The sequence below is a fragment of the Prunus persica genome, chromosome G5 (assembly GCF_000346465.2).
Source record: "Prunus persica cultivar Lovell chromosome G5, Prunus_persica_NCBIv2, whole genome shotgun sequence".
Taxonomy (NCBI): Eukaryota; Viridiplantae; Streptophyta; class Magnoliopsida; order Rosales; family Rosaceae; genus Prunus; species Prunus persica.
In genome coordinates, this window is record NC_034013.1 from 913,164 (window position 1) to 971,813 (window position 58,650).

The 58,650-nt window shown below is 36.8% G+C and overlaps 5 protein-coding genes across 14 annotated transcripts; 1 reads left to right on the forward strand and 4 right to left on the reverse strand.

Annotated features, from left to right (window-relative positions):
- LOC18778020 (protein seele) lies at positions 5,504–8,454 on the reverse strand. Of its 3 annotated transcripts, none has more exons than XR_002271900.1 (10): positions 8,209–8,445; positions 8,032–8,058; positions 7,861–7,940; positions 7,255–7,327; positions 7,112–7,169; positions 6,663–6,714; positions 6,475–6,499; positions 6,275–6,366; positions 5,782–5,904; positions 5,504–5,693 (listed from the first exon to the last, which is right to left on the reverse strand). XR_002271900.1 is itself a non-coding variant. In XM_020564925.1 (10 exons), exons 1-9 carry the CDS (start codon positions 8,308–8,310, stop codon positions 5,853–5,855), a joined length of 561 nt encoding a protein of 186 aa, XP_020420514.1. In that variant the 5' UTR covers positions 8,311–8,454; the 3' UTR covers positions 5,504–5,740; positions 5,829–5,852. The 3 variants fall into 3 exon arrangements, 2 of the variants coding, with proteins under 2 accessions (XP_020420514.1, XP_007209653.1); XM_020564925.1 differs by having other exon boundaries at positions 5,504–5,740; positions 5,829–5,904; positions 8,209–8,454; XM_007209591.2 differs by having other exon boundaries at positions 5,504–5,904; positions 8,209–8,444.
- On the forward strand, positions 19,276–22,587 carry LOC18776497 (F-box/kelch-repeat protein At5g42350). Of its 2 annotated transcripts, none has more exons than XM_007211214.2 (2): positions 19,276–19,476; positions 20,417–22,587. In XM_007211214.2, exon 2 carries the CDS (start codon positions 20,475–20,477, stop codon positions 22,215–22,217), a length of 1,743 nt encoding a protein of 580 aa, XP_007211276.1. In that variant the 5' UTR covers positions 19,276–19,476; positions 20,417–20,474; the 3' UTR covers positions 22,218–22,587. The 2 variants fall into 2 exon arrangements, with proteins under 2 accessions (XP_007211276.1, XP_020419628.1); XM_020564039.1 differs by having other exon boundaries at positions 19,277–19,688.
- Positions 22,931–27,522, reverse strand: LOC18778081 (U-box domain-containing protein 43). The gene is made up of 4 exons (XM_020564038.1): positions 27,065–27,522; positions 25,700–26,271; positions 25,303–25,612; positions 22,931–24,759 (listed from the first exon to the last, which is right to left on the reverse strand). The coding sequence occupies exons 2-4, from the start codon at positions 26,252–26,254 to the stop codon at positions 23,183–23,185; spliced, it is 2,442 nt and encodes an 813-aa protein (XP_020419627.1). The 5' UTR covers positions 26,255–26,271; positions 27,065–27,522; the 3' UTR covers positions 22,931–23,182.
- LOC18777183 (uncharacterized protein At5g43822) lies at positions 28,716–32,352 on the reverse strand. Of its 7 annotated transcripts, none has more exons than XR_002271714.1 (8): positions 32,135–32,352; positions 31,882–32,000; positions 31,281–31,463; positions 30,932–30,997; positions 30,397–30,461; positions 29,597–29,959; positions 29,391–29,474; positions 28,716–28,960 (listed from the first exon to the last, which is right to left on the reverse strand). XR_002271714.1 is itself a non-coding variant. In XM_020564040.1 (6 exons), the coding sequence occupies exons 1-6, from the start codon at positions 32,264–32,266 to the stop codon at positions 29,916–29,918; spliced, it is 609 nt and encodes a 202-aa protein (XP_020419629.1). In that variant the 5' UTR covers positions 32,267–32,352; the 3' UTR covers positions 29,485–29,915. The 7 variants fall into 7 exon arrangements, 2 of the variants coding, with proteins under 2 accessions (XP_020419629.1, XP_007210800.1); XR_002271713.1 differs by lacking the exon at positions 28,716–28,960 and adding an exon at positions 29,099–29,226; XR_002271715.1 differs by lacking the exon at positions 29,391–29,474.
- Positions 33,080–41,300, reverse strand: LOC18777609 (actin cytoskeleton-regulatory complex protein pan1). Its single transcript, XM_007211033.2, has 13 exons — positions 40,914–41,300; positions 39,251–40,319; positions 37,941–38,159; positions 37,631–37,857; positions 36,739–36,813; positions 35,952–36,023; positions 35,774–35,872; positions 35,391–35,462; positions 35,193–35,307; positions 34,604–34,672; positions 34,131–34,425; positions 33,916–33,991; positions 33,080–33,822 (listed from the first exon to the last, which is right to left on the reverse strand). Exons 1-13 carry the CDS (start codon positions 41,046–41,048, stop codon positions 33,301–33,303), a joined length of 3,045 nt encoding a protein of 1,014 aa, XP_007211095.1. The 5' UTR covers positions 41,049–41,300; the 3' UTR covers positions 33,080–33,300.

The window sequence follows — 58,650 nt, forward strand, 5'->3', positions numbered from 1 at the left end:
AATCATATTTCTAGACACTGGTTGAGTTGCTGTAACGAAAACCTTTCAACTAAAGGGTCCGGTGTTAAAAATAAATTTAAAAACAAAAACTGTTATGTATCTATCAAGTATCCTTGATACCATGGTATCATTGGTCTTTGCATGATTGGGGCCCAGGGAGGGAAGCAGTAAAAAATATGTACCGACTTTCATTGATATTTATATGTAATGATGAATTAACCTTACCTTGTCCTGCTACAGTGTGCACTCAGATCTTGACATAAGATCGTGCTTACATCTCCTCCTCTTACAGATCCTTTCTTTATCATTTCTGCCAACTGCAAGAACAATTGCAAAATCAGAATACAATTGCAGAAAACCATTGATTAGTTGTATTATTGATAGCAAAAAGTATAAGATTATTAATTAAGTCACCTCATCTTCTGTTTCCTCAAGTAATCTGTCCCAAATAAATACACAAGTTGGGCTTCTGAATCATGGGAGGCTTAAAAATTGAAACTCCTCATTTTTCATATGAGAAGGATAGTCAGTTTAAAGCTTAAGAAATTGAAAATCTAGTAAAAAGAAAGTAGGAAAACAAAGTTGGCATCTTACCTTCCACAATAGGTCGATAAATCCTTTGAATATGCTTTAGCTTCTTGTTTACCTAAAAACGTACACAGACACACAAAACAAAAGGCATATGATTGTTCAGAATCTCATAATTTCATGAAACAGCTCAAAACATGAAATGATTGGTCTTAGAATGAATAAGAACTCCCTTTATTGATGTATGGTCTAGATAAACAACTCACAAGAATGAATGTAATTTTTCTTTCAAAATTTCTGCATTTTCTGTTATTCTAGGAACTCTCTCGGCAAACTGTTACACTAATAATTATGTTCTCTTTGATTATAAAAGAAAAACAGCACATTAGCCCGTTGCTTAGTGGCTAGATGGCTAGACAAGTAAGTCAGAGAAATCACTTGTTTAATGCAAAATGCCAACCTCAGTTTAAAGAAAAAACCACCTATAGAATCTTTTGTGTAGAAATACATACTTATTGTGAGGTTATCCCAGTTGTCCACTTTGATCCACTCTTTTCTGTTTGAATCTATCTGCAAAAGAAAACCAGAATGAGATAATTTTCAACAAACTAACTACATAATTTGATAGTAAGAAATCAATCTTAAATACATTAACCTTGTGAAGAGTATAATCCTGCATCTTTTTGCAAATTCCATCGAGGAGTTAACAACTCTAAGCTCACTGACTCTATTGGGTATACATTCGAAGAAGAAGTCACCAACCACTTGTAAAAGAAAGTGGACTAAAAACAACTTATACAACAAGTGATCACATATGGAGTAGTAGTGACTTATATGTTAAAACTCGTTCTGGATTACTGATTTGTATTGAGAATACACAAAGTCATCAGCACATGGGAATGGAGGCCAAGATCAATAGGTCAGCCAGGTCACTGACCGACTTCAACGGAGCAACCACAATCACTGTAGGAACGGTAGAGCTTGACGTCTACTCCCCACTAGTGATCAGTGCTCAGGCATTCATGATCATCGACGAAGTGCACCCTACAATGGCATCCTTGGCGGACCATGGATTGGCAAGATCAACAGTGATCAAGCGATGGCGAGAAAGTGCTCCGCTCAAGGGCTGAAGAAAACCAACCAAGCACATATTGTCCCTATAAATCAAATAGATCTGAAGGGAGAAAGACAAGCAGGGGAGGAAGCAGATCCCATTCCTGACAGTATAACAGACCATAAGGGAAAGGGAATAGCCATTCCCCAATATCAAGACCGAGAAGAGGGGATCTACCGAGGTCACCCCCAAAGAAGGATGGAAACCTGAAGCAGAATTCAAACTAGTACCTTTGATCTTGATAAGCCAAAAAAAAATACGCAGATAAGCTCGAGCCTAAGCCTAGAAGAGAAAGTGGAGCTTACAGCCTTTCTCCAGAACAATAAAGACGTGTTCGCATGGTCACCATCTGACATGACAAGAGTCGATCCACAAATCATCTGTCATCACCTTCATGTCAACACAACCAGCAGACCAGTAGTGTAAAAGAGACGCAACTTCACTCCCAAGCGAGTTGCCATCATCGAAGCCGAGATTGACAAGCTCCTAGCTGCCGGCTTCATTGAAGAAGTCTCCTACTTAGAGTGGCTAACCAATGTTATTCTAGTGACAAAGAAAGACCAAGTCAAGTGGAGAGTGTGTGTGGACTATATCGACCTTAACAACGCATGCCCAAAAGACAACTTTCCGTGCCAAGAATTGATCAACTCTTAGATTCAACTTCCAACAATCAACTGCTAAGCTTCATGGACGCTTACTTCGACTATAATCAAATCATGATGCATGAGGATGATAAAGCAAAGACTTCTTTCATAATTGAAAGAGGTACATACTGCTACAAAGTCATACCCTTTGGACTGAAGAACGTCAGAGCAATATAGCAGAGGCTCATGAACAAGATTTTCAAGAGCAGAACGGCAAGACTATAGAGGTCTACGTAGAAGACATGCTAGTCAAAGCTCCTCGATGAGCAGACCACATCACGAATCTTGCTAAGCATTTAGCCTGCTCCGAAAATACCACATGTAGTTGAACCCTAGTAAGTGCACATTTGGAGTCTTATCCAGCCGATTCTTGGGATACTTAGTCTCCCAAAGAAACATTGAAGCACTTCCGAATCAAATCAAGACCACCATCAATATGTGTTAATGTATGAATTTTGAGTTAATTTTTTGGCTTCCCTTGACAAGTTTGTAATAAGATTTGTATTGTATTTTATCAAGCTCAAGCTTAGTTTAAGAATAGCTACTCTAGGTGTTCTTAAACTAACATCTATCCTATGGAGGTTCAAGCAATTTGACAAAGGTAAGTATGCATTGCATATCATGGCATTAAAACTGTTTTCATAAAATGATGACTAGTCATCTGGATGACTAGTCATCTGGATGACTAGTCATCCTTGCTCTGTAGGATTTCCAGCTGGATAACAAACTTTTTTTGTCTTATTCTATTTTCTCTGTCGGCTGCCAGGCAGGCATTATGACCTAAGGGAATTTCTGTCTCTATAGGTTAGGGCTTTCCGAATTTGGTAGCCGTCTCTTTTGGGTGCAAGATTTGGGAAAGATTGCTTGGAAGCTTTCTCTTCTTCTTGCTCAACAGAGAACCATATATGTGATTCATGAGTTTTTCCGAAATGAATTCTATCTCTTGAAAAACTGCATGTGTCTTTGAATCTCATCTAGCTGCATAAATCACTCTCATTTATATCTAGGTTTGATTCAAGACTAATTTCTTCAAGAGAATGGTTTCTTGAGGAAATTGGTCATTCTCCTTTGAATCCAAATTCTGGTTTCGTTTTTGAGTTGGAGCTTGAAAGCTAGTGCCATGGGATGAACGAGCTGAGAAGGAGCTGCCATTGCCATGATGAACTCAGCTTCAAGCTTTGCTAAGTTGGAGAAGAAGATTGCACGAAGGAGGTATTGCTCATCTACCTAAATAGACCTAGGTGTTTCTTGAGCTTGATTGTGTTTCCTTTGTAAGAATCTTTTTCTACTTAGTGGATTGCCTGGTCGGTTGATGACCCCCAGTTTTTCCCAATGGTGGGTTTCTGGGTGAACAAATTCTGATTTGCTTATCTGTAATTTTTCTGGGTTTATGTTCTTGGTGGTTGATTAGTCATCTGTATCTGCTGTTTGTTGTTGACTTGATTAAGATGATTTCACACACCTTCACCATAGTTGTTGCTAGCACAAGGGACGCCTAGATTGACGGGTCCTTCTGAGTGCTTAGGTTGTCACTAGTAATCTTCTAGTGTTGCAGGTACCTTGTGGCATGATTTGTATGCAATCTTGATTGTGATTGTTTCTGACTATCTGTTGACTAGTCATAAGTGTGCTTAGTCAAGTTTTAAGTGTGTAAAGGTTATTGTGTTTTGGGAGTGTCGTTTAATTTACCCCTCGTCACCTAAGTGCCAATTTCAATATGAAGTCGCCTGCCATAACAAAGGAGATACAAATTCTAATGGGCAGAGCAGCAGCTCTCAACCGATTCCTTTCGAGATTCACCGGCAAGTGCTAGGAAGTGTACTCACTGTGGCAGTACTTGCCATTCTATGGAGCAGTGCTTTCAAAAGAACAGTTACCCCGAATGTTGGGATAGGTATAAAGAGCGAAGGGCCCATGAGGGCCGTGACAACCTCCCTAGCCGGAAGGAGGAAAAGACATCGTTTGTATTGCCACCTCTTGTTGTCGCCGTATCTCATGTGGTGTCCGTTACCTCTACTCCTTCTCCGATAGATTTTGCCCATCTCCAACAATCGGGTAATATTGGTCTAGCTCTCTCCTTGCTACTGATTCTCAAAAGGACCATGATTGGATTCTTTATTCTTGAGCTACTGATCATATGACGTTTCAAGCTTTTCTCATTCACCATCATCGTTTTCTTGCTTGTTCTACTATTGCTAATGTCAATGGTGTGCCCTCTCCAGTCACTAGTGCTGGAAGTGTTAATTTAACTCCCTCTCTCACATTGGACAATACTTTATTGGTTCATATGCTCTTTAATAATTTGTTATCTATTCCGCAAATAAGAAAACATTTAAATTATTTAGTATTAATCTATCATACTTTCTGTATTCTTCAGGATTTAGTAGCGGGGAGATTATTGAGCGTGGTACTAAGAGAGGGGGCTTGTACTATGTGGATGATGTGTGTGCAAGGAGAACACGCGATACAGCCCAGCTACCGAACCACAACAAAGGTTGTGGTCCAGCAGCCCGTTCGTGACGCATACCGTAGGAAGGAGAAGGTGCCACCATCTCCATCCAACGCGACCATTAGAGGATGCTCAGTAGATCAGTAAATAAAATTTATGTAGGTCAAAACTGTTAATTTGAAGGAGGCAATTAAAATGTCGTATGTGATAGATGATGGGTGTGAGTTTGGGTTTGGGTGCATTACACCCAAGAGGCTATTTTTAGAATTATGAAATTTTCATTAAATTCTAGTGCCTCTCCGAACTGATTGCTGTATAATCAGAAAATAAAAGCAGCTCTATACCAACTTTCCTTTAAAGCTTTCTCTCACAACAATTTTTAACAATAAGTGATTTTCTCATGTTTACCAAACAGGTTGGACTTTCCAAAATTTAAAAAAAAATAAAAATATTTATCACTCCAAATAATCAATGTCAAACGGGCACTTAGGGGTTGATTCATTTTTTGAGTATCTAATTAAGGCCCACATTCTTTATGGATTGTGAGGAGTTCGGGAGAATGTTTCATTCTGCTTATATTGCTGTGCGGAAATGTCATTCTGGGGAATTGTCATTATTCAGGGAGGGGATTTCCCTTTGGTTTTGGTATTCCTGTTAGGGGAGGAGGGGCTTTTTAGGAGGGACTTGGGTGATTGGAAATGGAGACCATCAATTTTTGGGCCATAAGTGCCAATGTTGGCTCTATGAGGAACACGAGTGACGCATAAATAAAGAAAAATTAACCAACTCCATTTGAGTTCTATGAAAGATGCATTAGCTCTGTGTCTTTAACTTGTATCAGTCTTGTATAAGTTGACAACAAATTGGTACATCATCGCATAAGTTTGGAAGCCAAATTTGCTGGCATCCGAATAAGCAAGTCACTTGGGCATAACACTTGATAACAACTTAAACAGACCAAACTCTGAATAAAAGTTAATTGGCTTGTGCTATCTCTTCTTGCTGGTGAAGCTTGCGCATAACACTTGATAAAAACTTAAACAGACCAAACTCTGAATAAAAGTTAATTGGCTTGTGCTATCTCTTCTTGCTGGTGAAGTATGTGAATGTGGGTAACTCAGAGCTCTCCGTCGGATTCATTACCATATCCATTTCCCTGATGCAATGCACTGCAGACAGACACAGTAAATAATTCCGGGGTATTATACAAAGGGGAACCCTGCTGGAAAGCATAACACAAAATAGCTCTGGACTGGAGAACTAATGCTCTAAGTTCTAATTGGTGGTTTGATTCGCAATGTCAGGACTCAGGATTAATCATATTTCTAGAAACTGGTTGAGTTGCTTCAACGAAAACCTTTCAACTAAAGGGTCCAGGGTTAAAAATAAATTTTAAAATAAAAACTGTTGTGTATTGATCAAGTATCCTTGATACCATGGCCTGATTGGTCTTTGCATGATTGGGGGCCAGGGAGGGAAGCAGTAAAAATATGTACCTACTTTCATTGATATTTATATGTTATGATGAATTAACCTTACCTTGTCCTGCTACAGTGTGCACTCAGATCTTGACATAAGACCTTGCTTACATCTCCTCCTCTTACAGATCCTTTCTTTATCAATTCTGCCAACTGCAACAACAATTTCAAAATCAGAATACAAAAGTATTAACGCTCAATGCAACCATTGATTAGTTGTTTTATTGATAGCAAAAAGTATAAGAGTATTAATTAAGTCACCTCATCTTCTGTTTCCTCAAGTAATCTGTCCCAAATAAATACATGAGTTAGGCTTCTGAATCATGGGAGGCTTAAAAATTGAAACTCCTCATTTTTTATAAGAGAAGGACAATCAGTTTAAAGTTAAAAAAAAAAAAAAATTGAAACTCTAGTAAAAAGAAAGTAGGAAAACAAAGTTGGCATTTTACCTTCCACAATAGGTCGATAAATCCTTTGAATATGCTTTAGCTTCTTGTTTACCTAAAAACGTACACATAGACACACAAAACAAAAGGCATATGATTGTTCAGAATCTCATAATTTCATGAAACAGCTCAAAACATGAAATGATTGGTCTTAGAATGAATAAGAACTCCCTTTATTGATATATGGTCTAGATAAACAACTCACAAGAATGAATGTAATTTTTCTTTCAAAATTTTCTGCATTTTCTGTATTTCTAGGAACTCTCTAGGCAAACTGTTACACTAATAATTAGTTCTCTTTGATTATAAAAGAAAAACAGCACATTAGCCAGTTGTTTAGTGGCTAGATGGCTAGACAAGTAAGTCAGAGAAATCACTTGTTTAATGCAAAATGTCAACCTCAGTTTAAAGAAAAACTCCACCTATAGAATATTTTATGTAGAAATACATACTTATTGTGAGGTTATCCCAGTTATCTACTTTGATCCACTCTTTTCTGTTTGAATCTATCTGCAAAAGAAAACCAGAATGAGATAATTTTCAACAAACTAACTACATAATTTGATAGAAAGAAATCAATCTTAAATACATTAACCTTGTGAAAAGTATAATCCTGCATCTTTTCGCAAATTCCATCGAGGAGTTCAACAACTCTGAGCTCACTGACTCTATTGGGTACACATTCAAAGAAGAAGTCACCAACCACTTGTAAAAGAAAGTGAACTAAAAACAACATATACAACAAGTGATCATATATGGAGTAGTGGTGACTTATATAATAAAACTCGGTCTGGATTACTGATTTGTATTGAGAATACACAAAGTCATCAACTCATCTACTATACTAGACTAGGATTTTTATTTATCTCAACATGAGATATTTGGATCATAATATTCCACCACGATTTCAAAACCCGTGATGGTAGCCCTCTCTTATTGCGGGTAGGCTCACTCGCCTACCATTGTAAAATAACTATGCATTATGTACATATATAATCTAACAAAGGCATTTTAGTCTAGCAAAATATCACCCCTTTCGTGAAGCTAGATACCCAATGTTAAGAAGCATACGTAAAACTTGAAACCGAATTAAAAGTGAAAATGAAAGTGTGCTTTTGTTTTGGGTCGTAAAATCATAAAGATCCTATTGTGTAAAACTGTGAGCATTCAAACTGAGAGGAGGAGGCAATCCAGGTAGTACCTGTAATCGATTACCTTCCCTCTCCGTTGACCAGTGGAGTCCAATCGGTGTCTCATATCCAAATGGTTTCTGGGTTTTTCCTGGAAAATTAAATCTTACGAATTTGAATCAGAAACTAATGCAATGTATAGACTTTGCAAAATTGAAAAGCATATGAATTAAAAATCTTACGTTGGAAAGTCCCAACTTGAGCTCCTCCTGCAAAGTTCCATTTGACACCGGAATTAAATTTCATTCCATGAAAAGAGTTTCTTTTTTTCTTTTTTTACAAGATCCGGAATTTCAATTTTCAAATTGCAGAAATGGGAAACAAGAAGAAGATGACAGCGAAAAGAAACGAGACTTTACCGCGACCGCATTGCACGCAGCGCATTTGTCATCGATGGAAGAAGCCACGGACAAAATTGTAAATATCAAAACCAACCTCACCACCATCGACCCTCCTCCCATCGGCTTTCTTCTTCTTCTTCTTCTCTTTCGAGCGCTGTAAGGGTGAATTGCAGTGAAATTGTAATGACTGACTCTGATTATTACTATACACTGGGCTGATGGCTGGGTCCGGATTCACTCGGTCAACCAACCCCTCCCGTCTCTCAAAAGGTAATAAATTGGCTTAATCTTATTCTTTTGCCCATACTTTTTTTTTTATTATAGAAAATTAGTTAAATACTCATTTCTAGACATAGTTCTATAAAAAAACTCTATACCATTTAATACATATAAACACACTCAAAAAAAATTCCAAAATTGACAGCTGTCGATTTCTTAAACTCAACTGCTATGTTGGATTACTGTTTTGCCCTTCTGCTTTGTCTATTAATCAACTCAATCTTCATCAACACACATCTCGAACTTTCTTCTTCTTCTTCAACAATCAAGCTCTGCTTCTAGCTTTTCTCCTAGTCCAATTCCCATTTAATCTTCATCATCTCCACCATAGTCCTCGCCGACTCCATCACCATAACCCGTCGTCGATTCACCTTCGCTCAAAACTCTATCTCCGATTTCCCTTCCTCCAACTCCGTCGGACGCTCCAATAAATGCACCATCCTTCTTCATCTCCGACGCTACCGTAATCATCTCCATTTCAATCTTCGTCGGCCGACAACACACCTCCAGTTCCTTCTCCAGCGTCGTCGAATCTGAGTGACGTCCACCACAACAACCTCAACGCATATGGAGTAGAGACCTTTGTTCAAATCAACAGGTATTTTAGCTTTTCCTTATAGCAATTTTTGTTTTACTGTGCATAGAGAATTGTTTTAGTTAATAGATTTGTTTGCACAGTTCCAAAAACGCCGATATGCCAAACTGGAGAAGTTTCGATGTGGGAAGAAGGGTTATGGGCTCAGGTTGCTTGATGATATATTTAAAGCGCAATTTCTCAGAGATTATGCAAAAGCCTTAAAAAGGGGTTCAATTTATGTGTTTGCTTAGCATATGATTGAATTGAGGTTTTGGCAATGGTGATATGGTGATTCAATTTGATTCTTCATTCTTTGGAGCACCGACGATGCTAGAGTTGGTGGTAGTCAAAATTTTGGGATGAGTTCTTGGCATAAAATACTTAATTAGTCAATATGAGTCATTGATGTATTGCTTTTTCTATTTTAGAATTATATAATATTTGGAATTAGTGATTTAGAATTCATTATGCTTGTTTTTCTCATTGTTGTTGACTTGTTTGGCTCTATATGTGTATGCTATCTAATGTTTGGTTACTGAGAAAATTGATAATTACTGTTCTTGGATTTAGATTCTCAGTGATCTAGGTTCTTTGTGATTTTAATGTGTAAAACACTATTTAGTGTTAACATGGTTTTGATGTTTGGTACTGTTTGGATTCTTTATCGTACCTATTATGCAAATGAAATGACGTAGTTGTTAACTTCCAGTAAGTGGTATGAACAGTTGTTATACTGTTCATACCCTGCAACTGAGATGATTTCTATGACATAGTATTAACAATGCACTTCTATGACATAATATTAGCAGTGTACTTCTATGACATAGTACTAACAGATTTTCAATAACAAAGCATGCTCTATATTTGCTCTATATTTGCTCTATATATAGCTATGCACTTGAAGTTTATGATATGCATAATGTAATTTTTACTAGGAAGATAGTGTTATGACATAGTATTAACAGTGTATTTTCTTTTTCTTGTAAAGGTATTTCGTTTTGCCTTTGCGATTGTTTCTGGTGAAACTGTGAACAATTGGAGGTGGTTTCTGCAAAAGATATCGGATGTCTTACTGGGCTCTTTTTGGGGTTTTTTGAGTTTTTTTTTGTATGAAATGATATTAACAATGCACTTCTATGACATGGTATTAACAATGTACTTCTATAACATGGTATTATCAATGTACTTCTATGATATGATATTAACAATATACTTCAGGCTTGTTGGGCTTGTTTTGGGTTTTTTTTGAGTTTTTTGTGTTGAGCTTATTTTAAGTTAGTCAATGGCAGTCATGTAATTTGTAGGAACTTCAACACCTATTTCTTATATAGTAAATGGATTTTGGGTGTGTTTCTAAAGTACATTTCATATAGGGTTTTTTTTTTATAATTTCAACCCCTATTTTTAGTATATTAGTGAAACTTCCTTTTTTTTAATTGAGAAAACAAGTTAAATACCCTTGCCACCTAAATTTGTTGCGTACATTGAAAATAAGCTACAAATTCATGGGGCAATTACCCAAGACCATGAGTCCACTTCCTTGTATCCAACTCCCATTCGAATCTTTATTCCTGTAAATTTAATTTGAACTAATTTAGAATATCGCTCGTACAGACTAATATATTTATTAGATAGCTGAGATATATAAATTGGAGATCGATTAAATTAGTCTACACCTGATCTGATAAGAAAAAACAATTTGATTAGTTAATCTAGTGGATTATTGATAAACAAATCCATATTCAATTTGTTAAGTAAAGTTAACGGATATTTGATTCAATAACCCAGTATGAAATTTATTTTACGAATTTTATCAATTAACCATTAAACGTGTTGTTCTTACCAACAACATACTCAGGGTAGTTTTCCATCATGGTCTAGTCATGGTGATCTTGACATAGGACATAGGCTCGCCGCCATATTTCTTGCTAATTCACCTATGTTATTGGATGCCAATACCAAAGACCGCTTGAATAGACAATCTTTCCCATCTGAATTCACCCTAGCCAGATTATTGCAACTCACACTTAGCTTATCCAACAAATATCCTTTCAAATTATATTGGGGAAAAAGAAGGGGATAGAAAACATGCATAGAGACAAAAACTCAAAAGCAAAAGGAAATAGAAAAGTCTGAAATGCATCAAAGGGAAAGCATGTCTTTTCCGAGAAGGAAACCCAAAACTCAACCCAAACACTTTGCTTATAAAATGCTTGCATGCTTACAATATATATATCTCTATCTATCTGCATTCAGACTTCAATCATCATTGTCCCATTCATTCATTCTCTAGTCTCGTGCATCCAGGAAGAAGCTGGAGATTCAGAAGATACGGGTCCTGATTCCATTCATTCATTTTCGAGTCGTGCATTTCGAGTCATGCATCCAGGAAGAAGCTGCAAATTCAGAAGATACGGGCCTGTGACTCCAGCAGCGAGGCTCAAGTGTTTGGTGTACCAGGACCTTCAATTGTTCGATATCCATATGTTCATTCGATATGCTCTTCAATCTCTTTTTCTGCATCAAACAATTAATTTTCCGCATACACACAAACAAAATTCAAGCAAACCAAAACCAAAATATATCTAGTTTCATTATACTACTTACTGGTTTGCGCCTAGGTGGTTGTAGTTTCATCATAGGCACTGTAGACTGCTTCTTGTGCCTCGTACCAAATGCGGGCTGTTCCAAAAAAAATCACCACACTCGCCCAAGTCACAACATGCCCTTATATATCCAAAATAAATTGCATGAAAATAAAGAAAACCAAGTCACACAAAGCACAGTGAATTACAAATGACCTAGGCATTTCATTCTTCCTGACACTTCATTGCACTTATTGTCATGCTTGTCTGAATGATCATGCCTGTAAAATCGAAACTAAGTTTATTTGCTTCATTAAAACTTCTATTCTATGTGTAACTTCATATAGTCTTAAACTTAATTGAGAATCATAATTGCTTACGTGACAAATACTGAAGGCTTGATTTGTGGACAATCAAGCCGAGGGAAACAGTAAGTTTGTTTGGCCTTGATGTCAGCATGGCCGACAGGTTGATTGGAACCATAGTCTGAGACTAACATTTGGAACACCACTCTAGACGAAAACAGCACACATTCAACTTTAAATCAATTCCAGAATGCAGGATGCACATCAGGCCACCATCATCGAGATGGGTGAGGGTATAGCTATCGTCTAGAGGAGGACGAAATATCTTCCGAAGCTCATCTAGCTCCGAATACGGTCGAGGGATGCCATGGGAATCCAACTTATAAGTAAGAACAGAAAACGCGCTGGGCCAACTAGAAATCCCTCACATTCTGCAAAACCATAAGCGGATGCATCCAGGAATTCAAATGCATCCTCCCATTTCTCGTCATGAGTGTTAAAGATGTAATATTTGTCAGTTCGAAATCAAGATCTTGTGGCCCCAAACGTGCCAGTCGTTGGCAAAAATATTAGGGAATCCACGATGACCAAAGATGAATGGGGGATTTGGAAGAACTTTCCATGACCCAGATATAGGATTGAAAACCTCAAAAAGGGCTAGAGATTTTTCTTCGACGGGCCCTCCTCGATACTCTGTGGCCAACACATAAATTTTGCCCTCGATGGTGAACACGAATGGATCCAACTTAGGACCAGACAATGCGGGAAGGTTACTCTTGCAGAGGCCCTCTGGATCATCAGGATTGGGTTCACACGCAAAAACCTCAAGGTTGGGCGGCTGCAAAGGAAAGCGACCCCCCACAATATACGATTTGGAATCCGCAATCATATATATGCCATCTTAGTCGGCAATCTTCTTCCGTCTGGAAAACAAGAACCATGCACAAGCTTAAACTCAGGCCTTCGACGCCTCTGAGACTTGTCCAAAGAACTCCATGCCAATAATTTACTGATATCCAGAACGCATAGTTCTTCGTGCATCTGCATATACATAAACAGATGCTTCTTCTGCATGATTGATCTTATAAAATTGTTCCTTTCCTTTTGCGTCAACCAACCTGTCAGTGAAAGAGTTTTTAATTAGGAAAATGCTAGGGAGACCAACTTTAGATACCAACTTGTGTACCAACTCTCTAATAGAGTGTGGGACCCATTGTATTGGTGGGCTCCACCTCTATTAGAGAGTTGGTACACAAGTTGGTATCTAAAGTTAACGCAACCCTAAATTACAAAAAATTGACTTGCAAAATGTCGAAACAAAGTAGGTATATTTTATAAAGAAGTATAAAGATGTGTTAACCTTAAATATAATAAAAAATAAATCTAAATAATAATATAACTAAATAAATAAGTAACCAATAAGGACTCGCCAACACAAAAACTGGAGGGGTTTTAGTTTTACAAGAAAACAGAGATTTGCTAGGAGAGATTGACAAAAAGAAAAACGAATCCTAGATTACAATAATTAATTGCAATTTGCATGCATACACCCAACACCAACTCGTAAAAGTCTGAAAGGCCAACCTAATTATTTATATATTATTTCTCCACAGCCGTGCGCCCTAATTGCAGATAAACGAAATTTCAACAATCACGAAAAGTAGGAAATTTACTATGAAATCTGAAGCTTATTATACCTGCAGATCACGATAGAAAGCAATCCCACCCACGCGTGGCAAATTGATGGGAGAGATGAGATGAATATATATACGAGCCCTCAACTGAAATCCTATATCTTTATATCTTTAAATACAAGTACAACTCTATGGGGAAAAAAAAGAAGAGGATTAAGATGAAAAGAGCAGTTTTTTTATTTTTGGAGAGAAAATGAAGGAGCTTATTAATCTACTTGCGTATGTGTTGAAAACCAAATTAATTTTAACCCGATTTGAAATTGACCTTTTGTTTATATTTAAATCAAGGATATATCCATGGCCAATAATTTTTAAAATATCGTCCAATTTTCTGTCAATACTAAAAGCAAATTGGCAATTTTCAGGACAATAAAAACTATATATATATATAATTAAAAAACGTTGTAAAAATTAAAAAGTAAGAATATATTTTTGAGAAACAAAGAAAAAAAATTGTCCACCCAACCTCTCATCCTCTTCAATGTGTTCCTTGTTTGTGTCGAAATTTAGGGCTAGGGTAGGGCTAGCGACGGAGAGATCGTCGGGAAGGAGCATTGGAGATTGAGGAATTTGGTGAAGTTGAAAATTTATTTACACTAAGACCTCCTAAGGCAAAATCCCTTTTGATTTTAGAAATTGTACTAACACCATAAGGTTTCAAATTATTTTCACAAAACTCATTCCTTTTATTTTCCGGTCAAAAAATTGATGATTTTATTCAATAAACTTCTTGAAATGACAAAATTAATCTCAACAATTAGACCTCTTAGGTGTGTATGTATCAAATCTTTGAGTTTAACTTTATCATTTGAAGAAATATTTTTTTAATTTACGTCATTAGCAATTTTTAGGTGGAAAATTAACTTGCACGTTCAATTTCAAACGTACTTTTGTTTTCGTCAAGTGTTCAAACTTAAAGCTTCTAATATATAAATAGAATATAGCTCTTAATCACGTGCGTGCAAGCGGAATTTTTTAATCACAGTTTATAAAATATTAATAGTTTCTTTTTTTTTTCTTTTATCGGCGTAAAATATTGAGACAGACATCTAGAAAACACAAGTGATAAAAGAAAACTTTTAAGACGACTATCTAGAAAAATACAATTGCAAAATTAGAAAAAGAAACTTTGTAAGTCACACACACGCATGTACCATGTTGGAAGTTTCTTTATTTCTTTTTTTGTAATTGATTTAGGAGTAGTCTCCAAGTAAACCTAGGATTCCTTGTAGGGTTTGTAAATCTTTGTATAAATACTTAGCCTTTTGGCTTTATCAATATAACGAAGAATTGTTCTTCTTAAAAGCAATATCAATTTGACATGGTATCATAGCACCGATTCTAGATGTCTCTTTGTTTTCAAACCCTAGTCGTCTAACTCTTCATAGGTGACACTAGCAAAACCTCCCAAACATAAACCATGGATCATACTGATCCCTACTTCTTGCAATCCTCGGATCATCCGGGGCTTGTTATTGTCCCAACTTCTTGATGGAGATAATTACAGCACGTGGCGCCGCACGATCATCATTAGTCTTAGTGTGAAAACTAAATTAGGGTTTGTTGATGGCACTATCAAACCTCTCTCTGAAAAAGATTCCAAATACCCCTTGTGGCGTTGCTGCAATGATATGGTGATGGCTTGGTTGTTGAATGTCATCACCCAAGCCCTTGCTAACAGCATCATCTATGTCGACACCCCTACTGAAGTTTGGAGTGATCTGCAGGATAGATTCTCTGTTGGCCATCTCACTTAGACCTGGCAATATCGTACACGACCCGTTAACACGACACGAATTCACACAAAAAAATATAGTATTTGGTTCTAGGTTATCGTGTCGTGTTGATATTGTGTTAACCCGTTAGCCACACATTAAGATAACGTGTCGTGTCGTGTCAATTCACAAATACCCGTTAAGATCAGGGGTATTTTTGTAATTTCATATTTGTCTTTTTGTGTTTTTTTTTTCCCTTTCTCTCTCTCCCCAACTTGTTAGACAACAAGAACATATTCACTCAGTTAGCTAGCCATGGCTTCCTTGTTCAGTATCAAACTACTCACTTGAGCAAATATCACCATCACCATTCCCATAAAAAAGAATTGAAATCCCCATCCCCATATGCAATAAGGGCGGTGGGTTGGGTGACATCCAAGCCGAAAGAGGTAGCAGCTAGGTGAGTAGTCAATTGAGATTTGTTCTTCTTAGAGATACCACCGATGCTACTGCTTTTCCTTTACCTATAGAAACATTTCATATTTATATTCCCTGGTTTTGATCTTGTTGCTATCCCTTAACACCTCTCTCTCTCTCTCTCTCTCTCTCTCTCTCTCTCTCTAGATCTATTTCCTTCCCACCAAAGGCATTGCACGCTAGATTCTTTTTTTTTATTTTTTATAATAATTATTTTTGTTTTATGTTTTATTTTATTATTATTTATTTATTTTATTCTTAACGAGTGAAAACGGGTCGTATTCGTGTTTGATATTTTTCAATTGTTTTCTAAATGTGTCGTGTTGTGTCAACTTGTTAAGAAAAACAAGTTGACACAAACACTGCAAACATGACAAGAATGTTAGGACTAATCTCACTCGTGTTTTTTAGATGCGAAAGACCATCGCTGAAAACAAACAAGGGCAGCAAATCGTCTGCCAATACTGCACAAAATTGAAATCTCTTTGGGATGATTTGGGCTCTTATCAACTGTACCACACTCAACCTGTGGAGCTTTAAAGGTGTTGCGAGCACGCGAAGATGAAGAGCAAGTCGTACAATTTTTGATGGGTCTCAATGACTCATAAACAACCATTCAAGGCCAAATTTTATTGATGCAATTTGTCCCTTCTTTAAGAAGGCTTATTCCATGATTATGAAGGAGGAACAACAACGTGAAGTGGGAGAACACACTTCATCTGACGTCGCTCATGCCATGAACGTGAGTAACAAAACGTACAAGTCTCCTGGCTCATCCTCCTCGAGCAACTCCAAAGTACAAGAGACCAACTCTTCCAAACAAACTGCTCAAAAAAGCAACTCACGCCGACCTCTCTTTTGCACCTATTGTGAGGATACCACCCATCTGGTTGATAGATGTTTCTAGCTACATGGCTTTCCGCCTGGGCACAAAATTCATGGCAAATATGTTAAGCTACCCAATCAATCAAAGAAACCATCCACGGCAAATCAAACACAATCCACTCCACTACATGCCAAAGAAGGTTTCAAATTTTTCGCTGAGGAGTACGCTCAACTCAAGTCTTTGCTTCGTAAAATGCCTTTCTTTTATGCCTTCACGGCCTCATCATCCACAAATCCTTGGATACTTGATAGTGGAGCCATCGATCACATTGCGCCTCCTTCCGGGCTATCTGTTACTACCTCACTCAACTCCACTGCTGATCTTACTAATGGATCTCATGCAAGAATCAGTGGCCTTAGTTCCTTATCTTTGGTTCCAAATTTATCTGTTGATGAAGTTCTTTGTGTGCCTTCCTTTCATGTTAATTTACTTTCTAGTGGCAAACTTACATTTAGTCTTAATTTTTCTATTCAATTCTTTGTTACCTTTTGTGTCTTAGAGGACCTGGCTTGGAAGAGGATGATTGGCCTGGGGAAACAATTTAATGGCTTATACTACTTGCTTACGAAAGAGAGCATCACCACTCCACCATCCACATCCAACGCCACCACATGTCACCTCAATCACAAATCCATTGCTGAATATATACACTATATGCACTGAATATTTGTAGTAGTTTCAGTTTCAGCCCATCAAACTGTTATAGATTTTATGTTTTGGTGTTTTTGAGTTTGTTTTTCTATATAATTTCTCGAATTTTACTCTAATGTTTAAAGAAAGCAAACTTGTTGATTAGGAAATCGCAATAAAAGTGTAGTTATGTTAGATATGTACGTAATGTTGTTTTAATATCAAATATATATACATATTGTAGATATGAAGAGGACATGTAGAGGATCTACTGATCATCTCGACTTGATAGAAAGCGTCCTACAGCTGCATCAAGGAGACAAAGATTGGATAGGTTAATTAGCCTCTCAAGAGGACCAGCGTAAGCATGGTCCCTAGCACCCCTCCGAGGATACTATAGAGGTTCAGGGTGTGGCAGCTAGTCATGTGTTCGGTACTGGTCTAGCAAACGTAAGCAGCGACGACCATGCAACTAAACACTTGAAAAATGCAAAAAACAAAAGTAACTATGCTTATGTTTTGACCAATATAAAGCATATAAATCTAGTTAGGGTTTAGTTACAAGAACAAGAGTTTAGCAACGTGTTACGTGATAGTTGGAGAACAAGTATAAGAAATAAGTCTGACTAGGATTGCAGGAACGTATATTGTTATGATGGGTATAGTGATAAGCAAGGGCGGATTTACACTTGGGCTAGAGTGGGCTCCAGCCCAGTGCTGAATTTTTTATTTTTTTATTTTTAATATTAAATATTTTTTTTGTGTGTGTGTAGTTTTAGTGGTTTAAACCAAATATATCTAAAGTAAATAATAGTCTAGCCCTCTATTTAAAATAAGCCCAACTCTCTATGTAGAAATAAGCCCACTCTTGAAGCATATAGGAAATAGTAAACATGCAATCCATAACCTATATAAATTTGATTAGAAGCAAACATCGAAAATTTTCTTCTAGCCACCCAAAACGCCATATTTGAACCTTCAGAGCCTAGAATAAATAGCTCTCCCCCTCTAAAAAATTGTACCAACCTATCTTCAGTGGGTTCATCAATCTTGGTAAGTTTTTTTTTTGTTTTTTTTTTATACTCAATTTCCAATTTTAATTGTTGTTGTTAAGTTTTTATGATTTAGGGTTCGGGTGAAAACTTTTGGGGATTGTTATATATGTTTTATTTTTGCAACTTAAATTATTAATTAGTATATATGATTTTTCGTGTTTAGTATTTCTTGTTAGGATATCATGTTACATGATGATAATAGACCAACAAAGAGAGGAAAAACTATTCTTCAAAAAAAAGGGTAACGATAACAAGGATACACATACACTTTCTGCATATAATGTTGATACTTCAATTCTTGAGGAACTTTCTCAACTCGGATTTCAAGTAGTTAAACAATGTTTTTGATTTGGTATTTATTTATATTTTGTACTTCTTTGTGTTATATTTGCTCGTAATGTGGCCTTATTTGATTTATAAAATTTTATTCACATTTTTGTTTCATGAAGAAAAAAAAAGGCTTATAATATATCTCCTGTAAAAAAATAAAAAAAATAAAAAAAATAGCCCTTTCCTATTAAAATTCCTGAGTCCGCCATTGGTGATAAGATTTATTTTATATTTTAAATGTTCTTTGTCTTTAACAGTAATTACATATTAGGGTAAAATAAATTATTCATTTTTAAAATTAATATTAGACCAAAAAATAGGATTGATGGGTCCAAATAAAATTACCCTAAAATTAAGTGTGATAAGCAAAAATATGGAGGAAAAATCTACTCATTATATTCCCTTTTTAGAATTTGATAAATGAAGTGGATCAAGTGAAAGGCCACGTCACTGTACTAAATCCAGCCCCGACCACGACCACAACCTACCACTCTAAATATTCTTTATTAATTAATTCAATTCCCATTATAAATTAAAAAAGATAAACAAATTCAATCAATCTTTTACGATTTCTTTTGATTAAAAAATTCGAAAAATCGAATTTCATAATACGAGAATCTCATCAGATTGAGCCTCCTCCTTTTTCTCTCTCTCTTTACCTTCTTCTTCTCTATTGTTCAATCTTACAGCTCACCTCAGATCCCTCACTGCAACAGTGCTTTGCTCTGCTTAAGGCAAAGCACCTCTGCGTTTGTAAGTTTTTGCCTTTTCATCTTTGTCTTTTGCTTTTCAATTTATTCCAAATCAATCGATTCGAACGTGCCTCTTTCCAATTTACTTCTCCTTTCTTTCTATTTCTCTTTGTTTCTCGGCAACCAAACATATGGCTTTTTCGTTTTTCATTTCTGTTTACGGGGTTCGCATTCGTATCTCAAAATGTTGATCTCATTACGGTGCTGATTCCAGTGAGTTGCTGCTTTTTGCTTCTCTTTTATTTTCTCAATTATCGGCAACCAAATGGACTACATATCTTTTTATTTATTTATTATTATTATTTGCTCTTTCATTTGGATTTGAATGTTATTGGATCATCTAGTATTTTAAAATTATTAATTCATGATGATTTCGTCTTCTTGCTTTGTATTTGTTCTGTTTTAGTGTAATTTTTAACTCCTCCTATGTGGAATTTGACAGAATGTGTTGTTACACACATAGTTTATTCTGAGCTAGTTCTTTGCTCTGTGTTTGGTTGCCGAGAAAACTGATGGTAAAACCCGGAAAGGGCAAAAGTAATTCTTAATTTTAATCTTTGACTTGTGTTTGTTATATAGTTTTTGTGCAAGTTTTAAGTATATGTCTCCTTTGGTTTTTTGGGTTCTGAGATGGAAATGTGTTTATGAGGATTCTTGTCCTGAGGTCCAAGGACTTCAGTGGTTGTACAATACTGAGTTTCGTTTCAGAAATAAAATTTCTTTTCGTGTAGCCTAAAAGGAATAACATTTCCTTTTATTTTCAAGGATATAGTGTTTAACAACCCCAACACTATCTTGAATATGCTGCACATGGTTTCATTGCTCTTATTCCATTTACATTTTGGGATTGCCATAAATATATGGAGATCTGTGTTCTAATTCACCCTTCTGGGCTTGCACTCTTGATTATTATCTTATGCTTATGATTTTGCTTCTATTAGGGTTCATGACATTGGTAAGACAGTGCATGCCTTTGCGTGCTAATGACTATAGAACAGAATGTATTCGGAGAGACTCTCTGGTGAAGAATCTCTTCGCCAAGATTTTGAAGCTTTGAGTGTGTCAAAGCGTCTGATGAGAAGTGTTAGCCAGAAGTTGAGGAAGAAGAATCAGAGACCTGGAGGAGAAGAGGAGGATGATGCCAGGGGAATATCTTTGAGGTGTCTTACTCTGTATGGTAGGGGTGGGGGTTGCAAAGTAGGTGCTGACACAGGGGATGATTTTGGGGATCCGAGTAACCGGAGGAGGTCAAGTGCCAGCGATGAAGGCAAGGGATACAGACCAATATGTGGTACCGAGGAATCTGGAATGGACTGTTTCTCGTATGGGGTAAGGGAGAGATTTTGGAAGAAACATAACAGAAAGGATTTTGAGCTTGAAGAATCAATAAGAAATAGCAGAATGCACATTTTTCTTCCAGATGACATATTGGAAATGTGCTTGGTGAGGCTCCCGCTAACCACTCTCATGACTGCACGCCTTGTATGCAAGAAATGGAGACACTTGACTACTACTCCTCGGTTCCTGCAGATGAGACGGGAAGGCTCACATCAGAATCCATGGCTGTTTATTTTTGGTGCTGTTAAAGATGGTTATTGCTCTGGTGAGATTTATGCATTGGATGTGTCCCTAAACCAATGGCATGTGATAGGTGCTGATATTCTAAAGGGGAGGTTCATGTTTTCTGTTGCTAGTATCCAAGATGATATTTACATTGTTGGTGGTTGCTCAAGCTTGAACAACTTTGGGAGGGTGGATAGGAGCTCATTTAAGACACACAAAGGGGTAATGCTGTTCAGTCCCTTAACTAAATCTTGGCGTAAAGTTTCACCTATGAAGTATGCAAGATCAATGCCTATTTTAGGAGTTTCTGAGGTCACTTCAGATTTTTCCACCAGTCAAAGTTATCAAAATCGCCAAGATAGACGTATTCCCAGATCACGGTTAGGTGGAGTGTCAGATGTTTATGAAGATCCTCACAGGCTTTCTCTTAGGCGTCAATGCAGATATGCTGTTGATGAAAATGAGTCTTCGTTGTTGCCCAATAGAAAGTCATATAAATTTATAAAGCAGAAAAGTGATCACTCATCCATGAAGAGTCATAGAAGGTTTGTGATCATTGCTGTAGGCGGTCTTGGATCATGGGATGAGCCTTTAGATTCTGGAGAAATATATGATTCTGTCTCTAAGAAATGGACAGAAATTCAAGGGTTGCCTGTGGACTTTGGGATTGTTTGTTCTGGAGTTGTTTGTAATGGGATGTTTTATGTTTATTCCGAAAGTGATAAGCTCGCAGGATATGACATAGAAAGGGGTTTCTGGATTGGAATCCAAACCTCTCCTTTCCCACCCCGTGTTCATGAATATTACCCGAAATTAGTATCTTGTAATGGCCGGCTTTTCATGCTCTCTGTCTTCTGGTGTGAAGGGGATGGTCAGATAGGCCGGAGAAACAAGGCTGTTAGAAAAGTATGGGAGCTGGATCTCATGTACCTTAACTGGACCGAGGTCTCAGTGCATCCTGATGCTCCAATGGACTGGAATGCTGCGTTTGTAGCAGACGGGAACATGATATTTGGCATTGAGATGTTCAAAATATTTGGTCAAGTATTGGATTTTTTTACTGTATGTGATGTGTCTGATATGGAGATGAAATGGAGTCATATCTCAAGGAACCATGTAACTCATGAACTGGATGCGTCTTCGTGCTCGACTAAATCAATGGCTGTACTACATCTGTAAGTGCACAGCTTGTAAAGTTCTCCGCGCATTGTAATTCGCAGAAACAGAAAATTACACGCATGATCTTGAACTCTCACTCACGAGCACTTTGGGCGTACCTGCTACTGGCAAATTTGATGTTGAATCCTCTCGGTGTAATCATTTTGTATCCTGGTGTAGATTTGAATGGAGGTTCTTAATAAAAACCCTGAATAGAGAGATAAGGTATGCTCATGTAGTCTTGGATGTTATTTGTTCACCAACATTCATAAAATTGATTCTGTAATTTATGTCTCCCCTATGTTAATTGTTTCCACCTCATGTGTTGTAATTATATTGAATTTGGTCCTGCTGTTATTATTTCTAAAATGAGCATCAACATTTTTGGGCACTTTCAAGCCTTCTAAAATTTTAGCAGGGTTGGGTTCCCTTTGGCTCTGGTTGTCAGCGGTGCAGAATGCACGCTGGATACATGGAGATGGAGCATTCTGATTCCGATCCGTTCAGTGATATGCATAGCCTGCTAACAAAATATTTGCTTTATACAAACAATTTTTATATATTTATTGGTTAATTTTTACCGGTCCATTCTTATCGTTATCGCTATGTAGTGCTCATATAATCAAAACGAGTTTTAAATCTCAGGCATCAATCAAAGCATGTTTTTATGACATGGGGGAGATCAGAACTTCATTTTAAAGGTCAAAAGAGATACCAGCCTCTGAAACAGATGGTAAACCAAGATTATTAAGTTTACTAAAAAAATTATCTTAGAAAGCATAAAACAAATTTAGAATTTAATACCCAAATGCTACACAAAAACAAATGCCACACAAAAAGCAGTTCATGAGCAGAACAGAAAGTTGATGGACAAATCATCCTTAGAAACAATGAACAGCTTTCAAAACAAATGAAAAATCAGTAAACAATATATACCCTCCATTTGCAGCTTTGCAAACCATAACAATACAACCAGTGGAAGATGCCTATCCTACGTTTGGAAAGACACCAGAGAAGTTTGGTAACCTGTCAACATGCTTCAGGGCTCGTTCAGCAATCTGTCGGGTTCGATAGTCAGCATGCTGGAAGGCATCTACAAGTGCAGTACTGACATTTGGATCTCCAGAAACTTCATACGCTATCTCATCACTCCGCAATAGTCTCTCAACTACCCAGACTGCCCTCCTCCTCAGGTTCTCTGTCCGTTTCTCTAATAGCACGTCAAGAATAGGTTTCACCCCCTCTGCCTCACACAACAGCATAACACCTTGTTCGATATCAACCCCATCATCCAACAAAGTAGAGAGTGCTGCAAGTGCTGCTTCAACCACCTTCTCATTTGTGTGGTCAAGAAGAGCCACCAATTTGTCCACTGCCTGTCCCTCCAAGAGACAAAAACTTTCTTTAAGTGAACATGTCCCGCGGTGGAGCCGACACAATCCATTTATGGCAGGTTGTTGGCTAAAACACGGAAAGATTGAGGCACAAAAACCGGGTGTAGGCAACTCTGGCAATCTTGTCAAATTTTTGGATTCTTGTGATAAGTTCTCCAATGCTGTGGCAGAACTCATCTGTACATTGTCCAGTCCATTGGTTTGTAGAAGTTCAATGAAGAGTTCAGCAAGATTAAGCTCACGACACAGTGCAATTGCATCTTGCTCATCAGCTAACACAAGTGTAACCCTTGCTAGAACCCGTACAAGTCCTTCTAGAAATGGTGTCACAAAGCGACCGCCCTTACTCACCCCTTGCCGGATCTTAACTACTCTGGAATACACCAGCTTAAAGGCACCATCATCTAGCATCTGCCGGGCGAGGCCTAGATCCCTCTCCGGAAGTTCAGCTAAGAGGCCGATGGCTGCTGCTTGTTCGTCAGTGATTGAAATATTTTCTGATATGACTTTAATTAGGCTGCCAAGTTGGCCCACTGTGCCTCGTAGGGCATCAGCTAGTTCCTGACCAACATGTGGGGAGAGGTTCTGGAGAAGTTTAATGGAAGCCACACGCAATTCCTTTTGTGGAGCCTCAATAAACTGCACCAAACTAATAATGGCACCGGAGCTCTTAATGGCGGCAACAACACTAATAACAGTAGAATGAGAGAGAGTGAGTCCAACAAGAACTTGGAGAAGCTTGCTCTCAATTGCTGGGCCAGTGTTGCTAATGAGATGTAGTAGGTTATGGACTATGTCTTCTGAGACTAGTGTCTGGTGATCAGGTCCAACCAGGATGGAATCAAAATCATAGTCTGAGTTAACGACATTAGCAAGAATTGTTGCAGCAACCTCTTTCAGTCGCATAGGAAGCTGATTAGTCCCAACAGCAAAGAGATCTTTGACCAGAGACGGAAGTATTCCTGCCTCTATCAGCACCTTGGCACTCGCCTCACAAGATGAAATTTGGTTGAGAGCTTTCAAAGCAGCTTCTCTTGACTGCATATTACCACTCCTCAAGATATTGATCAAAGATGAACCCACACTTTTAGCCACTAAGACCTTTATATCATTGTCCAAAACTAGCTCACCAAGGAAATTAGACATGGACAGTTTGGTTTCTGGAGGGCCTGCAATCATATCATCAAGGAAAATAAGAGTTGATGCTCAACACATTAACCAGAAACATATTGTGTTTCATTTGAGAAATTTAAAAATGAGTATCTTGGTTTAAATTACCAAAACAAGAAAAGAGAAGTATAGCACAAACTTATGCAAAAAGCCCATTAGGAATATCTGAATTATCTGCTCAATAGACAAACCCCATGAACTACAATAATCCAAGGGGGGAGAGATGCATTAATGTGTACTAGAGTTTAGACCAAGAAGTAAGCAAAGACTAGACAACTACATTAAGTATTATAGTAAACAACAAATGGAAATTTGCACATAAATACGATGAATTGACTTAGATCAAACACCACAGCAGAATATAATTCAACACGATTTTTTTTCCTTCTCAAACAAAGACAATAAGAATGGTTATTTTCCACATTTGCAGCCACGTGGCCCACGTCTAAATGTGAAAGAAATTAACCAAGGAGCATTGGCTGTTTGGCTACGTTACTTTTAGCAACATGCTGAGCAAAGTCTAAAGATAAAAGTGCAAGTACCTTCACGAATTTGTGTCAGAAGAGGCTGCAGTCTACCATTTTCAGCCATCTGTCTCACATTGTTCTCAAACTTCTCCAGATTCTCTAAAGTTTTTTCAGCATTCTCAACAGTCAAAATGTTATCTGATTTGCTGGTTGTCATTCCAACCAACATAAGAATCGCTCCATTAATTGAACCAATCTTCTCACATAAGGCTTCAGATTTGGACAGCTCATACAGCAAAGAGACAGCTTCCTCCCTCTCTTTGGATTGCTCGTGAGACAAGAACTTCACTATACTGCGTACAGTATCCCCATCAGCCAATATTTCCTACAACCAAAGAGAACTTAATACAAGGTCCTAGATGCTCGTAATTTCATAGAAAATAAACAGAGAATAAGAAAAATCTAGCATTACCTTATTATCTGAATCTTCCTCCACCACGGTTTTAAGGGTTTCCAAAGCTTTACACCTTACTTTACGGCTGCCACTCTTCAACATGTCAACTATCATGGGTATCAGCCCTGCATTGCGTGCAACATGCTTATTTGATCTGCTTTTCTGGCAGATTTGCTGGACATACTTCAAGGCCAAAAGAACTTCACTTTCTGAGCTGCTCGGATTCAATGACTTACGAGCCATATCAAGCTGAGCAGCTTCATTCCTAGCATTCCACTCTTCAATGGTGTTCCTCAAAGCTATGCTAGGCTTTAGATCAGCGGTTTTTAATTCTTTTAGTGTCAGCGGGCAGACCAACTTTCTTCCACTCTCCCTGCATTCTCTGAACCACTTTTCAATTGCTTCACGCTCAAATGTTTGCCCATTTTCTAAGGTAACAGGATCACGCATAACTTGCTTTGTTAAAGGGCAAAAAAATGCATCATAAATAGGTTCAATGTGCAATCTCTCAAATTTATAGCTGTCATCTGACTGGCTACCAGTGTCATAATTTCCATGCCAACTTTCAGCCATCTGACCTAAATCTCCTACTGCACCAAAGTAATATAGCATAAGGTTAAGTAACATACTAACAATCATAAAACAAGTGGTTAAACTAAACTAATTCTGAAATTAAACGAGAATCTAAAGGAACTGGTGGAAAGTGTTTGGGAAGTGAACTGAACATTCTTCAAACTCCATTCCAATGTAAAAAGTATACAGCAGCTTTTGTATTGTATGAATGTTCTAGAAAAAATTATAAAAGAACAGGTCAATGAGACACCAGAATTTCAAAGCCAGAATCAAACATTCCAAATCTCCTATATCAGGCAGATCATTAAAACTATTATGTAGAATCACAACTGTATGTGTTTGGGTTAAAGTTGGTAGGGAAGATGTCGATGAAACGACAATGGCTTGATGCAGTTTTTATGGAATACACGCACTGGCACAATATTGGAATTTGATTACCCAGTTCAACTAAAGTGGTAGAGACCAAAGTAACAATACACAATAAGAAAGATAAAGCGCAACAAGTACTTACCCAGTTAGAATGTGGTCTAAGAAACTGCAAATTAAGCTATGTCATAGGGTGGATACAGATTTATTATTGGTCAAAGCAGGTTTTGATTTGATTCGATTTGAATAATCTGATGCCTAGGTGTATACCTTCCAGGTAATTCAGATAGAATTAACAAACGCTTATATAGTTGCTAATGAAGACCATGTCTAATTAAGTTTTGATCAGGAGCAACCCAGAAAACCACAAGGAAATAAATGCAAGAAAATCATCAATTAAAGAAAGACAGGATATTATTATAGGATATATGAACAGAAGCATACCTTGGCCTGTGTTTCTGAGTTATGGACTTATAGTCAAATATGCTTTGATTTGAGAGAATCCCCAATTCAGGTCAAAATTTGCTCAGAAAACTTGAGGGGTTGCATAAGGATTGGGAAAAGCATGAGCAAACACAAAGTTCAACTTCTTCCATGGAAAAAACACAAACAAGAAATTCGACTTTTCTAAGAGGAAATAGAATTGGGGATTTCTTTTCTTTAATTTTTTTTTCTTCCTCTTGTAAGTTGTAACTTGTGATTGGTGATGATGATGTTGTTTGAAGTATGAAGTTTGAAGATTTGAGAAAGGAGAGAGAAAAGCCAAAACCCCCAAAAAGGGCTCGTGGGTTGAGCTGAAGGGCAAAGGCAAGAGAGAAACAAACAGCATCAATAAGAACAAAAAAAAATATATATATTATGAGACAATTCATTTTTGATATTTTGTATAGAAGAAATGAAGAGAGAGAAGGTTGACTGAATGAGAATAGTCATCTCTGTCTCCCAGACTCTCTCTCTCTAAACAATTTCTAGAGAGAGCGCGTAAGTGTGTGTTTCACCCGCCGCCGACCCCACTAAAAGCTTTCTAAACCAGGCTGGCGGTTCTACGACTACACCCGCGTACCAACTACTATTCAACCACCGGTAAAAACTAAAAAGTGAACATGCAGACGGCGACGTTTTGTATCTTTGTTTTTTTTTTTTCAAACAAAAATTTCGGGGTTTTTAAATATTTATTTATAAAAAGACCTCTTCCTTTCTTTATGATTTATTTGTTGTTTTGCGTTCTTTGTGATTTATTTGTTGTTTGCCATGTCTATCGACAAGTAAATTTGGTAACAAATGCTTTCACAAGTGTAGGGTGTATTCAATTAAAATTTTAAAAGATTTTAAAGAAGTTTAAAAATAGGGTTCTTTAAGAATTGAGATTTTAAAATTCTGGATTTATTCAATCCAAATTCTTTTAATTCCATTTAAATTTGGATGTAAATGACTTTAAAATACTCCATAAAAATTTTAGTGTATTAAGAAACACATTGATTTTAAAGAAAATGCAAAAGGTTATGAATTTCGATTGATTTTAGACTAATTTTATGCCATTACAATTTTTTCTATTCTTAAGATATTATTTCACCACCTCCATTACCACCATCTTGTCATGGCTATCAACACCCCCACCCCCACCCACCATCACCCTTGTTGTCACCTCCACCACTGCTACTGCGCCTACTACCCTACCACCACCGTCTATACTACTATCACTAACATCAAACATGATGTCCCACCACTATGACAAGATTTCAACAAATTTCATCAAAATTCATATGAAATTCAATCAAAGTATGTGTGGAGTTTATAAAAGTCAATTGAAATCCATAGAATTCTAACTACTTTAAAATCTTAATTGAATCATGATCAATTCCAACCTTCCATCTGGTTATGTAATTTTCCTTTTTCAGTGATTTGTAATGATTTTTGCGGTTTAGAAATCTGACATGTATCCGCATTGTAATTTCTTTCGACTTCAAAAAATAAAAAATAAAAAATAATTTTCTCGTGCTTTGGACGGCAGGACCACAGGTCAATGGTCCGGTGGGATTATGGAAACTTCTCACTGAATGACAAGCTTTCAAGTGGTGTGGCGGTCAGGTGATTTGGATATCAAATTTCAAAACTTGTTTCAAGTGATAAGTGAATACAACCCATAACTGACAGTCTCATCGGTCCTTGGTAGACATCTGTCCATAAGAGAAATAAAAACGAGTGTTGCAGAACTATACCCTCCCGTCCCATGGAAGTTTTTCTCGCATCGATGCCATCAGGCAACCCAATAAGCAAAGAGGTGAAGAATGAAGACAGGCCATCAATTTGAGCACATTTTCACTTTGCCTCGGCTTCACACTGCATGATTATACAATTACTTGAACTTAAGTGAGCAACTTTATGCATGGGATCTAATGACAAGCTAGCTAGCTACGTTGAGGAAATTATGGATTTCATGAAATTAAGGAAGGTACTTGCTGAAAATGGAAAGTAGACTTCAAAATTAAAATCTGTAACTGGACGGCAAAACGACAAGCTAGGTCGTCGCAAATTGCAATTCCTGACCCGTAGATGGAAGTAACCATGATGCACTTCTACTCAACCCCAAACCGAGTTTAGTTTGCCTGGGAAGGAAGGAATGCCAAAATATCATCCCACACCTAACTAATATCCTTCTCAAAACTATAAGTTAAACCTCTTGGCAATATGACCCAAAAAAAAAAAAAACCTCTTGGCAAAAAGACTCTTCAGGTTAAACCTGCTGGAGTAATTCTGAGACGGCACTTACCGCTCATGGTCTGCAATAACAAGCAGCTAGGGCCAGGGGCCTAAAAAGTTGGGGAGGGTAGTTGATCCCCAGCCATCCATGCTGCTGCACATATGGCTCTAGCATGAGGTGCCGAATATTTTAATAGAATCATTAGAAATGTCTACAAAATTGATATTCTCATTATGTCTCCTACTACTATATCAATTGGGCACAGAAACATTTACCTCAATAACATAGATTGAAAGGATCCAGAAGTTCACACACATCCCTTCTTCAGGCACAAACAACAATAATAATTAACTTCAATATTCCAACCTTCTGCTGCATCACTTCCATGAATATACAGGTAAGTTCGAATTTTCTTTGAATTCTCCCTCTTGTGCACTTCCAAATATAAAACGTTGCCGGCACCTTTTGAAGTCTCAACACCAGAGTTCAAGCATCCAACTGTCATCACTCATCGCCCATACAGAACACCAAGAGGTTTCAAACTGCTTCCCATTTCCAGAGCTACGAAGTTTGCAGCCAATGTAACAGAAAACATCAACAAATTTCTTCTGCAAATATGATATCAAAGATGAATTGAACTGCAAACAAAAATTTTACCAGTCAGGGGATGAGTTTAGTACTTCAATATCATCAGTAAATGTTAAAATAGATGCCAACTACATAAAATAAACAATTACCGAGAAGACAACTACAAAAATTAAGTAATTATCAAAGAGAAAACAGAATGAGATAACCAGAAGTGTGGATATTATAATCACGTTGACCATAAAAGTTAGGTGACTGGCTAACACAATTTTTCATATACATATTAAAGGTGTCACCTAGATAAATCAGCACCAAATATCAAACTAAGTAGGATGAAGGTTTCAATTTTGATTCCATATCAACTAACTCTTCAAAAAACAGCCATAACACAAAATCTTTATGCTCAAGAAAATATTACAAATGGCTCAACTTAGCATATTTATGTGAAAATATTGTTATAATCTTCCACATGTTATACAATTTTTCTTACCCTCCTCATTCGGGATGTTAGGCTGATCAACCAAGAGCTGCTGGAGCGCTCCCAAATCACTCGCACTGAAAAATTGATTATTCAGGATAAGCATACCATTGTTATGACACCATGGTAAAACCATAGAACTTAAATAAATCTTAAAAAAGAAAGAAAGAAAAGAAACTTCTTTAAATACAACCATGGTAAAAGATGGGTTATGCATCTGCAGATTACAGCTAAGTTCCAAAATATGTAAAATTTATAGCGGACGGAGTCTAAATAAAGCTCCAGTCTACTAATCCCCTCCGTCCACCAATCCCAGGCCCAGAAAGAAATAAAATAAAATAAAAATAAAAATGGATTGGACAACCTAGATGGGTGTTGGTATTGACAGTTCATCCTCCCTCGACATTGACATGGTAAAGAAGAATAAGAATAATCTATTATAAAGAACATCTTCAGACTACCGTAGACTCCCCTCAAATTCGAACGGATCAAGTTCCTAAACAAATCAGAAAGGTAAAACTAGCAGTTCTAGTTAGAAGACATGTACATCACACACCTGGGTTTAAAGGTAAGTGCTGAGAGTGCTGAAACCAATGATGATTTCAAAAGGTACCTGACAAAGGAGGGAATGAAAAAAGAAAATTATGCACGAACTAGGTTAAAGTGATCTTGACCCATAATATATAACCAGAAAACAAGTTCAATTATACTAGTTTGTGTGTGTGTGCGTGGGAAGGAGAGGGCCAGATATATCTGCAGCAATTTAGATTAACTTTCTGATATACCAACACCAGAAGTGACAGGAACTATAGGAATGAAATCTGGCAACACCTCATTTGACATCTTAAAGCTAACAAGGAACACATTTATCATTTACGACATCGAAAATTACATACTCAGAGCAATGCATGTCCTGAAGAAGCATAAGCCCATCTAAGCAATCTGCAAGACGGGGTTTTACACCAACTCGTTGCTGCAGTTGTTTTACAGTCAGCTGATTAGAACCACCACCTTTCACCATCTGCCTACCATCACGATGAATCTTCCCAAGAGACAATACAATTCCATGAAACTCTTCCCTGAAATTAATAACATAAATTCAAAATTTTCTTCTCCCTTCCTTTAAAAGAAATATATATTGCAAAATGGCAGGCTTAAGACAGTTTCATGAAATTTTAAATCCTATTTAAAAATGACTACTGCGAATACTTAAATGCAGATGAGCACCGTGGTTGCCCTGTAAGAATAATTGAAGTTAAATACAATAAACGCATGAATTACAACATGAATAAAAGCAGAGTTATCGATTGATTCTTACTCAGTGAAGAAGACACGGCATTAAATGATAAACATAAACCCCATTATCTCGTTCTAATACGATAATCATAACACGTGATTAGGCCAACTGACATAAGTCATCTTACATGCCCCATAATTTATCATTAAAATAAAAATTACAATTAAAGAAAAGAAAAGAAGAGGAACAAAGGAACCTACATGGTTTTGTTCATGGAAAACAAGATTTTCCGCAACGACTCCATCTGCTTCGCCAGTACTGCCTCTTGAATACCAACAACGTCCTTCAAACGAACATACTTCTTGGAATCTAGGAGAACCTAATCACAACCCAACAACCCGAAATTCTAAATTAACAAATTTATATATATATATATATATTTTTGGTAATAAAAATAAAAATAAATAGAGTTTGGTGGCATCTGCAGTAGCAATTGGATAAGTAGAGCGAGACCTGCAACCTCTGGATGATGGAGGAGGCGTTCCTGAACTGTGAAATCAAGCGCGACTGAAGCGAGGACCAGCGGTCCATCTCGTCCCTGACCTTCCTGAACCTCTGCTGGTATTTCTTCACCATTGCCTCCATCGCATACCACACCACAGAGAGACTCAAACAGTGACTCAAATCCAAACTAGGAGGGGCAGAGGGAGAGGGGTTAGCCGTTGGTTTGGTCCTACCCAAGTATCCAGTTAGGTTGGGTTAGGTTAGCTATGGCGTCGTTGGGCCCCCAATTCAGAAGTCCATTTTGCTTATTTTGGACATTGGCCTAGGCCTGCTTCTATGATGAGGGAGTAGTCATTCTATGGTGAGAATATCATATACGGACCATAGATGCGAACCTTCATACCAGTTTGGTATTCGGTGCTATGTAAATAATAGCTGTTAGATTTGCTGTGAAAGACAGTTGTTTGACGTTTGATAAACATTTTGTTAAAAATGTTGTTGGTACTGATTCCTGAATAATCAGAAAATAATTCTCGCATAATTATCAAACCCAGTGCATCTTCGAAACTAATTCCCGCATAATCAGAAAATGAAAGCACCTCATTAATTGTTTTCCCTATAGCTTTCTTTCACAACAATTTTTAACAATAAGTGATTTTTTCTCACAATTTACTAAACGAGTTGGACTTTCCAGATTTTTAAAAAAATCACTTATCACCCAAAATAAGCAATGCTAAACGGACACTAAGTGGTATATTAAGTGGGTACATTGAGGAGTTCGATCTAGCCATCCAATAATGTAAAGATATATTATTGAACATAAATATTTTCATTCATCATATGAGTATTAAAGTCGCCCTCATTATATCATATCCCCTCATCATAGCCTCTCTGGTTGATAAATAGTCGATGAGCAAAGTGTTGTCCTAGAGTATGAAGTTCTGAGACAGACGGTATTGGCAAATGGTACACCGGCTTGAACAAATAATGAATTTTCGTCAAATAATACAATACAACCAAACAAACAACAATAAAGGTGTCCAGCGATTGTTCTAAGCTATACATCACACAAAAATTTGGCTACAACAATGAACAACCCTCAAACAAAATGGGGAAAACATGTTAACAAATTGGGGCTTCTTGTGAAGGTACAATATAACAGATTGGATTGCCCATTAGAAAGCACTCCAATTATCAGATCCTTTCTTTGATGTTTGACTCTCAGATGAGACCTTGAATGGGCCAGACGAGCCAAATGGATCTGTTTCGTCAAAAGAAAATGCACTCTGGCCGAAATCTTTTGTGCTGTTTATGGAGTCAAACCTTGTGAGCTGCTCACGCCCTTGGCCAAAGTCCTTGCTGCTGCTTATGGAATCAAACCTTGTGTGGCCGAAATCTCTAGTGCTATTCATGGAATCAAACCTCGTGAACCTCTCCGGTTGCGAAGAAAACCCACCGTCATGCCTGCTGCTGCTGAAGGAATCAAACCTCGAGAAATTGTCAAAGTAGTGATCCCCAGCCTCGCTGTATCTTGGAGAGTTGCCAAATTTGGAGAGCGGAGTGCTAGGAACAGAGTCTTCAAAAAACAGGCTCTTTTTCTGAAAGGTGGTTTCTGCATGGGGGGATCCAGTTCTTACTGGGTGAAGACCAAAGTCATCTGATCCAAAGAAATCCCTATGCTTCTCAGAATCTGACCCCTGCAGGTTGACATCAAACATGGGAAATATCAATACATTTGGTGTAATCATTAATCAGGAGCTAGAATGGTGCTTCAGGATGTCCGGGCTCACCTTGGTGTTAAAACCCCACACGGAGTCGGTATCATCATTATTGTCAAAGGCGCCCCAGGTTGACTCATCAAAACTTCTGTCACCAGAAATATATCAAATCAGTGATAGCATGTAGATAGGGAGATGAAAGTGGAAGTTTGGAGAGAGAGAGAGAGAGAGAGAGAGAGAGAGAGAGAGAGAGAGGGAATAAGTTAAGAATTGTATTAACCACGTACCCATGTGTTTCTGCGTCTGCTTCAAAACTTTTACCATAATGGACGTCTGAGAACTCTTGAGACGGGCTTTCTGGAGCAGTCCTTCCAGCCGGACTGCCATTAGGGCTTCTTGCATATTCATCTTCACCATGGGTGAAAGCAGATTCACTTTCAAGGGCATGTTCACCATTCCTTGACTTGCCATCAGCAAATGATGAATCAGGAGTAGAACTACGATCTGGGGAAGCCTTGTCTCTCTGAACAGATACAGATTGTGCTTTTGCTGAGGCATCAATAGTGAGATTATTGGCAAATCCTGAAAAAGTTTTGGCATGTCCATATATAAGAATGACTAAGTATTTATATAACATCTCTGTTGCTAGAGAATAATCACTAGAGAGCTACCTTGATAAAAAAAAAAAAAAAGAGAAAAAAAAATAACAATAGAAAAGCATAAGGTATAAAAGCAAGAAAATCTGTCACTATTGGCAAACCTTCATCTTCAAACTTATCCCAATCTTCATCCCAAACAGCTGCTCCATCTTGAATTCCAGGTTGCCAGCCTTAAGAATCATCGCATGCAACATGTCAGACCACAAAATACTAAGCAAATTGTTGAGAGCTCATAATAAAGAGTCTTTATACAGACTTCAAAAGGTTAACTTCAAGCATAATGAGTAACACATTGAACAATATACAAAAAGGTGTAAAATTGTAAAGCAACTTGGAATTTTCTTCCTTCAAACTTGCCCATCCACAGGGCCACATCGCACATTCACTACTTCTGAGGGCATTAAGGTTCTTATATGTAGATAACCTACATGGATATTTGTGTTGTGGATAAATAAGCAGGTAAGCTCAAGTCTTAAACTCAGTTGACTTAAGCGGGTTCATGAATGAGTTGGAAGATTAATATTGCACTTTACTTCATGTCTAATCCATGTTTCTTGCAAAGTTCAGTAAGAACCTTTATTAGCTACTATGTGTATGATGTACTAGATTATTTGTATTCTCCTTCAATATGGATCAGTGCTTAAGTGAAAACATCCCAGAACAAAGGAAAAAGAATGAGTCTGTAGGTACCAATTGGGAGCTCAATTATTGCACTTGACTTCATGTTTAATCCATGTTTCTTGCAGCGTTCAGAAAGAGCCTTTACTAGCTCCTCAAGATCATATTGTATCCGATCAGCACGGACCTAGAGCAGACATAATGCATCAGTGATAGACAAATTTGCAGATAGTCACAGTATAACTCATCATAGCTAATGGGAAAGAGTACCTGAAGAATACCATCTGCACTACCTCCTTGCTCCATTTTAACAATTGCTTGATGCAATTCCATCTTCCTCTCCTGAGAATGAATCAGATCAAATATAAATCATGAAATCTGAGGTCATTCAACAAGGGTACACCCCAAAGTACTAAATATACTCATTAAACAAAACATCACAAATACAGCAGCTATTGGGAAGAATTGAGTATGATTACTGACGTATGGATAGAGAAGAAAAAATGGGAGAAACAGCAGAAGAAAGAGCAGTACATATCTATGCACGCAACAAAAAACATGGTTGAGATCAGCACATGGCAAGTATAGTCATTACTTACTAGTTAATACCCAATAAAACATTCAGGCCATCCTGAAACAAAGAATATAAATACCTGAACTTCGCGAAACGTGGCCTCTTCAATGGTTAACTTAGATGCTATTTCTGCCACTTGTTTATACTTCTCCTCATATTTCTTAGCCAGAGACTCAGACTGTAATACCACTCGTTAACATAAATTAACAGGAAACCATGCTCATTAGTGGTACAATTCCATATTTATAAGAAAATACCTCACGCTTGTCTGCAATTGCCCTTTCTGTGATCTCATTTAACCTGTTATCACATCTGCTTTTATACAGAACCTGTAGCAATGACAAAAGAAAACTTAAGAGAGGCAGTGCACTATGACCATAATTCCACTGCTTACAAAACTTCTAACACTGTACAAGATAATTTTACATGAAATAGCTTAAGGTTTTCAATAGCTACCAATAAGAAACATGGAGCCAAAGGCAATGCCACAATGCATTATGCCCCAAAACTTATAGGTTTTCAATCAGAAAGTCACTTTATGATTGAATCATGGATCAATTGAGCCGGAAGGTAACCGTACACAGGTAGCAAGATTACAAAAATCACTTTCTATTTATCATTTTTTTTAAGGATTCTGCTTGATAAGAAACAAAAGCAAACTATGTTGACATGTGTATTCTTTCTGTATATACTTATAAGACTTTGTGTACTTAGCCTAGTATTTAGTTGTAATTAGCTGACTTCTAGTAGTTGACTTTAGAATTAATTACTTTCCTTTTATCTGATCTGCTGTATCCTATTTATTTCCTCCTTTGAGAGAAGAATAACACTGCCAAATATTCTATTCCTTTGTCTCTAGTAAAACTCTTCACCCTACACTAAGATAATAGAATCACTACACACCCAATATAATGTCAAGCAGCATGAGCAAGGTCTATATTCTCACATCCTATTAGACAATCAGCATGTTCTATCCAAACAATCAAACTCAGCGGAAAGAAATTTAACAGTCGTTATTGAGAAATGACTAGAAGAAAAACTGACAAGTTCCTGCATTTTTGTCCGGTAGAACTCCATCTTCTCTCTTGAATCCAAAATCACATGCTCAGTTTGTTCAACCTACCATGCATTAAAGAATTCTTTCTTATCCCTTGGAAAAGCAAAGTAAAAACATAAAGTTGGAGAAAAATATAAACTTAATAATAAGAAACCAGACAAAGCACATTATTTTCTCCAAACATATAAAAGTTCCGCCCTCATTAAAACCAGTAGATAGAAGTAGAAGAAGAATCGAGTAATCACAAATTCAAAAGCAACAAAGTCTCAAATCCAAAAATATATCAACATCAATGATATTGCAGGAACATAAACAAAAAATCATGGCTTCACTTTTGTGTAAACGAATATTACAAAGTTCAAAATGATTTTAAACAAACAGTAATTTCTCTGTCTCTCCTTGTTCGGGACATTGGACTGAACTGGACATTTAAAATGGACTGGATTTTGGAATCTAACTGCTATCCAGTGTTTCATACAATATAGGACTGTACTGTGTATGATATTTCCCTAAGTTTGGTGTTCAGATAGGACACTAATTATAAATTTTATTTCAAATTTGAACTTTTACTTTCAGTAATAATACATACTAAATAGCTTATTCCATTTATTCCCATAAAAATCTGCTTGAAAGATGAGTTTATTGCGTGGAAGAGGAAAAGGAAGGAGGCATGTTCGGGACAACTAGGTGCCTAACTTATTTATGAATAAATGCTTATCTGAGATTGCTAGATTATTTCATTATTTGTGATACCATACCAAACATGGGTGAGGGATAACAGTCTAATTTAATTGTCTCATCTTATCCTCATTCCCTCCCAATTGAGACTGCAGAAAAAATAAATAAATAAGAGAGAACTAAAATGACAAAGGAAATTGCCTTTTTCCCTGCATCTTTAGGCTCTTCAGGTTTTGAGTTAGATGAATCCTGCTTCCCATTATCAAGTTGGGTTGTACTCAAACCCTCCATCCCTTGCACTCTCAAATTCTGCTGATTTGGTTGCAATGCACCATCTGCCTGGGGGGTGCTTAACTGCATCGGTGGCCTCAAACCTGCAGCAGGTGCCATCATCTGGGAACCTTGCATCCCTTGATGTTGTCCAAAACCTAAATCCAAGGAGAACACGTATCTAATCAGCAAATATCTAACAAGGAGAAGTAAAGGTAGAAAAAGCAACTCCAGCCATTACCAGGGTTGGCACTCCAAGCTGCATTTCCATATGGGACTTTGGGTTGACCTGTCATGGACAGCAGTGTTTCATCAAACATCACATTATGTGGGAGTGTGCCTGGAAGAGGGCGACCTTCCCTGTAACGTTCCATCAAATACAGAGAAAAGCAAAACTCCCTCAAGGAAAGCATGCTGTCATTATCTTGATCAGACAAGTCCCACACCTGCTTTAAAACCTCTGAGAAAGGCAAAAATTGAAATTATTGAGCATTTGTAGAACCAAACAACGCCTTCACAAAGATTGGCCAAATTCATGGAAAATCATAATAATTCCATCAACACGATCATCTTAACCAAAGATTTCACACATTACTTTTGATCTAAACATCAATATGATTTATTTCGTACCTTTTGCTCAATGAGAAAATGGGTCAGAATCTACACGATCAGACCTATGGGACTTAAGGAATGATGGGAGGGAATTTAAAATATAAAAAAAGCGAGAAGGGGAAATTATAATAATAATAAAGTAAATAAAAATGAAGTTGATGAGCCAAAAAGAATTAGTTTTGGCCACTATCTACCAAAATGTAAATCAAGGAGAAGTGTTTGACCCGTCCAATAACAAACATTTACATCATAGTAAAAGTAAATTGATACCCAATCATAGATGAATGCGAAACTGAATTGAATCAGCCAAATCACCATCAAAATGTAAACCAACATCCTGATTACTTGCAAAGACTTTACTGATTAGAATCCACCATATGACCTACAGAATTTACCACTAATAACACCCAAAGTTTTTTTTTTTTTTTGATAGAAACATTGTATTGATAATCAAGAGGAAAAATCCTCGACCAAACAACAAGACCAAAAATAAAGAGTGTCTGACCTACTAAGATTGAAAATAATTCTGTAATTAAAAAACACAAAAAACACAAATCATCTTAAGACTGCCATCATGTCTCTCATGATGGTAGAGTAGTGATAGTCCTTGAACTGCCCCGAAACCGAAGCCCAAAGAGATGCCCAAAATTTAATTATATCCCATAATTCCTCAACCCTTACACCCAAAGATATATTTTAAATCAACCCCTTCACAGGGTCAATAATCAAGAGGTTCAAGTGTGATGTAGACATAAAATCTGAACTAAAACTGAACCATGAAACTCCAAAAAATAACCCTATTAAATACTGAATGATGGACTTGATTTTAAAACGAATTTACTAGGTTATTTATTCCAATTTTCAAATTGTTCAATCAAAGATGAGTCATCCAACCCAATGTATCATTTATGCTTTCTTTCAGATGGAAAAAAACTTTACCTCTTGGTAACCTCCAACTCAGAAATAGATTCCGTGCCTGGTCACCAGTGATTCTCCCATCTCTGTCAGTGTCTACTTCCATAAACACTTTTGAATATTTCTGAACATCAGATGGCTTCATCTTTGGCCAAGGAATCTGTGAATTTTCAGAAGTAGAGATTCCTGCTCCAACTGAAACCCCAGATGATGCAAAAGAGGAAGAAGCTGGAGCTGATACCTGCTGACTATGGTTCAAGGGTCCCTGGGGCCGCTGAAACTGAGTGCCAGAAGGCTGCATCGTGAATGCACTCAGTGAATCAAGTGCACTAAGCTTACTGGAAGATTGGGGCCCACTGGAAACTGGCACAGTGGCTGATGAGTTGGGTGTACTTCTAGCAGAATATGTTGATCCAGAAGATTCCTGTTTTGGTTGAGCAGGGGTTGCAGAAAATAAATCACCTGAAAAAGCTGAATTGGATGCAAACCCATTTCCAGAAACAACTAATGCTTTGGAGTCATTAGCTGCCGGCAGAGAAGATGTTGAAACTGGAGGTTGTGATTTTGGTGTAGATGAGGGCACCGAAGGACTAAGCCCTCTGGGCCCAGCAGGAGGTGTACCAGTGCTTCCACTAAGCCAATTACTTGAGACATTTGAGTTTAGAACACTGGGAGCCCCCATACCACCAACACCCTGTGGTGGACGAGAATGGCTACCAGTAGGCATTCCAGTCGGTATGGCTTGAGGAGGTCTCAAGGACTGATTTTGCTGAGGCGGAAAATAATTCTGGTTCATAGTTGTATTAGGAACTCCTGGTCCTCTAAATCCAAAATTTTGAGATGTTGGCGGGGTTCCCATACCCATCTGTGGAGCAGAGGTGGCAGCCATTGGATTTGATTGAGGTGCAGATGTGGGCGGAAGATTAATTTGTGGAGCAGGAATTTTTGCAGCCGCCGGACCATATAATGCAGCCTTGACAATATCCGGCGTTAGTTCTCTCTTACTCTGTGCCACAGTCACAAGTCTGAGAGCATTATAAAATTCTGGGCGACCAAGAAAACCAGTTTTGTTCTGATCAGCATGCATCCATATCTGCAACTCATAAACATACAACAATTTATCAGCCAGAAGTGCCATGCCAAATCAAAATTTAAATTTCAGAGGAAAAGATAAATCCAAAAATAAAAAGGGTAAATAGATTAAAGAAGTCCAAAAGGGTTCTATAATCAAGAGAAAATTGGACTAAAAGAGACATAAATGAAACATAGACAATTACAGCAGCTCCAATAAGCACAAGCATGAGCAGCATAAAAAAATCTGAACTCTCTTTTAAATTTTAATCATAAGCTGACATAATAATGAGATGAAGAGCCCAGGACAGCATGTGACTAAATAACTTTGTACAGTGTTCACCGGTATCGACTAGAACAAATTAGAGATTCGTTTCCATGAGAACAAGGCCAGTTAATGTGAAGTTGGTCTATAGCAAATCCATCAACTCGTACTCTTCCTAGTTTTCGAATTACAGAAGTCATAGACTACTTACTATTTATGGTAATTGGTAATTGGTGACATAGAAAGGCGAAGACATAGACATTGAATCTTATCAATCCAAAAATGCGCACACAGACAGAGGCTGATCTTTATATATATGAGAAAAAGCAAGAGAGAGAGAGAGAGAGGAACCTGAGCAAGAACTTGTTTGGGCAAATTGGAACCCTGAAAGAAAGCGACGGCTTCAGCTCCGCTGATCCTGCCATCTCCATCCAAATCTGCTCTCTTGAAGTAGGCTTCCAGCTGATCCGTATACGCACCCGCCATTCTCTTCCAATTTCAGACCAGATCACCACCACACCCACTCAACAAAATCCGAAGCCCCAAATCAAATCAAACACATAAACATGTGTATATACGCACACACTGCTTGAATCTCTCAAGAATTTCTTACAGAAACGATGGCAAATCGAATGCTAGATGCGTGGGATCGAGAGATTGTTGTTGCTGGTTGGATCGATTAAGAGGCGACGGAGAGAGAGAAATGTGGGTATTTATTTATTTTTATTTTTAAATATATATAATCTATATATATAAAACAAAAAAAAGAGAATAATGAAACATTTAAAATACAATAAAATGTCCTTAATTAATTTAAATATTAATAATTAAAATTATTAATTAAATAAAGATAATATGGTAAATTCATACTTTTTTATATTTAAAAAATTTAAATTAAAAAGAAAATTAAATAATGAATTCTATTTTTGTGAAACACTTACCCATAATTTTTTTTAATTCTTAGATTTTTATTTTTTATTTACGCGCGTGCGGAGAGTCTAGTAATTAAGAGAGAAAATACAACAAATCAGTTGTGGCGTGTTATATCAAATTGTAATTATATTTTTGGGATTAACATAACAATTTACTTGCCTTACCTCGATTTATGTAATAACTCTGCCAAAAAATTAATTTTATGTAATAACTCATTTAAGTCTCCCACTTTTTTCTTGTAAATCATTCTAATTTATTTCAGGCTCTTTATTACAAAATGTATTCTTGAAACTAACAAGTTGTGTCGTTTTTGTTTATCATTTTTTAATATTTTAAAAATATATTTTTTCATTTAATGCACATGACGTCATATTATTGGATATGTAAGGCTTATATGTGTGTCCACAATAATCATAGATCCTCCAATGCTTGTATTCTCATGCCAAAAAATGCATAAACAACCACTTCTCTATATTTTAATGGTGATCGTAAGAACAATCAAAAGTTAAACCAACAAAATTGTAGATCATGAAACCTCTTAGTGAGCAACATTAACGATACAGTAAACGGAAAAAAAGAACAACAAAAAGCTTGTTGAAATCTTCATTTCAAAATTGAACATCAATGGTAATATTCTTACGACATCACAGATGTATTAGACACAAAAATAGTTAAATATACAATTTAAAGTGTAACATATCTAAAACTTTAGAAAAATAGTGCATTTTAGCCATGTCAACATTATCAATAGTAACATTCCTACACTTTTTCATGTGTATAAAATGATGGTTCATATTTCTAATGAACCTAAGCAAGTGAACGGTTGAATTACCATCACATGATTATTGAAGTCCTGAATGCTTATGCAACTCTAAAAGCAAATCACATGTCCTAAGCCTTACATCACATCTAGCAAAAATATTGAAAGCATCATAATAAAACACCTCATAAAGATCACCCTTCCTCTACCCACTAAAATTTGTAAGTTTAATGAGTAATTCATTATGTGAAGTGGATCTTTGTTTTTTTATTAATGTACTCAAATAATTTTGAAAACCTTGTTTTTAAATTCAGTTTTTTTTAAGTTACAACTCCTTGTTTTTGAATTGGGTAATCTAAGTACATAACTAATATAAACTTCTCAATCATCGTGGGAACGACCTCGTAATTGTCTGACTATACTATTTTTTTTCTTCTGGTTTTTATTTTCTTTTGTTTTCTTTCTCTTTGTATTTGTTTAATCAAATTGTAATCTTATTTTGACTACATTAATTAAGATTGATTTTTGTTAAATTAATTGATTTTGATTCAAGTCGGCAACAATTGTACTTAATTGTAATATGAATAGATAACAATATTGATTAATTATAAGGGCATTTGATTGTCTAAATTTTTTATGAGCTTATAGTCTTTTAAATATTGCACGTTCTCTAAAATAATCATGGATCCTCCACTGCTTGTATTCTCATGCCAAAATATGCACAAACAACTACTTCTCGAGATTTTAACGGTGATCGCAAAAACAATCAAGAGTTAAACCAACAAAATTGTAGATCAAGAAACCTCTTAGCGAGCAACATTAACGATACAATAAAAGGAAAAAAAGAACAACAAAAAGTTTGTTCAAATCTTTATTTCAAAATAGAACATCAATGGTAACATTCTTACGACATCAAAAATGTATCACACACAAAAATAGTTAAATCTACAATTCAAAGTGTATCATATCTAAAAATTTAAGAAAATAGTGCCTTTTAGCCCGGTCAACATTATCAATAGTAACATTCCTACACTTTTTCATATGCATAAAATGATGGTTTACATTTCTAATGAACCTAAGCAAGTGAACAGTTGAATTACCATCATATGGCTGTTGAAGTCCTGAATACTTATGTAACTCCAAAAGAAAATCACATGTCCTAAGCCTTACATCACATCCAGCAAAAATATTGAAAGCATCATAATGAAACACCTCATGAAGATCACCCTCCATCTACCCACTAAAATTTGTAAGTTTAATGAAGTAATTCAGTATGTGAAGTGGATACTTGCTTTTTTATTAATGTACTCAAATCATTTTGAAAACCTTGTTTTTAGATTCAGTTTTGTTTTAGTTACAACTCCTTGTTTTTGAATTGGGTAAAAATTAGCGAGCAACATTGACGATATAGTAAAAGGAAAAAAAGAACAAAAAGCTTGTTCAAATCTTCATTTCAAAATAGAATATAAACGGTAACATTCTTAGGACATCACAGATGTATCACACACAAAAATAGTTAAATCTATAATTCAAAGTGTATCGTATCTAAAAATTTAGGAAAATAATGCCTTTCAGCCCGGTCAACATTATCAATAGTAACATTCCTACACTTTTTCATATGCATAAAATGATGGTTCATATTTCTAATGAACCTAAGCAAGTGAACGGTTGAATTACCATCATATGGTTATTGAAGTCCTGAATACTTATGCAACTCCAAAAGAAAATCACATGTGCTAAACCTTACATCACATCCGCTTACTACGCGCCGGTAGTGCTAACACCGGTCGACCCAAAACGACGATGATTCCAAATGAGGATGAGGCCATTAATACTTACCCTAGGTCGGATCGGAATATACCTCGACCTTCCGCGCTGAGCTCACCTCGGGTCATGATGTTCAGGACTGTGACTTGAAGTTGTCAGTGATGGAGAAATCACTAACCAAAGTGGTCGATTTTATTGAATCAATGATGGAGGACGTTCGCTTAGTGCGCGCCAGTATTGTTAACCTCAATCGACCCAAAACGACGGCGATTCCAAATGAGGACGAGGTCGTTAATCCTTACCCAAGGTCAGTTCTTAATTTTTTTTCTCTGTAAAATTGTTGATGTTCTTGATTCGAATTGTTTTTTTTTTCTTCTGTCGTTGTTGATTATTCAAAGATTCTTGTTTGAAACAATAACCAGCTTCTTCTACTAGATAAATTCTCTCTACTTGTTTTTTGTTCGGCTATCTTGATGATTTGAACTGTTTTATTGCAAACTATGTTATTTTCTGAATCGGAATTTTTATTTTTTTAGTTTTTGCAATTCTGATCATTTTATATATTATAGAAATTGAAATTATCTTGCATCAGTTACTCTTTAATATTTAATGATGATGATCTACTCCTACACTTCCATTCGTCCTTTACAAGTTTATTTATTAGTATTTATTCCTGTGTATGTATGCTTTCTAAAGTATATGATGTAGCTTTGGCTTGTTCTATATGTCTCTCTTCTCTGTCCAGCTCGACCGAGGAGGGAGAGCATGCACCAATGACAGTGTATCAGGGGGAAGATAGATATGTGATTCTGGTGGTGAGTTTATATGATGAAAAGTACACTAATGCAATTTATGAAATTAAATTCAAAGGAGGAGATATGGTCGGAAGAGGTGCCAAAACCCCAGTACATAAACCTCTAGCCACGTTTTCTGATGATGGTTTCCTTATGAGTGCAAGAATCTGCTCCAATTTATACTTACTCCTAGTAGAGGATCCCTCGCGTGCCTACCTCAATAACTCAAAGGGGGGACGTATTTTTAACATGAAGACTAGGTCATTGCTTAAGCAAACCATTCCTCGGACCAGTGCTTTGGACCTAGATGGATGTGCGGTTTCTGCCTATGAAAAGCTTTACTATTTTGCATCTATATCATCCATCAAACCATCCTTTGTGAGGTATGATCCTGATCAGGATGTTTGGGATCCAATGCCTCATTGTCCATTTTACAATGACTATGATACTAGTATGCGTATACTTGGTTATGCTGTTTATTATGGTGTTATTGTTTTTTGCTTGTATGATGTGGACGACAATTACGATGTCCTTGCTTTTCACGAGACTAGAAAGGGAAAGGAATAGAATAAAGTGAATGTTGATTCTTTTTATGCTCCTTCCAAGCAAGGGCTGTGGTTAAAAGCGAGTCTATTTATGCCCTAAGTACGCCTAAGGAGGAGGAGATTGTAGCATTCTCCTTTGAGATGGTTGAAGGTGATGGCGGTGATATTGAATACTCACTGATAAAACAGTTTGTATTGCGTGGCATGCAGATTGAACAGCCGCCATTTGCATTTTGTCACATAAGGAAACTGTTTTTGATTCATTTGGGGAACCAGGACTTTTTTCATGTCAAGATTGGCGCTTGCAAATCAATTTTCCAGTTTCAATATGTATGTATCACTATGTTTCAAATTGTTGTTGGAGGAGGGGGACATATGATAAAGACCTTACATTCAACTGTTTTTCCTCTGGACATGGAGGGCTGTCGTTGGTTTGAGCTTATAAACTGCTTCACGCCGTAAGTTTCCTTCAAGTATCTTGTGTTTTAATCAATAATGTTAATTGTATGTTGGGATTATGTTATATTTTGTATGTTATAGTACCCTTAATATATATATGATTTTTTATTATTATTATGACTCAGTGAGTGCGAGGATTATGAACCCAAGCAGGATGACAAAGCCAACTAGGGAATAGCAGGCAAGAAGGAAGATGCAAACCCCAAGGTAGGATGACAAAGCCTATGTCTATTGGTCATGTTTCCAACAATTGGGAGCTTCCTTTAAGCCAGTCCATAGTAGAATAATTCCACCTCGACTCCCCTCTACTAAAGAATACATGAATTCCGGGCACCTGCAGTAGCTGCAGGGATGTGAACGAGATATCTTTATTTTTTTTTTTTGGGAGAAAAAAACTTGAAAGGATTCTTTTGTTGAATTGTTGGTCTCTCTGTATTAGTGCATGTTTGTGCAAACTGTTCAAGTTTGAATGAATTCTTTTGTTGCACGATTAGAGTACAAGTTTGGATGTTGGTAATTATGGGTTCAGAATATGGACCAATTCCTTAAGTTTGAATGAATTCTTTTGTTGCAACCGTCCTAGTGTTTTTTTTCCTTCTTAACAAGGACCGTTGTATTATGTTTCCAACTACACTACTTGTCGCGTTTCAAATTTTCAACAACAAATAACCCTTGAGTTATTACAAACAAACCAATCCAGGACATGAAGCTCGAAACCTTATAACAAATGCACCATGAAATTTTTTTGTTTCCTTAATACAAGCACGCTATTTCGAACCCATTATGTAAATACATACTCAATTATTCTAAGTCAAATATTACATGTAACATCTCGTCCTGAATTTATTTAATTTTCAAAATTTTAAAGTGCAAGGAAAATTTTAGCCTTAGGGTTTCAAAGTGGTTAGGGTAAACTTTTTGTTCGAGACTTGTTTTCAAAATTTCTTCACTCCATTGTGTGGAGCTCTAGCTCACAAGTTCGTAGACAAGTACTAAGCATAAATTGGAGTTAAAACGAGGGCATTTAGGTTTGTTAATTGGGTTTTTGGCTCATTTTTAAAGTTTTTTACAAAACTAACATTTATATAATTAGGGGTTAAATTTTGACTATTATTGATAAAAACTTCCACCACCGCGACCCTCACCATCTATTCTTTTCTCTTCTCTATTCAGCTATATATATATATACACACACACACAAACATAGTGGTGGAGGGAGCTAAGGCCCAGGGTGGGAATGTGCCCCCTCTCAAATTTTAGTTTAGGCTATTGTATTATTAATATAATCATACTTTTCTAACCAAATTGTGAAGTGTCCATGTATTTCTTTCTTAGTTTGTATTTTTAATAAATTACATTTCATTTAATTTTTTCCATGGATCAATGTTCAGTAGATAGTTTTAATATAATATGTAAAATACTATAGTACAAAAATTAGGAATTTTGTATCAAGTAAAAAATTAATTTCATTGTCACCATAAAGAAAAATATATTTCAATATATAAGGTGCCCCCTTTGTGAAAATTTTCTGACTCCGACACTGCACATATATATATAAATCTTGCACTTGCCAAACTGTTGTTGAGTATTGCTCTCTCTTTTCTCTTATGATTTTTTTTTTCAGATCTTATCTTTCTTCTATTATCTCCGTACTGTGAATTTCCAGAGCATGTAGAGAAAGAGGCAACCAACCCCATAACAAAATCAGCTCCAATTTATTTTGACTAAAAACTAAAACTCAAGTATATTATGTTATGATCCTTTAGGTTTTGCTTGGACAATAAGTATATATGTTATTATCCTTTAGTAGCCGTCAATTACATCATCCAATGAAAATGAAGTACTAGACGACATTCCTTTAGTATAAATAGGAGTGCAATTGTTTGATTTTGAAAAGCATGGTTTGCATGGAGTGCAAGTGTTGGCAGCCGTGGGAGGCCACTGCAAAACGCTGGCAGCAACTGTACCTCGTTGTGGAAGCAAGGTTTTGGCCGTTCCGAAGTGCACCGTCACGGTGGTTTTGCTCCTAGGACGTTTGCTTCCAACCATAGTTGTTTGGAGGCTTCGGCGGATTGAAAAATGGATTTGGAGTACGCTTTGAGTATTATTCCGCACTCTCAATGAAAGCACCAATTTGTGGGAGCGATTTTCGTCCCACAGGAATATTCGTGTAAGATTCTGTCTTCCCCTTTGTCATTTCTTTCTCCCTGCAAAACAAATTGAAAGAAGAATACCACACCCGAGGGGTGTTGGCTAAAGGCCCTCCGATGCCTAAGTTAGTTCAAGTGTTTGTAGAAAAACAATAGCTAACGGAAAGGGTACGGAGTTGTATATATGGTGTGAATAGGGTAGCCAAAGCCATCTGTGTGTGAGAGAGAGAGAGAGAGTATGGCGCTAGGGTTTGTGAAATATAATTTCTGCAAAGTTTCAAAGAGGAATTTAGACGTAGATTTAGAATTACCTCAAGCCTTAGTGTAGCCATGTATTTATAGGAGCCTCGGATACTAGAGTTTTGGAAGAATAATTTCATAGATGGAAAGGAATTATTCTTCCCCAATTTGGAGAGATTGACATAATTAGGGTAAGAATTGAATAATTGCCAATTGAATCAAATAACTCCCAATTAGGCCAAATAATCCCTAAATGGAAGGAAATATTTAACCTAGGGTTTGGCTAAAATTCAATTCCCACAGTCGTCTTAAAAGTTTTCTTTTATTGCCCTTATTTTGTAGATGTCTATGTGAACAGTTTCATTTTTTTCTTTTATCGGCGTAAACCGTTGAGACATACATCTAAAAAATACAGGCGAAAAAAGAAAACTTTTAAAATGACCATCCAAAAAAATACAATTGCAAAGGCATGGAGCAATCCAACTAACACTCTATTGGTAAAAATATAGGTTGTGTTGTGTTGAGTTCCTTGAATTAGGCTAGTATTCGAACAAAAATAAAGTGCTGTTAAACGAACTCTAAAGTTAACTAAGTACACCCTACTATCAAAGTATTTATTGAATTACTAATTTACCCTAATATAAAATAACTAAAGAATATATGAATTAATTGTGAAACCAAGAATTTTAATAAGTACACTATATTCAACCTTCCTTGTCTAAATGCTCGAAAATGAATCTTGAAATCAAGGTAAGATGATATGATATTTACCGAGCTTTTACAAAATCGCTCTCATCAATCCTCTCCTCTCTTCTCCTCTCTAGCCACATTAAGGAATGGTTTTTTCTTTTGCTTCTCATTTTTACAACTAATGTTCAATATTGCAGGAAAGATGCCTACTTATCAAGAATGCCTGTTTCTATTATAAACTCATGGTATCAATGTGAAGGCTATATTAAGTCAATGGCTATAAACTCATGGTATAAACCCAGGACATTGAGAATTGGGGCTGAGTGCCGCCCGTGGCTGTACTCCTTCGTTTATATTGGATATGGTAGATGCAGTAATAGAAGTCGCACCACTGGCAACAATTGTTGACGTGAGTCTCCTAATTAATCAAGGAGATTTACTTCCTTGATTAATTAAGGGATTTACTTTCCTATTTTTTATATAAGTGATAAATCATTGTACAATTAGGAGATACTTTCCTAATTCTTTACTATATCTAATTCCTTGTAAAACCTTCATATGTAAACTCCTATATATACCTCCTTATGGAGAAGAATAAAGAACAACCCAAAGTATTCAAACCATATTCATATTTTAGCATGGTATCAGAGCAAACGATCCTTGGTTGTCTCTAAATTCTTATATCAAATTTTTTCAAACTCAAACCCTACATTATATTCCTCATCTTTATCTTTCCCAAATTCAAATCTCCATATACATATCCCTCATACCTTTCAATTCCTAAACACATTTTTTATCCTTCCGTTGCCATGGATACCGTCTCGATTTTCGAACCCACCTAATCCACTCCACCATCCTCCCAAATTGTTACTATTCATAGTGACAACACTCCGTTTCCGACCGGCATCATCTTGACTGAGACCAATTATGCCTTATGGTCTCAGGTCATGGAGATGCGTATTGCTGCCCGTGAAAAATTGGGGTACCTCACTGGCGACACCCCGCAACCTTCTAAGCTCTCCTCCACCTACTCCAAATGGTGTACGGAGAACTTTCGAGTGAAGGGGTGGCTCATTGACTCTATGTCTCCCAACTTGATGAGTCGTTTCATCCGTTTAAGTACCGCCAAAGAAATCTGGGATGCCGTGAAGAAAACCTACTTTGATGGTGGGGATGAAACTTTCCTTTTTGATCTCAACAAACGGGCATTCACCATTAAACAGAATGGTGCCCCTGTCCACAAACACTACAGCCAACTGCAGACCATTTTTCAGGAGATTGATCACCGCACTCCCAATCGCATGCACTGCGACGCCGACGTGACTAAACGTCAGACTGAACTGGATCGTCTTCGTGTTCACATGTTACTTACCGGGCTCGACCCTCAATTTGATCAAGTCCGGGGGGAAATCTTGCGCAAATAACATAAATTAGACTTTGACCAAACCTTTGCATATGTCTGTCGCGAAGCTCAACAACGATTGACCATGACCAGTACTCCAGACATTGCTGTCCTAGCCACCCAACATCCACAGGGTCCTCCGACTTCTACCACTGGTGCTTCTCATACTCAAGTCACAAGCTCTCGTCTGGAACGCAAATGCACTCACTGTGGTGGAAGCAAACATAGGGGCAAATCACTTGACACATCTTCTGACTCAGCTCCTGTTAGTCCTGTAGTTCCAACAGCACCAGCTCCTGCCTCTGCCTCTGTAGCCACAACAGGACATCCTCAGCAGCAAGACGATTGGTTGTGGTACTAGGAGGGGCAAACTCTACCCAAAAAAAAAAGTGACAAGGCTATGTTTTTTGACGTATCCCAAGAAGATGTTGCTTATTTCTTGACTCTGACGACCCCTTCTCTTCAAGGGGAGAAAGGGAGTGAAGAGAAGTTGTTTTGTTTCTAAACCCTTATCTCAAATTTCTTCAAATTTATCATACTCAAATCCAAAACCCTAATCAAATTCCTCATTTGTTTTTTCCCCAAATCTAAATCCCTCAAATCCTCTTATCCAAATCCCTAAACACATACCATCAAATCTTATACACATACCTCTTAAATCCAATTCTTACATCAAATTCATACATCAAATTTCTCACATCACCTTCCTCACCTTCTCATATCACATCTTACTTCCGCTGCGATGTCAAGAACCCATACGATTCTCCATCTTATTGCAGACTCACAGAAGCATGCAGTCAACCCAGACTCCTTCTTCTATCACCACCACCAAAGGTTCTACTCTTCATAAGTCCTCTAAGATTAGATATTGCATATGCTCTGAGTGTGGAAGAGTATTTCATGACTCACTTACCAAGTTGGGCATTCGTGATATATATGCACCAACTTGAGGAGGAGTGTTGACGTGAGTCTCCTAATTAATCAAGGAGATTTACTTCCTTGATTAATTAAGGGATTTACTTTCCTATTTTTTATATAAGTGATAAATCATTGTACAATTAGGAGATACTTTCCTAATTCTTTACTATATCTAATTCCTTGTAAAACTTTCATATGTAAACTCCTATATATACCTCCTCATGAAGAAGAATAAAGAACAACCAAAAGTATTCAAACCATATTCATATTTTAGCAACAACCATGTCAACCCCAAAGATTGGCTCGGAAGAAGTGGATCACAACCCTGCGAGATATGCCATCAAAATTTTCTTTAGTTCCTTTTTGGCGTTCATTTTGTTTTTTCATCAAAAATGATAAAGCCATTTAGGAACCACCTGATTTAAGGAATATACAATATTTTACTAGTCTTAACTTATATATCTTCCTTCTAGTTGATGGGTTAATAAATTTGGTCTTCTGAGTTTCATCTCTCTAATAACAAGGAAGCTATAAATATAGAAAACAAAATCAACTAATTAGACCAAGCCCATAACCTAGACAAGGTAACAATTAACATGTAAATCCTCGACCTACAATCTCACCAGCACAAAACCAGGCAAAGCATTCCAAACCAAACAAGACAGCAATCTCGGCATCCTCCACCCTCAGCTCCTGCCTGTTCTTCCACAGTTGTTTGACAGAATCAATCTCGGCGACGTTAGTGGGTTAAGCAGCAAGTTTGGCAGCAAGGTGAGTTTGTTGTAGGGATGGCAATGGGTCGAATCAAGGGTGGGTATGTCATTCCCATCCCCATTGTCGTTAAACCTTTTTCCCCCATCCCCACCTTCGTTGGGGAATGAGTTCCCCGACCCGACCCGCCCCATTACGGAAGAAAAAATCAATATAAAACTACTTTGTTGAAAAAAGAAAAAAAAAAAAGGATTAGGGCAAGATAATGAATATACATGTAGAAGACAATATAATAATGTTTACACATTTACTAGAACTTAACTAAATATATAAGTAGTGTGGCTTAAGATTCATATAAATTATATAAATATATAATATAATAATATATAATATAAAATTTTGTCGGCACAATCACTTTAATATCATATTTATATATATATTCTAAACGAGGAAGATTCGGGTCGGGGATTAAAATACCATCCCCACTCCTCCCTGAACACATACCCATAAAATTCCCCATACCCATAACCATACCCATTTTTTATCCTTCATACCCAACCTATGAGGGTCGAATCCCCACGAAGACCCTTACCCATGGGGAAAATTGTCATCCCTAGTTTGGTGTTTGTGATAAAGTGTATTAGGGTGTACCATGGGTATTTTTGATAGTTAAATAAGGTGTACTTAGTTAATTTTCTATTTTTTAAAAAAATATTAGGATGTACTTAGATCATAAGGTGTACTTAATTAATTTTAGGGTTCGTTTATCAGCAAAAAAAAAAAATTAGGCTGTATTCCACCGAAAAAAAAGAAGAAGAATTAGGATAGTATTTTATAAAAGAAAAAATAGATCCAAATTGAGTAGAAAGCAAGAGTAGCAGCCTCTAGAATTTTTTAATAATTCGAAACCCAACCAACCAAGCATACCATAATAAAACTCCCTTCTGCCATTCCCAAACCCTAAATTCCCTTTTGCCTCAATTTAGCATTCCATTAGCAATGGCCTTATCTATCATGGGGGATCGAAATATATCTCGACCTTCCACCGCTGAGCTCACTTCGGGTCATGATGTTCAGGACCATGACTTGACGATGCCCAAAGATAAGTTATCAGCGATGGAGAAATCTATAACCTAATTGGTCGATTTGATGAAATCAATGACGGAGGAGTTTCACCGGCTAACCCTAGTCGACCCAAAACAACGACGATTCCAAATGAGGATGAGGCAGTTAATACTTACCCAAGGTCGGATCGGAATATACCTCGACCTTCCGCCGCTGAGCTCACCTCGGGTCATGATGTTCAGGACCATGACTTGAAGTTATCGTTGATGGAGAAATCTCTAACCAAACTGGTCGATTTTATTAAATCAATGACGGAGGAGTTTTGCTTACTACGCGCCAGTAGTGCTAACCCAAGGTCAATGCATGGCTTAGTGGATTTTATATTCTTAAATTTTTTTCTCTGTAAAATTGTTGATGTTATTGATTCGAATTGGTTCTTTTTTCTTCTCTCTGTTGTTGATTATTCAACGATTCTGGCTTGAAATAATAACCATATCTTCTTCTACTAGATAAATTCTCTCTACTTGTTTTTATTCGGCTCTCTGTTGATGATTTGAGCTTTTTAATTGCAAACTGTGTTATTTTCTGAATAAGATGTTTTTATTTATTTATAGGAATTGCAAACTCTTTAATATTTAATGATGATAATCTACTCCTACACTTCCATTTGCAATTTACAAAAACGGACAAGTTTATGTATTAATACTGGCATTTTTACTGTTTGTTTGTATTTATTCTTGTGTATATATGCTTTCTAAAGTATATATGGCGTAGCTTTGACCTTACTTCATTCATTAATTCTCTCTAGGTAGGTAGGTAGGTAGGTGTTTGTAAAGATTAACTTGACTTGTTATATGTCTCTCTTCTCTGTCCAGCTTGATCAAAGAAGGGGAGGACACACCAATGGCAGTATATCAGGGGGAAGATAGATCTGTGATTCTGGTGGTGAGTTTATATGATGGAAAGTACACTAATGCAATTTATGAAATTAAATTCAAAGGAGGAGATATGGTCGGAAGAGGTGCCAAAACCCCAATACATAAACCTCTAGCCACGTTTTCTGATGATGGTTTCCTTATGAGTGCAAGAATCTGCTCCAATTTATACTTACTCCTAGTGGAGGATCCCTCGCGTGCCTACCCCAGTAACTCAAAGGGGGGATGTATTTTTGACATGAAGACTAGGTCATTGCTTAAGCAAACCATTCCTCGGACCAGTGCTTTGGACCTAGATGGATGTGCAGTTTCTGCCTATGAAAAGCTTTACTATTTTGCATCTTCATCATCTATCAAACCATCCCTTGTGAGGTATGATCCTGATCAGGATGTTTGGGATCCAATGCCTCATTGTCCATTTTACAATGACTATAAATCTCATATGTGTATAATTGGTTATGCTGTTTGTTATGGTGTTATTATTTTTTGCTTGTATGCTATGGACGACAGTTATGATGTCGTTGCTTTTCATGAGACTAGAAAGGGAAAGGAATGGAATAAAGTGAACGTTGATTCTTGTGACGCTCCTTTCTAAGAAAGGGATGTGGTTGTAGGCAAGTCTATCTATGCCATAAGTATGCCTCGGGAGGAGGAGATTGTAGCATTGTAGCATTCTCCTTTGATATGGTTGAAGGTGATGGTGGTGATATTGAGTACTCACTGATAAAACAGTTTGTATTGCGTGACTTGCAGATTGAACAGTCGCCATTTTCATTTTCTCTCGCAAAGAAACAGTTTTTGATTCATTTGGGGAACCAGGACTTTTTTCATGTCAAGATTGGCACTTGCGAATCAAATGGCCAGGTTCAATATGTATGTATCACTATGTTTCAAATTGTTGTTGGAGGAGGGGGACATATGATAAAGACCTTACATTCAACTGTTTTTCCTCTGGACATGGAGGGCTATCGTTGGTTTGAACTTATAAACTACTTCACGCCGTAAGTTTCCTTCAAGTATCTTGTGTTTTAATCAATAATGTTAATTGCATGTTGGGATTATGTTATATTTTGTATGTTATAGTACCCTTATATATATGGTTTTTTATTATTATTATGACTCAGTGAGTGCGAGGATTATGAACCCAAGCAGGGTGACAAAGCCAACTAGGGAATAACAGGCAAGAAGGAAGATGTAGACCCCAAGGTAGGATGACAAAGCCAACTAGGGAATAGCAGGCAAGAAGGAAGATGTAGACCCCAAGGTAGGATGACAAAGCCTATGTCTGTTGGTCATGTTTCCAACAATTGGGAGCTTCCTTTAAGCCAGCCCACAGTAGAATAATTCCACCTCGACTCCCCTCTACTAAAGAATACATGAATTCTGGGCACCTGCAGTAGCTGCAGAGATGTGAACGAAATATCTTTGTTTTCTTTTTTTTCGGGAGAAAAAAACTTGAATGGATTCTTTTGTTGAACTGTTGGTCTCTGTATTAGTGCATGTTTGTGCAAAGTGTTCAAGTTTGAATGAATTCTTTTGTTGCACGATTAGAGTACAAGTTTGGATGTTGGTAATTATGGGTTCATAATATGCACCAATTCCTTAAATTTACAACCAACACATTTGAACATCAAATCAGATTTAAGTCTGTTTCCATTGACCAAAAGTAAGAAGATAAAAATCTAAGGGGTTTCCAAAGTATGTGTCAACATAAAATTCACGTTGCAACTAAATTTTTATATCAACCCATATTTTTGTTGGTGCTAGGCTATTAGCGTGCTATTCTATAATCTCAATTGTTTTTTAATACTAGTTTGGGTTATATTTCCTCAAAGAGATAGATAGAAGCAAATGAAATACCAATAAATTAGGAATTTGTTGATTGATAGTGAACAACCAGAAAGCTCAACTGCCATTGCTTGTTCTGTCTACTACTTAATAGCTTCAGTAATTCAATACCAATTTTCTTGTCACGTCACAAATTGATCCGGGACATGAAGCTCGGAACCTTATAACAAATGCACCATGAATTTCTTTTGTTGCCTTAATACAAACACACTGTTTCGAATCCACAATGTAAATACATACTCAATTATTCTAAGTCAAATATTACATATAACATCCCGTCCTGAATTTATTTTAATCTTCGAAATTTTAAAGTGCAAGGCAATTTTAGCCTTAGGGTTTCAAAGTGGTTTAGAGTAAACTTTTTGTTCGAGACTTGTTTTCAAAATTGTCTTCACTCCATTGCGTAGAACTCTAGATCACGAGTTCGTAGACAAGTACTAAGCATAAATCGGAGTTCAAATGAAGGCATTTATGTTTGTTTAAGTGGATTTTTGGTTAATTTTTAAAAAAAATTACAAAACTAACATTTATGAAATTGGGGGTTAAATTTTGACTCTCCCACCACCACGACCCTTACCATCTATTCTTTTCTCTTCTTTGTTTAGTTATATATATCTTGCACTTGCAAAACTGTTTTTGAGTATTACTCTCTCTTTTCTCTTATGATTTTAAAACCTTTTTTTTTCAGATCTTATCTTTCTTCTATTTCTCTGTATTGTGAATTTCCAGAGCATGTAGAGCAAGAGGCAACAAACCCCATAACAAAATCAGCTCCAATTTATTTTGACTAAAAACTAAAACTCAAGTATATTATGTTATTATCCTTTAGGTTTTGCTTGAACAATAAGTATATATGTCATTATCTTTTAGTAGCCATCAATTATATCATCCAATGAGAATGAAGTAGTAGCCGACATTCCTTAAGTATAAATAGGAGTGCAATTGTTTCATTTTGAAACGCATGGCATCATGAAAAATAAGAGAGAAAGAAAGGGAGGGAAATACTGGAAAGAGAGTTCAAGTGTGAATGCGGTGAAAATTAGGGAGTAGTCTTACAATTCTTGCAAAAACTTTGGTGTCAAGGCAGGGGTTTTCTTGTTGTTTTTTTTTTGGGGGAGAAGGGGAGAGGGGGGAGAGGCGCCTTTTACAGAGATTGATTTAATTGAATTTCGTAAGCATTATATTATGTATGGTATTACATTTTGTGGGATAGTTTATGAGTACCCACTGTGCCTGGGGCAAATAACAGTGTTCTTGGGTTGGGAGAGTTTAGCGTATTCTCACTTCTGTTGTCCAAAAGTGACATTTATGATTTGTGTTTCTAATGAATTTGAAATAGGTTTTGGCTCAACTGATGACCGAACAGTTCTGATAAAATAAAAGAATTGTGATTGTGATGAGATGATTGATTATGAATATCTTGATTATACAAGGATTGTGTGATGCTAATGAAAGTGCATGTGAAAATATTTTTTTTTTATGGAATATACATATCAATATTCATGGATTATACCTTTCATTCCACTTCCAGTTCCAATTTTAATTGGAGCAGAACTTCTACTTAGTATAGCTTATTTCGGAATTCTTATATCGTCTTTTTTATATAAGCCTGTTTATTCATCTTTACAAAATTTAAATTTATTTAATTCATTCTTATCAATGAATAGATCTCTTTACTTGTATGACTTAGATGCCTCGTATTTCTTGAAAAAACGATTCGATTGTTGTATATGATGTGAAAATGACATATTTATACAGCTGGTTGTGGTTTTCTCAAACAAGCTTTAGAAAGCTTATTGGGTTTATTCTTTGGTGAACCCGGTTCACTATTCGATGGTGTAGGGGCTAATCATGCATGAAACAGGAACCCTTGAGTAGGTTTGGAGCTAGAAGTTCAAATACTGCTATGTAGATAGAATGCTTGGTGTGGTGCGATTTAGACTTCCGTTGTGTGAATAAGCTCTGAGGAGTAGATTGTAAATTGTTGAAGTTTTAGTTTGTAATATTGAATCTAATATTGACTCAGGAGTGTTGAGTCATTATTGACATTGTGTTCGAAACAGTTTGTATTGTATCAAGGAAAAAAAATTCATGGTACTTTTCCCAGCTTTGAGTCCTGGATCGGTTCGTTTGTAATAACTTAGCATGTTATTTGTTGTTGAAAATTCGGAGCGTGACACTGAGAGAGAGAGAGAGAGAGAGAGAGAGAGAGAGAGAGAGAGAGAGAGAGAGAGAGAGAGAGAGAGAGAGAGAGAGAGAGAGAGAGAGAGCTAAGGGTGGGGGACAAGAGATTAGAGGTGGAGTGTGGGGGAGATGGAATAGGAAGGAGGGGAAGTAAAGGTTGGAATAGACGGAAGGGTAAGGGTGGGGGAGGGGAGGGGGAGGCTCGTTGTTATTTCTCTCTTTTTAAAATTAAAAAAAAAGTTTTAAGTTAAATATTCTTTTCTTTTAATTGAAAATGTAAATTTGTTTTTTTAAAACAAATTTAAGTAGGTGAGGTTTTTATATTCTCTTTTTTTATTTTATAAAATTATAAATTTACTATTAATTTGGATGGAATTTGAAAAAAAATTGACGGCATATTCTCAATTGGCGAATTTTAAACAATTGGAGTCCTTAACTTACCAAAAAAATTATTAAGGGGCTAAATTGACAATATGCAAGTAGTTTAGGGAGCAAAACGCAGTAACACCCTTAATTTTCACTAATAATACATACTAAATATATGTTTGTTCCAATTATTCCCATTAAAAATCTGCTTGAAAGATGAGTTTTATTGCATGGAGAGGAAAAGGAAGAAGGAGGCTTGTTCGGGACAACTAGGTGTCTAACTTATTTATGAATAAATACTTATCTAACATTGCTGGAAAA

Bases quoted from the DNA above. Each gene is read 5' to 3' on its own strand.
- LOC18777183 (XM_020564040.1), bottom strand. From the start codon at position 32,266: ATGGAGGCAATGGTGAAGAAATACCAGCAGAGGTTCAGGAAGGTCAGG. The intron at 31,464-31,881 runs GTAGGTTCCTTT...TATTAATTTCAG, and splicing joins TTTTCCATGAACAAAACCAT to GGAAGAGTTTCATGGAATTG. The intron at 29,960-30,396 runs GTAAGAAAAATT...TTTTGTTTGCAG, and splicing joins TAACATCCCGAATGAGGAGG to TTCAATTCATCTTTGATATC.
- LOC18778081 (XM_020564038.1), bottom strand. From the start codon at position 26,254: ATGGCTGAAAGTTGGCATGGAAATTATGACACTGGTAGCCAGTCAGAT. The intron at 25,613-25,699 runs GTAATGCTAGAT...CTTTGGTTGTAG, and splicing joins AGGAAGATTCAGATAATAAG to GAAATATTGGCTGATGGGGA. The intron at 24,760-25,302 runs GTACTTGCACTT...ATATGATTGCAG, and splicing joins TCTGACACAAATTCGTGAAG to GCCCTCCAGAAACCAAACTG.
- LOC18777609 (XM_007211033.2), bottom strand. From the start codon at position 41,048: ATGGCGGGTGCGTATACGGATCAGCTGGAAGCCTACTTCAAGAGAGCA. The intron at 36,024-36,738 runs GTCAGTTTTTCT...TCATTGCTACAG, and splicing joins GGACAAAAATGCAGGAACTT to GTTCTGTATAAAAGCAGATG. The intron at 34,426-34,603 runs GTTTGCCAATAG...AAACTTTTTCAG, and splicing joins GGATAAGTTTGAAGATGAAG to GATTTGCCAATAATCTCACT.
- LOC18776497 (XM_007211214.2), top strand. From the start codon at position 20,475: ATGTATTCGGAGAGACTCTCTGGTGAAGAATCTCTTCGCCAAGATTTT.
- LOC18778020 (XM_020564925.1), bottom strand. From the start codon at position 8,310: ATGGGAGGAGGGTCGATGGTGGTGAGGTTGGTTTTGATATTTACAATT. The intron at 7,170-7,254 runs GTTAATGTATTT...TTTCTTTTGCAG, and splicing joins AGGATTATACTTTTCACAAG to ATAGATTCAAACAGAAAAGA. The intron at 6,367-6,474 runs GTGACTTAATTA...TTGTTGTTGCAG, and splicing joins TTGAGGAAACAGAAGATGAG to TTGGCAGAATTGATAAAGAA.